At 47.3% G+C, this 71,702-nt stretch overlaps 2 long non-coding RNA genes across 2 annotated transcripts; both read left to right on the forward strand.

Annotated features, from left to right (window-relative positions):
* The first annotated feature begins 9,707 nt into the window (after positions 1–9,707).
* Positions 9,708–13,064, forward strand: LOC140257398 (uncharacterized). The gene is made up of 4 exons (XR_011905005.1): positions 9,708–9,911; positions 10,251–10,343; positions 10,584–10,669; positions 11,298–13,064. It is a non-coding gene; the product is annotated as an uncharacterized lncRNA (long non-coding RNA).
* Positions 13,065–16,772: 3,708 nt separating this feature from the next.
* Positions 16,773–35,670, forward strand: LOC140257525 (uncharacterized). Its single transcript, XR_011905043.1, has 3 exons — positions 16,773–17,141; positions 29,542–29,745; positions 31,302–35,670. It is a non-coding gene; the product is annotated as an uncharacterized lncRNA (long non-coding RNA).
* The last annotated feature ends 36,032 nt before the right edge of the window (positions 35,671–71,702 follow it).

A 71,702-nucleotide genomic window follows, 5' to 3' on the forward strand; every position in this document is an offset into this window, starting at 1 on the left:
GCACCCTGCATTGGGTCTGCATGGATCCCCACTCTGTGGGGCTCTGTGGCACCACTGGCAGCAGCTCACCCTGTCCCTGGGGTACCCTCAGAGATGATAGCAATGGTGGAGTGCCCCGGCAGGAACAGTGAGAAGCAAAATCCACAGGGATAAGCAATAAAGAGCGAGAAAACTGGGTCAGAGATGAATCCAGACCTCAGGGCTTTGCAATACAGCTGGAAATCTCACAAGGCCAGGCCGCATCTCATGAGATTTCTGACACTTCCCACTTCTGGCTGAGCCTGAAATACCACAAGAACAACGCTGCGTCATCACTCTCAGTGATGCCCGTGCTTCCCATACTCCTGCATGGATCATCCCAGCATCCCACCAGCACCACACAGGGTACCACATGTGGCAATGCTGTCTGCCACCCGTTCCCATCCTTTAAGACCCAAGCACCGAGCAGGAAGATATTTTTGGCCAAGAAATCAAATGACTCATCCGTGGATCTGAAGAACTATTTCTGGAGGGGAGGAAGGCTCAGCCCTCCGCCAGCAGCTCACTGGGCACTGCAAGCATCCATCTCCATGGGTGGCTGCAGGGGGAATGTTGCACTGCATCAAGCCCCCCAATGACAGCCCCTAATAGCCAGGGTGGTTGTGCAATCACTGCACACATTTCAGCTCTGTCCTGACCCTTTCCGCCCCCCGGCCGGGTTTGTTATACAGAGGAAGCTTGTTAGGAGCCTTGACAAACAGACAGGAAACCGAGTCTTTTGCTGCGCGTACACATTGTCTGCCCGGGGCTAATTTGGAACAGAAAAAAAAACAACAAAAAACACCCTCATTTATTTCTTTTTATTTATAAATCCTGAGCCTTTTGCTTTGAAGGCAGACACACACTCTTGTTTTGCTAGGAAGTGCACAGGGAAAGGGGAAGAGTGTCCGTCTGAAATCTGGGCTCTGGTGCTGCTGTGGGGTCGAGCCAGGCTTGGACACCCTGTGGGACATTATGGGATGCCATCTATTTGCAGCAGCACAGCCTAACAAGGTGGTACCGCAATGGTTGGATGGCTCTGGGTGAAGAGGTTGGCTCGGATGCCCCATGGGACGTTATGGGATGCCAAAGAATCATGCAATCATAGAAACATTTGTGTTGGAAGGGACCTTTGAAGGCCATTTAGCCTTCCCTGCAATGAGCAGGGACATCTACAGCTAGATTAGGTTGCTCAGAGCCTGGTCCAGCTGTTAGAACATTATGGGATGCCATCTATTAGCACCAGGACAGCCCAACAGCAAAGCACTGCAGTGGTGCAGACACAAAGGCTCACAGTGATGAAGAGCTTGGAAGCAGAGACTCCAAAGAACCTCATAAGGTGACGGTGGTGTATAAGTGATGTTGGGCACAAACATACAGCATCTGCCTGATGCCTTGTGGCCACGGAGGGCTGTGGGATGGGAAAGCAGCATCTCCAGACCATGGCCACCCATGCACTGTAGCAAGTCAGTGCTTGGGGACATCACCACTTGGTTACAAAGTCACCGAGGTCCCCAGAATCACAGAATTATCAAGGTTGGAAAAGACCTACAAGATCATCCAGTCCAACCATCACCGATACTTCCCAGCTAAATCATATCCCTCAACACAAACAACTGGTGTCAGTTCCCTGGTGAGATGTGCAGGAAAGCGAGAGACCCCTTTGGAAACGGTTTTATTTTTGAATGCTATTTTCCATGTACTGGTGGGTATTTCCAGAGCAAGGTAGTGAGATACGGGCGGACAGATATTACTCACCGCAACAGGCTCTTAAAAAGTGAAAACGCGAAGTCGAAAGCTACCGAACCTGCAGCAACTTCCCAAATCCCACCCGAAAAGGAGCAAAACCCACCTAAAAGGGAGCAAAAAAAAAAATGAAATAATAAAAGCTCCAGCGCTGCTATTTTTTATTTCTTCTTGTTGTCGCTGTTGTTTTTGGAGAAACGTCATGCTCTGTTCTGAGAAAGGGGAAGCGTTGGGGCCATTGGCTCTATGGGGCCATGCGTCCCTTGGCCCCTTCCCCATGACCCCCACAGGAGAGCAAAGAGAGGTGAGTTGTGGGGTGATGCAGAGGGCGATGCTGAGGTCTCTGTAATGGAACCTGGGATGTGCTGCAGGATCGGACGCGGGGGTGATGCCCTTAGGATTTACAAGGATGGATTTGGCTATGGGGCTCCTCTATTGCTGTCATACACGTTCATGTCCTACTGATACACTTGGCCTCAGCTGCACCCATCGGCCGCACCGGCTCTTTTCTTTATTTAACCCTCCCCGAGTGCAGGATCGAGGAGTCACTTCCACATTTCCCCCCACGCTGGCCACTGCCAAAAAGCCCTGGAGCCGTTTCGCTCCCTCTGCCCGGCCACCTCGTTGCAGATGCTCAAACCACAGCGCCTTCACCCAGATGGACACGGCTAAAAATACCGTGTGGCTACCGAGGGTCCTGCAGCTGGAACTGAGGGGTGGGCTAAAAATAGGGTGAGTTTCAGAAGATCACCCAGCGTGGGATGAAACTTGGTCTGCCTGAGCTGAGCGTGGCTAAGGGCTGAGTGTTGCTCATGGAGGAGGAATAGAGGAGCACGATGGAGCTCACGCATGGGGTTTATTGGGGCATCTTTGCTACATCCCTGTTTGCTGTGTGGGACTCGTGCATGTATTACAGGATGGATATTAAGAAATATTCCTTCCCCAACAGGGTGGTCAGGCATTGGAACAGCCCAAGGAGGTGGCAGAGTCACTGTCCCTGGAGGTGTTTGAGAACCATGGAGATGTGGCACTGAGGGACATGGTCAGGGATCATGGTGGGATGGGTTGGGGTTGGGTTTGGTGATCATGAAGGTCTCCAACCTGAATGATTCTGCAATTCTATGGTTTAGTGGTGCTTTATCACTGCCTCCTTGCTCTACCAGTGTTTGCTATGTGAGGCTCATGCATGGATTTCACAGGTTCATAGTGCGGCTCAGGTTGGAAGGGATCTGAAAGATCATGTCCCACATCTCAAAGATCATCTAGGGTTTGCTATGTGGGGCTCACATATGGGTTTAGTAGGGCATTACCACTACCTCCTTACATCACCAGTGCTATTTTGGGGGGCTCGTGCATGTATTTCATGGGAAATCCTCAAGATATTCCACAATTCTATGACTCTATGATCGTTTCTACCTCCATGCACCACTAATGTTTTCTATCTGGGACTCATGGTCAGGCCAAGGAGCTGCCTCATTGAGGACCAGAGTTAAATCTGTACCATACTCACAAATTTCTCTCGGGGGGACAAAACTCCCTATAACTCCATGCAGCTGACAACACCCATGCCAACCACCCTGCCCAGAGGATGCTCCGGTTGGCAGTCACATTTAAGTTCGGCCATCTGGTGGTGCCATGCTTGAAGGTCATAGTTTGGTCCCATCTGAGCCTGGGTTGAGCCCATGGGTCGCTGTGCCCCTGCCTTGCACAAGCCCTGCTGCTTCTCCTTCCTCAACACTGGGTGAAATCAGAGCTGTTATTTCACAGCGCAGCTTGTGATTTATGGCTGTAATCTCAACCACAAGTTGAGCTGGCAGTAGTTAGGGGAGCCACGAGGAATAAGCGAAGGGCTCGCTATATATTTCTGCATCCTCTATGCTCTTGAGGTTTTTATTTCTTCAAGGTGAGAGCAAGGAAATACGGCTTTCTGCTAAGTAAAGAGGGGACAATTAAAAGGGAAAAGTACTGGGGGTTTGTACTGAAGCAGCTCATGTAGGGCAGATTTCTCTGAGACTTGAGGTCACCGTGGGAAGCAGAGCAATGCAGGGGATGTAGTGTGAGCAGCTCCACGAGCAGATTTAGGAGTGGCCGCGTCCCTTCCTCCCCTCTCTGCTGCTCCATCATTTACTTTTATGGCTCTCAGCTGTGAATCAACCTCAGTCCTTCTGGGAAGCGCAGCTTCGCACTGATCTTAATGGGTCCTTAAATCAAATGCATCACTGAAGGGCTGCGTTGGCCAAATGGTTCTGTGTTTCTCCTTTCAGAAAGGGATGGGCTGCGGGTGCACCATGTCTAGAACCCAGAAATGCAGATAAACCCCACACAGGGCTGAAAATCCCAAACACCAGCAGCCAGCAAAGGCACAGCACTGTTGCATTCATAATGATTATTACCATCCTTGCTTATTTTACATTTGCAGTTCTGATTTCCCCAGCTTTCCTTTGCCTAAGGGCTTCTTTTATACCAAACATCGATATGGGAGCCTGGGGATGCCATAACCCCCAATTTTCCAGCGTGGGAGCGGGCAGAACCATTTACCCCATAACCTCCAATGTGCTCAGAAGAAACCCACCACATTCTGTCTCCTTTTTCTCCTTTGACAGAAGAAAAGGCTATTTTCCAGGCTTGCTGCAGCCCACGGAGGAGGCAGACAGCATTAAGCCAGCTGAGGAAATGACCAAGCACTAACTCCCCTGCAAGGTATTGGGATCGTTTTCATTACATGCAATCTGTGCAACAACCCCGCAGTTATTTTCCAAGACAAAAAGGTTTAAAAAAGAAAAAAAGAAAAGAAGAAAAGTTCTTTCTTGGCCTTTGTCATTTGCTGATCTGCTTTGACATTTATTAGCAATTATTTATTTCCTTCCCCGTTGGCTGTTTGTGGTGTAATTTTTCAACAAAATAGGCGTTACTCAACAAGAACCTCTGCAAAAAAAGAAAAAAGGCAATTATGAAATGTGACAGAGTGCGTTGCAGGGACTGAGAGAGGAGCTGGGGGCCCCTTGTGACACAAGAGCTCTGTTCTGGGATTGATGGAGCCGAGCAGGAGCGGGTTTGGTCCCTTCCAAAAGGGCACAGGGACTGTCCCCACTATTTGCAGCCATTGCGTGGCTCAGAAGGAGACAACGTGTTTGGCAGAATGGCACCTCCTGGGTGATAAGTTCTTTTGTCCCCATTGGGTTTGGTGATGAGGAAGGCTGGAAGAAGACAGGATTCTTGTTCCTTAGTGAAAATGCACCGTGCTGGAAGGCTCCCATGAGTTCCCAGAAAGCCACAAGGTAGTGCAGAAACGAAAAAGCTTCCAGCCAAGTGCAGCAGGAGGGTTTCCCCATTTCACCCTTCTGCAGAGCAGAGCTGCTTGGCTCTGCAAAATCCCCCTGAGAGCCGCTTTCCTGAGAAAGGGTTTTTATGGCTTCTTGCACGCAACATGCTGCATCCATAGGGGAAACAAAGCTCTGTATCGAGATGCAGGGGATTGCTAGGAAATGAAGGTGCACTTTGCAGCCCCTCTCACAGATGGGCATGGTGTTAGGGACGGCGCTGGGGCAATGCTTGGGGTGACACTGGGGTCAACGTTGGCCCCTCTCATCCTACCCTGTTGGGGAAAAACATGCAAAACCCATCCCAGAAGGGGTTGGGGGAAGGCAGGAAGCAGTGCAGGGTGAGAGTGTGAGCTGCTCGAGGGTGGGGGATGGCCCACGTCGTTCTGCTCCGCTGCAGCTCTCACCCAAAATTATCAGCCCTGCTGCTGTAATTTTGCTGGGGAGGGTGACTTGATTTTCCGAGCCATTTCCTGGCCAGGACCCACACGAGGGCTGGGTTACTCAGCACCAAGTGGTGCAGAGCTGGGCTGGTTCTGCTGAGTGCTTTCCCATGGTGTTGGTTCTATCAGATCCGTAGGAGCTGGAGATGGGGCTTTGCACAGATTGCTCAGAAACGTGAATCTGGCACTGTGAAAACCACTGTGGTCTGTGTGCATGCTGCAGGAATGACACTGCTGCAGTAGCATGGCAACCATTATGCAACAAGAACCCCCTCCAGGAGATGATGTGCTTGCTAAATCATCCATGCTCTCCCAGGCAGTGTGCATCAGCCTCTGCTGGCACCAAATGTCCCCTGAGATGAGATGGAGCTCAGCCACAGAGCTGCAGCCTTGTGCAGTTGAAATACAAGAAGCTTATTCAGTGCACGGATTTCTTTGCGGCCAGTGAGTTTGAGCAGCTGCTACTGAAGAAAAAAAAATGAAGTTTTTCCACTTGTGCAAAAGATTACAACATCGCTTGCAAAAGGAAAATGCAACTTTCAAGCAAGGCAAGGCCATCCCTGAAATTAGGAGGGATGAATCTTGTTCAAAGAGGTGCATGAGGATCACTGGGGAAAGTACCTTGCTAGAATTAACAGCTGGAGAGCAGCAATGGAAATACTCATGTGTATGATCCACAGCCAGTAAAAGGCTCTACAGCATTAATTTGAGCTGAATGACTGAAAGCAGAGGCTGGCCAAGGTCTGCTCTGATCACAGGGCTGAGTCACAGAGAGCCACATGCTGCAAGGTGGGGGGAAAGAGAGCAATGAGCTGCAGGTGGGATTTTCCATGGTGCTGGGTGATGGAGCATTGCACAGAGTTTGCTGTGGATCTGTCTGCCTGCTCCTTGTTTGGGCACTGATTGCAGCCAATGGAGCTCAGTGAGGCAGTGGTTTGCTCTCCGATAGGCATCCCAGGAATGTGGAGATGGATGGAGAAGCCAATGCAGTGCTTCCCATCTTCAAAAGGTGGAAGATGGTGGGTTGAGGGTTGGACTGGATGATCTCAGTGGTCTTTTCCAACTTCAACCACTCTATGACTCTATGAAAGCAGAGAGGATAGAGACCCATCTCCATTATCCCACTGGAGGCAGAGCCCTGCACACACCTGGGCTTGATGCAAAGAGCCTGGCCTTGGGGTGCTCTGCACTTCAGAGAAAGCCTGAGGGCTGTGCAGACCACTTCCTCAAACTCACTGCTGTTCTGCCACCATTGGAAGCAACGAAGACTGCTGCAAAAAAACAGATGAGAGCACTGGGGGAAAACACAGGGGAAAATGGAGAGGGTGCCTGCCCTGCCTTGAGGGATGGTACTATGGGTCCCTGCACGTGGCTCTGCCCTTCTTTGTCCCCCAGGCACAGCCTGAGGTTGTTTAAACTGAGGGCATCTTTTCCCATTCCTGAGCTCCCCCTATGGAGCCACATCCTTCCAATGCACTTGGGATGGTCCCCTGGAGCAAACCTGACCCCATGCACAAATGACGCAAAGGGGAGGCAGGTTGAGCTCAGATAGGTACGTGCCTTTGGTTCAGGCATGAAAAAGCTGCAGGAGACCCTGCAGCAACCTTACCATACCATGCATCTGTGCTTGTGTGGCAAAGGAGATCGGCTTCATACACTGGGGCTGCAACTGTGCATGGCATCACCGCAAGGGAACAGAGAGCGCTCTGCGTGTCAGAAGTCAAAGGAGCTCCCTAAGGGGATGGGCTGAGAGAAGATGGCAAAGAGGTGAAAAGCAAAGAGGGGGGAGCATATGGGATTGCTGTCCCCGCTGTCCCCATCGTCCCCACAGCTCAGGCCTAGCAGGAGTACAGCAAGGCGCCCGGTCATGCCAAGCCACATGATCTGCGGGGTCGGAGCAGCGATAACAACAGGAACAATCTGTGGGAGAGGAACTTAGGATGAGCCCAACTTCTCTAAAAGTATAAAAAGACCCCGGGGGCCACAAAGGCACCAACTGCACACCCTCCGCTGCCGCCGCCGCGCAGCCCCTGACGGTTGGAGCTGGCGTTGTCCTGGCGTTGTGCAATACAGTGGCTGTGCTCTTTGGCATCAGCTCGCTGCTCGCTTTCTCTGCCAGAAAAGGAAACACAACCGCACCGATGTGTCTTTGCAAGAGAGCAAATGGCTCTGCCCTGCACGGCCTGCATGTGGGGAGGGGGGGGGGATGCTCGCATGGAAAGGGTGAGCGAGCAAACAGCACCCCAAATCCCATTTAAAAGCAGCAGAGAAGGAAACTGCAAGGAAATTGCAAGGAAATCTGCTTCCTGTAAGAGATTCTCACGCAGCTCAAAGCAGGAGCTGAATCACTTAATTCAATCTGCTGACAACCCAGCAGACTGTCAGCACCTTGCTGGCTGGGCAATTGCTCACAGCAGGTTGCTCCTGCTGTGTGTGCTCCTCTTCTGTAAAGAAATGCCCCCCCTCTCCTTTCCCCCTTCCAACCACAGGTAGTGCAGCAGAAAAGTGACAAACTGAAAGGACCACATCACTGTGCTTTGGAAATGGAGAAGTGCTGTTGCTCTGCTGCTTGGCATGCAGATTGTTCACTCCATTGGCAGTAGGGATGTGGTGCTCAGAGCTAACCCTCAGCTCGGGGCATCATCCTTCCCCAAGCACAGAGCTGTACCATTGGCCACAATGCTTTCAGGGCAGCAGCTCCAATAGGGATCATGCAGCAGCCTGCAGCTTAAGGATTTTAGCTTGACTTCACTCTGGGGAGTAAAATGTTTTGCTGATTGGAGAGAATGGAACAGCAAGGGGAAAAAAAAAAAACTGATGGCAAATTCTGAGCACTCCTGTTCAAACCTATAGGGGTGGGGGGGTCACTGGAAGGAACCAGGAGTAGAGATTCCAGGAATTCTGATTTATAACCAATAGCAATTGGAGAGAAGCAGGCACAGGTGCTGCTTCTGACCTGACAGTACTGCTTGGAGGTGGACAACTGCTATGCAGCTCTGAGGAGGAAGGTTCTCGGTGTTCAGGCTGCTCTCCTTCACATGTCACCTCCTGACATTGGGAGATGTCCCAGGGTTGAAAAGGAAAGTGAAAGCCCTCTGCCATGCCCATTTCCCCTTAAGCAATGCTTGTTCACCTGGAGCGGTGGACTGGAAAGGTAACCTCATCTCCAGGCAGTGCAAGGATGGGGATACCCCTCTGTGCATACCCCGTGCTGCTGCATGGCCCTCCTGTTCCCCACACATGGGTCTGGCCCCATCCCAGCTGCTGGAGGTCTCCTGGGGACATGGGATTTGCCCAGAAGCACGAGAAGACATTCATACAGCTACTGGGATGGGGGTTGTGAAAGCCCAGCACGTTTTTTTCCCCCCCCTCTAACAAATGACCTTTGTCTTTCCTTTTATTTTCATATTCAGGCTCTGGCCTTCCAGAGGTCAGGAGGTTTAAGAATCTTGGCAGGAAGAACAAAAAAGGCAGGATTCATCCTCTTAATTGCTTTATCTCTCCGGCCACCACGTCATCCTGCTTCGGCCAAGGTCAGTAAGTTTCCTAAGTCATCATATCCCAGAATGACACCAGTCGGAGCCCAGGGGACACATGGAACTCATGCTGAAATGCACAGCCTTTGCACGAACACCCATCCTCGGCTTTGTCTCTCCACTTGAGAGTCTGTGCAGTTCTTGTTTTGCAGAAAAAGGAAGGACGATTCTGATGTAATGACAGAACTCTGGGAGCTGGAGATTCATAGGGGAAAAATAAGCAAATAGTGAGCAGCTCTTGATGAAGTGGTGAGAAAGCACCTGCAATGAGCTGCCATTGCGTTGCCTCTTGGGTATGGCTGACTGCATGGGGTCGTACCCACCTGAGGCAAGAAGCAGCCCTAAGTCCCCATCAGTTCGATGTGCTGCTCTTAATTAACCCTGATTAATGACCAGCTGGGAGCAGCACAACCAACCTGCAGTTAAACATTGACGAGTTGCCTCCACAGTGGATTTCTAGGAATCTGTAGAGTTAAGGTCATTCTTTTGGATGTGCTACAGGGCTGATTTAAATGCCCACTGGGAAAGGTTCTACTCCAGCCTTTTGGTGCCATTAATGGGTCAGCACGCCATATTCCTTGTTGTGCACATGGGCTGGTATCTCCAGCTGGAGGACCATGTGGCACTGAGTGTACCATGTGAAGTGCTGCCCTCTGGGATTGCCTTCCCACTGATTCCTCTCCTTTAATTGCTGCTTGTGCTCACAGTGCAAGCCACGGAAACAGCTCTTAATCCATCTCCTGCTAATTCCTTAATACCTTTGCTTTATTCCTTCCCATTAGCGATCGGATCATCAGCTCTTTGAAAGCAGAAGCGGCACGAGTGCTTTGCTTTGGTCTCTCTCACAGGTAAGCATGGAAGTCTGGGTTAAGAATACTGGATGTCCCCAATGCTTCCCCACAACTCCTCTGTCTCAGCAGAGCATTTTTCTGTTCATTTATTGAGGTTTCAGCCTGGGAGATTTTCCCCATGGTACTAATGTTTTTCTTCTTGCAACTGAAGTGAAGTTTGAGAATTCATTTGTGAAACTTCCCTGCTGCTAATTTTACACCAGGGGACTGTCAGAAAGAACGTGAGAGAAATGAAATCTGTTATTTTGGTGGCTGAGTTACCCTACAAGGGGTGATGGGCAAAAGGAAACACAGGGACCTCTCCTTTGCTTGCCAACACTGAATCTCCTATCTCAGTTCCAGTAGGTTTGTGTGATGAAGACCAAATCAGGGCCCAACATGGCATTATTCAGCCCTCCTTCCGCAGAGGCACCTCTCTTTGCTCTCTTGGTAAGGGCTGTGCCTTCTAACTAAACAAACACTTCAATGTGCTTATGTCAGGGAAGGCATCTTAAACACAATCAGTATGAGGAAATACATCAGTATGCTGGGAATAGACACGTTCCTGGGGAGCTTATTCATTTTACGGGGCTGCCCTGGGCTAAGATTTGGGATTGGGTGGTGAGATGGGAGCCCAGCTTTACCCTATGGCAGATTGCTTCAAGCAACTCTTTTTTTTTCATCCTCCAGTAATCTGTTCCATGTTCAAGACTGGAATTTAAATACAATGGGAGAACACATCTGTGATTTTTTTCTGCTGTTCGTGAAGGTAAATGGTAAGTACTGATGGGTGGATTGAGATGTATGCAGGGGTTGGGGTTCTGATGGGGCTGCACTGATTAGGGTTCATCTTGCTTGAAAAGGACAGGTAACTGCAGGTCCTGCCACAAGTCAAAATGAAAGCCAGGAAAGATGCTCAGGGTCAGAGTGGGAAAGTGGTTTCCTCCATAGCTCGTCAGTTATCTGTCTCATCTACCTCTTCTTGAGGGCAGGGTAGGGCAGTTCTCTCACTGCTAAGCAAAGATTGGCATATGGGCTGTGTGGTTGTGCCTGGAAAAACCACTTGAAGATCCAGACGTCTTCAGTTCTGTGAGGGTTTGGGTTGGCAACTAGTGACGCTCTATGTCTCAGAATCAGAATCATTTGAGTTGGAAGGGACCTATAAAGATCATCCCATCTAACACCTCTGTATTGAACATAGACATCTACAGCTCGATCTGTGTGCTCAGACCCCAATATCAGCCCACAGTGTGAATTTGCAGGTGATCCTCCCCCTCAACGCTGGGATCAACCTGTGTCAACAAATACAGTGATGGGTGTGAGCCGTGTTCAACCTTGGAATTGTTCCCATCACCAGTTCTGGTACTTTCTTGAACCCCAATTAATTGGCTATCATCACCATAGGTACTCAAGATGCCCAGCAGGTCCTCCACTGTATCTCAACGCCTTCTGGGACTCCATTTTTCAGCCAAAACTGTGTCCAAGAGAGACGTCACCTCCTGTTTGATGAGCTTTTTCCCCTTTCCTGGCCCTGTGGTGTGCCAACAAAGCAGGTCATGGGACAGCCTGCCCCACAACGCACCCACCGCATCTTCTCCGTGCGGTCCCTTCTCGCCTCCGATTTCTTTATTTTGGAGAGGCCAGATTTTGACCATAAAAGGGAAGAATGGAATGTTGGGCGACACGCCATGCCCCGATTGGCTGAGCACCTACTCATGATGGTTTCGGGGGAAATAACCAGGTTGGAGTCATTTTCCTCTCCCCCCCCCGAGTTGAGAATGAAAACAATGCGACCAAACCGTGTGGTTCACCATTGAAACCAAGGCAGGACTTTTTGTGTCTGTGCCTCGTATTGTTCTTGGTTCCACCTGCATGAAACCAAGCCCTCACTTCTGCATGCGCACGGCAGCTCTGTTTCCCATCCAACATCTCTGTGGCCGCTACAGGTTGATGCTATCTTGGAGGTGAATGGGAGCGAGCTGGTGGCCAGGTTGGCCAGGAACCACAACTGCCTCCTGGAAGCCTTCTGTTGGGACAACTCAAGGACCTCCTTCTTGTGGTTGTGTATCCAATATCCACAACCAAAACCCGGCAGAACAAAGTGACTTTGTGCTTGGACATCCCTCCCACCCAGCTGCCTTGTGACTGCCCTCATTAGATCATTTCTGTGGCTAAAATAGGACTTGACTCTCGGGAGTCATTTGCCTAAAACGTGCCACCAGCGCCGACTTACAACCTTTATTAAACACGATAAAGAAGCTGAGAGGGTTTCCTGGAAATGTTGTCAGCCTTGAGTTTGGGAGCAGATGTTGGCAGCAAGCAAAGTCCTTTTAAGCTATAAAGGCATTTTCCTGTTTAATGATTACCCCGAGAACATTCGAGGCTGAATCAGAGCGTTTGTGATCAGCTTCACCCTTCTGGAAAGGCCACACCCAGAGAAATTCTTCTCTCATTGCCTTCACCCAGTGAGCACAAGGTGGTGGTGTGGGTAGCACTGGCCCTGTAGCCACAAGCTGCTCCCACTTGTCACCAGCTTCTTCCCATTTGCTCTCCATTTGGGGTAGCTTTGGTGCCAGTCCTACTGGGCTCTGAGGAAGCCCTGGTTAAGAAGAGATTCTTCTGTTAGCAGAGTTCCCAAGGCACAGGGTTTAACCTACAAAAACTCTTCTTGGCCTCCTGTTTGCAGGAATCCCTTTTGCAAGGGAAACATTCCCAGTGCTGGTTGTTCCAGTGCTCATTGAAGCCTCTTTGGTACTCAGCGCAAATCTTCTTCCCTATTGCTCCTCCACGTCAGCGTTCTCCCTCTTTCTGGTGCAGCACTTTGCAGATAAGCTCCAGAGACATTTCAACATCACCCACCTTTCCATCAGGCCGCTTGCTTTGCTCTCACCCATGGCTACCATTGCTCTCCCACGGCAGCAGTGCCTTGAATCACTTCATCACCTGCTGTAATTCCTCTTGTTGGTGCTACCACAGCTATTTCTTCAGCAGTGAAGAGCACTGAGACCGACCTATCGCAGCATCACTGCTTGTACCCACAAAACCAGAGGGGAACCAAAGCATCTTACTCACTGGCATAGAAGCAGTGCACCCCATCACCTCCCTCCTGTTGGGCAGCGGTTTGGGAGAGGAGGAAGAGGTGGCTGTGCTCATTTTGGGGCAGGGAGCTTGTTCCTGGTGTCGTTCTCCACCATTGTGGGTTACCTGCAATACTTGGGTTTTGGGTTTTGGAGAGTTAAAGCCTGGAGGGAGCCTTTTTTGCAAGATAAGGATGAAGGTGGCACTGGGAGGGTTGTTATCTGTGTGGTTCAGGGTAATGCTGGTGATGAAGCAGCTCTGAAAGTTGGGTAGGGCCAACACAACCAAAGGTTTATGCAGTGGTTTGCTGCTGGTTTTGCTAAGCAGACCTGAGTCATCGGGTCCTTGGGTCTGAGCTGCGCTGCTCTACATTGTGCATGGCACTAGCTGCTGGAAGCACAGCCTAAATCCTCTGGGCAATATGGATGTAAGGTTGTCCTCAAATTACCCCACGGGTAGAGCTGTAGTGATGTCCCCACTGTGAACACAGAGGTGAGGGGCTGCATTTGGAGATCATGTTGCTCCTGCCTGGGGGTCTCCAGGATGCTACAAGCCCAGATCCTGCACAGGGTTCAAATGGGAAATACTGAGTGGGAGCAAAGCAGAAGGTTTTAGGGGTAACATAGACCTCACAAAGGGTGGCACCCCATCTCAAAGGGCTGTTTTTCCCTGCTGGGATGGGGACATTGCCCCATGCACAGCAATAGAACCCAGCAAGCAACAGGGAGAAGCATACCCTGCAAATAAGCATTGGGGGAAAAAAAATAATACAATAATAATAATTAAAACCCAAGAGCTGTAAGTAGACAACAGCTCGGCTGGGCCCCGTTCCTCATTTGCATAGCCGGGCTCTATCTGTATGAGATGCCTGGCTACCAGATGTTCCCACATTTGCATGTAGGGGATGTGGCAGTCCCAGGGGTGTCACTGTTGGATGGCGATTGCCACCCAGTGGCTGCGCCTCACCTTCAGCCCTGAGAACACCCAAAAATACAGCATCACTGCTGCATGCACGAAGTCTGCTGCTTTGCCTTCCATCTGCGATTTGGGTGCAGGGCTCAGAGCTACAGCTGTGTTTTTGTGTTGACATCAGTATTAAAGAATTGCTCCTACTGCCTGCAACAGAACTAGTTTTTACCCTTGCAGCAAGTTCCTCGCCCTTATTTCTACTAATTGAGTCTCACCTTCATATAAACACCTGCCCATCAGCTGGTGGTGGTCCCCTTTCAACTCAGCTGCTGTTAATGAAGCTAATTAGGAGCAGGTTGCTTTTGTTGCAGCACTAGCTGCTGTCTCGTTGTCAGTGTGCCTTGTAGGTGGTGCCGTCCTGGGGTTGTGTTTGGTAAAGGGTTGTTCCTTGTTCCTGGAGCTATTAGGGCAGCATTGTCCCACGGGTATTACTTGTGAAACACCCCTTAAAAATGCTTTGAGCCTTTCTGTAAAGCTTCCTACTGAGCAGGAATGACTCAGTTTTAAAGCTATGGGAAGGTGACAAGATGATCTCTTCAGGTGGAGTATTATTTCTTGCACTGTTTCTGTTTTGGGAATGCTCTGGTTTTCCACATGGGTTTGTTTCTCAGTGCTTGGTGTTCTGCTTTCACCCTCGGGGCAAACCCTGTTGCCAGTCCTGGTGTGGCTCTGAGCAAGCCCTGGTGGAGAGGAAATCCCTCTATTAGCTGTGTTCCTGAGGTGTAGGGTGCATCCTACAAAACCTCAGCCTGCTGCTTGCAGGATCACCCAGTGTTATTGCAATGGGAACGTTGCTGTAGCCCAGCTCTGGGCTTGCTTTTGCTTTGTGCAAATTGCTCTGTAGCGTAGAATCAAAATGGCCTGGGTTGAAAAGGACTACAGTGATCATCGAGTTTCAACTCCCCCTTGCTATATGCAAGGCCTCCAACCACCAGACCAGGCTGCCCAGAGCCAGGGTATGTCCCAATCCCTCCTTGCAGGACAGCATTCGTGGGAACTGCTCAGCCACGGCTGAACTTTCTCTTGCTGCAGAACTTCTTCCCTCCGTGTCAGCATTTAGTTCACACTTTGCTCATCTGGGAGGGGAAAAAAATAGAGAGAGGGGAAAAAAAAAACAACACCCAAAAAACTGTCTCCAAATCATTTCCTCTTTCTGTGAGAGGCAGTGCTGAACCAGAAGACAAACACAGCTCGTTGCGTTCAATGGAACTCTGCTCCAGCTCCTTTAGGCTGGGTTTTGGGGGGTAGAATTGGTGTTTTTTTGTGCTCTGTGATAGTCTGGGGCTGCTCTAAGTGCTGTGAGCTGGAGCAACAGCGTGGGAGGTGGAAAGCTGGGATAAGGTGCGTGGAGCGCAGAGCAGGTAGATCTCAGTACTGCATCCATCCCTAGTGTGGATGAGGTGTGGGGGCAGCAGGCAAAGCTCTGCTGGTGCGGCTGGGTAAAATGGGACCAAACTGCACTGCTGCATGCATGCAGTCACAGATCAACCTCAGCAAACGTTCTTACCCTGCTCCGTGCCAAAGCAAAGGTGCAGAGATGGGGGTGTTCTAAGGAAGGGCTCTGTGGCAGCAATGACTTACAACTTACCAGAAACTGCATCCTGACAGAAGCCATTTTCCCTTTTTCTGATGAGTTTTGTTCCCAAATCCCTCTCTAAGTCCTCACCTGTGCCTTTTGGGGTGGGAGGACAAGAGGCTGCATGCAGCTAAGGAGCAAACTTGCTTGGGGCTGCCTGCTTGAGATTCTCCTGGAGCAAACCTTCTCTGAGACATCAAACTGAGCTGAACACTCATTTGTGGAGGAAAAATCCCTTCACAGCTGGGAGACCTGAAGCCTGAATCCCCTTTGAATTTCCCAAGCTGTTTGTATGAAGCTGTGCTGGTAACAGATGGATGTTTAGACACAGTGATTCAGGTGAATATGGCATTAAAATGCCTGGGGAGCCAGAAAGCCTGCTTCTATGGGAGCTTCTTGTTAGGATTAAATCCTATTTCCCCACATGCTGCTGGTGGTTAGCAATGCGGGATGCTTAGGATGCTCCACACACAGGAAGGGATGCACTTTGGCAGCTCCAAGTTCACAGCAGGGGGAGAAAAGCTGTGCTGTGATTTCTGCCCAGTGCTCTGCTTTGGGTGCAGGTAAAACGGAGTTCAGGGCTGCAGCCTCACTCAGCGCTGTGCATATTTAGCCCCTTCTGCACCGAGTGGGTGTGCAGATGAACTGGGGGTTTCTGAGCAAAAAAGGTCACCCCAAGAGCTCCAGAGAAAGCAGAAATTCAGCTTTCCTCCCCCATTCCGGGGGGGGGGGGGGGGGGGAGGGCAACCAGATCCTAGTGCTGATCTTTGCAAGTAACTGCTTTTATTTCAGGAAGCTTCTAAACAAAACGAGCCCCGTGGAATTTAAGTACAAAGTCCAAGCGTTTGCTTTTGGAGCAGATCAGCGTGTCTTTTTTTTGTGCCCTATCCGTCCTATTTATAACCATTAAATGGCTCCTTAAGTTGTGTCACCCAAGAAGGCTTTTTCTAAGTGCTTCAATATGGAGATGACACAGACTTAAGAGGGTGCCTGGCTTTGTCATTCAGCACAGCAGGGCTGTTACATTCTGTGCTGATCCCGCTGTTGGCACGTGCTGGGATGGAGAAGATTAACCTGGAAGGGGATTTGGGGAGGCAAAAGCAACAGAGCCCGGGAACCCAAACAGAGCTGCAAACAAGCCTAGCGCTGAGGAAACTCGAACTGGGGGCTGGTACGAAGGAAATGTCTTTGTATGGAGAAGATGGAGCCCTTCCGTGCTGCTCATCCGGCTTCTGTTGGAGGCTGCCTCCCTCTAGCGAATGCGAGCAGAACCCGCAGGCAGCTGCTGTGCCTTCAGCTCTGCGCTGCAAGAGCTGCAGGTGCTGTGCATGCTATGGATGAGGTGCTGTGCTACCGTCTTGGTGCTGTGCATGGTATGGGTGTAGTGCTGTGCATGCACCTCAGGTGCTGTGCATGCACCTCGAGAATTCTGCTTGTATTTGGGGTGTTTTGCACTCCATAGATATCTCCTTTGTGTGCTGTGCACACTGCAGCTCTTAGTTTAATCAGAGCATCTGAACTGAGGGTACAGCTGCTGCTCGTGGTGCTCTGCTGCATAGGGAGCAGTGGCAATGCCCAAGGCAGCAAGGCAGACTTGTCCTTGGAAGAGATCTGCAAGTACACAGGTAAGTGAGCAGCATGAATTTACAGTGAGCTGGCTCTCTGCATCGAGTGGCTGCTGTGTTTTCCATCCCATCCTATGTCCCCTTGGGCAGGATTTGCTGTGCAGTTGGATGTTCGTTTGCTGCTGAGGGCATGCTTTCATCCAACTAGCTGTGTGATTTCACTGCGTCCTCGAGGGCTTGCCTGCAGCTCTAGCTCCTCCAGGCTGCATTAGCAACCACTGCAGGCAGAACAAAGCTGCACCACCACCCAAGGGTAGCACCGTGCCCACGAGCACATCTTTCTTTATTTCCCCAGCAGCAAGGATTGCAGCTCATGCTTTTTGCTGGCCAGGGGAGCAAAGGCTGTTGGAGGTTTCATAAGAAGATGCTCTTTTCTGTGCCTGGGGAGGGTTTTTGACTGAGGAGAGTGGCAAAGGGCCCTTGAGCAGCAGAGGACAGAGAGAGAGAGGACCTATGGATAAGAGGAGTGATAAATGGCATCAGACTGCAGTGGCTGTTCTGATCTCATATAGGGATGGAGCAGGGTGTACTGCACCAAAGGCTGAAAGAAATGAGCTGAATGTGTTGTAAAAGCGGAGCTTTCAGATGCCAGACAGCAGAGTGGCAGAGTGTGCTTGGCTAATTTGGCTGGTTGCTGTGAAAATCAATATCGTGGGGCAATAAAAGCCACAAGGCAGCTTCACTTGTGTCAGGATTTTAGGGTACGAGGTTTTCTCCGCGCTCTTTACAATGTGGATCTGTTTCTGTTGTGTTTCTGCCCTATTCGCTACAGGCCCAGTGTCAAGCAGAACTCCATCCAGCCTGCACCAGGGCAGCGTAGCAGCAATAATCCCACTGCATCCATGTCCTTCCCACCACACATCCTAGGGCTGCTTTCCTTCCCACTTCTCCTGGGCTAACGGGATCAGCCACCAGCCAGGGCTTTCACTTCAAAGCCTTGTCCACCCCCCCCCTTTTAGCCCTCCCCCCTACCCTAGCCCTTGTTTTGCTTTGCTCTCCTGCTGAATTTCCTCCCTCCTTGAAGATATGTATCTCCCCCTGCCCTTATACAGCACCTATTACCCCGCTACCTACGTGTCACACTCCTGTGACCCCCCACTAAATCTCCCAGGGATGGAGAAGTCTGCAGGGCCGATAGTGACAGTCCCACAGGTGCCATATAACAGCAAGGGGGCTGTTATATGACCACCAAAGGGTCCCTGACACACAGCAGAGCTCATACATCAGCTGGGGGCTTTGATTCAGATAGCGATCTGTGTGTGTGTGTGGGGGGGGGGGGGATCAGCCTGATTAACAGCCAAGGCTGGAGTTTATGGCTCTGGTTTCCCCCTGAAGATTGCACATTGGCATCTGAGGGAACAGCAGCAGCAGCACAGGGTGAGGGTGTGCTGCAGGAGAGGGTCTCCTGCAGAGTGGAGGAAGGGAATGAGGGGTGCAGGGGGTTTTTTCCATCTTCTTCCCACCAGAAAAATAGCAATAGCTTTATTCAGAATTGTGCAGGGAGACCCACTGGATCTAAAATTAAAGATAGGGAGGGGAAATAGAAGAAAATGGGGTATAAAAGCTGCTTGGGTACGCAGTATTCCTGATTTTCTCCCTCCCACACACACACTCCAGCATCTGTTCCTGCACTTATGTCTGTGTGACACAAGTGGTATAGGGGATAAGGGAGAAGAATTTGGATGTTTTATGGGGAAATGCAGCACAAAGGCTCAAGCATCTGTTGTGTTAAGGTGTATGGAGGTGTGGTGTGGGTATAACTGCATCTACTGAAGGATTCATTGGAAGGAACATCCCTTTGCAATGCTTTCCAGTGCGGCAAAAGGGGCTGTTCTGCATTTAACCCCGACTCCTCTGTGTGCATTGAATGCTCTGTTGCATTTTGGCTTACTTGCTTTCTTCCCATTGAGAACCTCTGAGCACCCCTGCAGGCTTCACCCAACCTTCAGGGCTTAGAGCTGCACCTGTATTGCTCAGGGAGCACCTCTGGGTATGGGAATGAGCAGATCTGCAGATCCCATTGCAGAGCTGCTTTGCTCATCCCAGCGAGCATCACCAAGCCCTCCTCCTCCGAGTGGAAGCTAACCGTGTTCCCAAACACTATCTGCTGTTATTGCATTAATTACAGTAATCTAATGGGAAACATAAACAGGAAGACTTGAGGGGGAGATAAGGGGCGCAGTGCTGTGGGGTGCGAGGCAGGGTGAGAAGCTCCCTCTGCTGCAAGGAATGGGGTTCAGAGGAAAGTTCACTTCCCAGCTCGCGGCTGGCGGCCGCTCAAACGCGTTAATGAGGGCGGGCCGATAGCCATCGGGACAGCGTCCCCGTTCCCTTCCCCTCTTGGTGACGGTCACATTCCTCAGCCTGAAGTTCAGCTGTGGAAGGGATAATGCTTTCGGTACATGAAGGAGCTGCTGTGCTGCCCGAGAGCTGTATTATTATTATCTTTACTGTTATTTACCCGCATTTAAATCCTATCCAAGCTGAGCTGCTTTGCTCTGAAACCCTCCTTTGGCATCAAAGCAACAAGTGGGGAATGTTCAAGTTGCCAAAGCCATTTATTTTCATTCAGTTCAGTTTCCACAACACTCAACACCCTTCATCATACTCTACGTCATCCTGCTGCTGGATGGTCATTGAACATAGTGTTCAATATCTGGCTCATCTACTCAAGTCTAGTCTAGTCTACTCTACTCTCTTCTGTCTACTCTAGTCTTCTACTCTACTCTAGCCTCCTACTCTAGTCTTCCACTCCATTCTCCTTATGATTCTATTCTACCCTCTCTTCCACCCTATTTTCTTTCTGATTCTATTACTCTATTACTCTACAGATGCCACAACCCCAAGACAAAATGCCACCACCCTGCCTCCTCACTGGGTGAAAATCACCTCTCCCTACAAATCTTGCCTTGTTTTTAGCCACGCTGCCCATGCAGGAGCTGGATGCACACGTAGTGTTGGATGGGAGCTTTCTGTGCATGGACCAGCCCCACCTGCTTGGGTGCCTTCAGCCTAGGGGTCATTTCTGCACAGCAGGCTGGTTATGATGAAGCCCCTCTTTCTATGGAGAAATACCCCTTCTTAGTGGCCAGGCAGAAGGGAAACTTGCCCCAGCATAGATCTTACTTTCATAAAAGAATTTTGGAAAGGGAAAAAGAAGGGACAGAGCAGGTTTTGTGAACCACTGTGGTTTAGAAGCATGGGGTTGTGACTGTCAGACTGGACCTGCACCAAAATGCAGATTTGCTTTGAAAAAGAAGCCCACCTACACATGCATAAACACACATATAGACACGTGTACACCTACATTACCTGGTACTGTGTGGATAGATGTGGCTGTATTTTACCTCTCCCAGCAACTGCAGCATCAGAGCAAATGACTGAAAGCAGAGCCTGGGAGGTAGATGTAGTGGTTGGAAACTGTTGGAAAGGGGTTAAGTGTGTTCTGTGGGCAGTGAGCCCTGCTTGGAGGGGAAAGCCCCTTCCTTGGGGACTTGCAATGCCCCTGCATCCCTCGGAGGCTGGGAGCTGTGCCTGGAGCTGCGTCCTCTATTGGTTTCTGAGTGCTCTGATGGGAGTGGATGACAGCTCAGTGACTTTGAGGGGGGAAATTGTTTTGCTCCGAGGTAAATTATGATTTTTATTTCCAGCCTGCTCTGCAAGTAGGTTTTGTTTCTCTTTCACAGTAAGTCTTTGTGTTTCCATTTGGAAAGGGAGGAAAAAGTCACTCTGATGCTCTTGGCAAACAATTTCCCTCTTCCTGCCCTGCCTTGAGCCTGACTGCATTGCAGAAGTTCTGCTCATCTCTTGTCAAAGTCTAAATCAAATGGATTTTTAGGGATTTTAAAGCTATTGGAAGTGAGAGCGCAGCCCTCTCCCCTCCTTTTGTGCAAGCCCACAGTGTCTCTCCTACTAAGCCTGTTGCTTTGACTTCATCAGCTTTTATATCGGTGCAATTGAGAGCACAACGTGGCTCTGAGCCCCTTTGAACTCCCTTGTCGAGAGCACAAGGGAAGCATGTAAACCCAGCTATTAAAAGGCCTCTCTCCTAATGCTGCTCCATTTAAAAATACATCTGGAACAATAAAAGCATCTCTGGTGCCAGCGCTGGGGCTGAGGTCCGGCCGGCGCTCAGCTCACAGCTGCCCCCGTTTGCTTTGCTTTCAAGTCCCCTTCTTTATAACGAGAGAAAAGCGACGCGTCTGCTGGTCTGCTCTGAAATGCGCCCTGCCCAGAAGGTGGATTTGTGAATGGTTGGTCGGTCATTATGTGCCTTCGGGGCCCTCATCTTTTATTCTTTTCCACGTTGGTTCAGGGAGGAAGTTTGCAGGATGTTATCAGCATCCTGTTTCTGTGACCTGCTGAGCAATAGCATGTAAATATGTCTCCCCTCCGCCACACCCCACTGTCAACCTTTTGGCTCCTGTCTGCTGGCCGTGTTCTGCAAGATTAATGTGTTTTTTCAACCACGGAGGTTGGAAGGATGGATTTGGGTCCTGTGTTTTGCATGTGCAGAAGAACCGCGTTTTCACCAGTGTTTGTGCTGTTGGCCGTTATCCACCCAATTCTGTTGCTGGATTGAGCCCGGCGACACAACCTTCCATTGGAAATGGCTTTGCTGCAATTGAATCCTTTGCAGGAAATGCCTTCATTTCATTTCATTGAAAAATGTCGAGAGGAGAATATGAAAGAGACCCGCTCCAGCCTTCTCATTGCATGCTGGTGCTCATGTAATTCTATAGTCACACGGTACCTCTAATATTAGCCTGATATTTCAGTCGCCCTGGAACAAAACATTCCGATGGTTCAGAATAGGCATTCTTGTTCCAGGGGGAAAAAGAGATGAAAGAGAAATGCCAACGGCTCAGACTGCCTCAGGGTGGAAACCAAACTCAGGAATGTTTCTTGGAAGATGATTTTTGCTCTTTCCCCATCCCAAGCCCCAAACCATTCCTCTTATTGCTGGGCTGGGACCAGAGTTGGCCTTATAGGGCTGGTTTTCCTCTAGGGGCACTCTGGGGAAGTGAAGCACCTGGGTGCTTCAATGTCTACAAAACTGTGAACAACCTGGAAAGGATGGGGGTCACGCACCCCATCTCTTCCAATACAAGAACAATCAGAAGGAAACGGCTGATCCCACATGTGTCAGGTTAGCTGGGGTGCCCTTGGTTCACCTTTGGGAACGTGTGTCCAGGGATACTGCTGTAATTACAATATTGGACATTGGTGCATGGAAACCTTGTTTGCCCCAGCAAGCTGCTGGGCTAAGGGCAGCTGAAGGCTAGGGTTGTGTTAGAAATATGATTGTCCTGATGATAGCTTTGTAGAAGACAATGTTGGTCTGTATGTTCTCATCCTGATCTAATGGGCGGCAATCCCAATTAGGGTTGGAATAGGAGATCTATAAGGTCCCTTCCAACCCATGCGAGTCTATGAATCTGTGATCCAGTCCAGCTTCTGACTTGATTTTGGGCTTCTATGCTCTGGACTCTCCCACCTCATACTTCCAGATAGCAGAGTTTCAAGCAACTGGATGGTTGTAATCACTGGAACTTTGGCTACTTGGTAGAGTCTCATCTCATTGTGCTCCTGGGGCTGTGGCCGTGTGTTCTGCTGCTGCCTTGCCCGGACTTCCCAGTGAGATCCCCATATCCTCAGCCTGCTCCCAGCCTCCCAGCTCAGCTTCTCTCCCCCAGCAGCTGTCTGTTCATTGAGAAATTACTCCCCAAGGCTGCTTGGGAATACAAACGAGCATGCAACAGAAACAATAAATTACACCGACTGTCACGGGTTCTGCCAGGAGATGCAATAGCTGAGCCTGTTTCAAATGGTATTAATTCAACACGCTGACAGAGAAGCTGCTGGAGTTATTGTTATCACGGTGGCTTGATGGGGCTGTCACCTCCGTGCCAGCTGTCAGAGTAACACAGTGCATTTAAGGATACTTCCTGGGGAGGGATTTGTTCGTCCCTCCTTTCCCAGAGATTTGTAATCCCGTGGATATAAAACTGGTGGTGATGGGAGGGAATCACATGGTGCAGCCCTGAAAATCCAGCTCACGACATCCTCATGGGACCAAACAACAACCTGCAAGGAGTGATGGCCTTTAGCATGGCACTGCAGCTCCTTGCTGCTTGGACACTGGGGCTTCTTATCCTTCATTGTGAGCTGATGGAGGTCCTCAGGTGCTGCAGGCATCTACAAGAGCTGAAGGCTTAAGGATAAGGATAAGGATAAGGATAAGGACTGCAGTCACTCTTAGACCTTGGAGAAGCCAACACTGATGTTTCTCACCCTGAATCTTCACGTGCCAGCTGGATGCCCCAAGGATATGGCAATGTTTTTGCGGGGCCCTACAGAACACCATAGGGAAAGAAAAGGAATGGCTGCTGGTTCAAGGTCCTGTGTGAGCTGGCCCCCTATTGAGGCGCTACAAGGAAAGGATACTTCCAGACCTGTTTCTGCTGTATGGCCTCGTTATCATCAACTGGATGACTAAGCATCCGTGTTGTCCCCATCCTTGTCCCCAGGGCTCTGTCTGAACCCAGTGCCACCTCCTCACAGGGTCACGGATGCATTGCCAGTAACGTCAGCTGTCCTTTGCACCCCGCGCCTGGGGGCCGGTAAATCTGTAGGCAAATATTATTTCTTCCTGAAAAGTTTGCCTTTGCGGGGAGAATATAAAAGCTGCAGGGTTTTATTATCTTTCTCCTCATTGTCTTTTTTATTGCTTTCTGGAGTCACCCAGGAGAGCAATCTCCATCCCACACCATGGCCCTGCCAGACTTCCTCTGCTGTCGCTGTGACCTAAGAAATGCAAGTCAGTGCCTTCCTCTGCTTGGAGCGTTGATAAGAAGGGCCCTCCGTATAGCCCTGAACTGCAGAAATTTTTCTTGGTGTTGTCCCAGGCTTTTTGTGGGCATATCTCATTTACTTGCAGTCCTGCATCCCAGAGGATGTTGTGCTGCAATGGGGAAGCTCTGACCCAACAGATGCCCTTGTGTGGGCTCAAAGGGTTGTCTGCATGAGGAGACAGAGCTGCCCTTTGCTCATCTGCTAGCACCAATCTCCTGCTTCTTAATGACTCTGGTTCTTACAGAAGCCAGAGATGGAACAGAGGAGGCAGGGACAGAGCAGATGGTTAGTTGCAACATGCTCATATCCTTTAAGGAGAAGGTGTAAGCAAGACACTGATGCTGAGGTCAGCATAAAGTTCCAAGGACTCCTCTCTGCCCTTATCTTGCTGAAGTATGCAGTGCTTTCCTGGGAAGTCAGGAGGGGAACAAAGAATATACATGGACACACATGCACGGGAAGAGGCAGGGGAAATGCTTTGCTTTGGTCTCCTGGTGGCAAATCCTGCTCCAGATTGCTGCCACAGCACCACGAAGGTGAGCCTGGGTGCTATTGCAATGTCTGTGGTGTGGTGTATCCCTTCTCTGCCTTTGCCAACATCTCCGTAGTCAGTGAGGTCTGAACTGAGTGGGAAAAGGGTCGTGGTCTTGCATTAGGGAACTTGTGACATGGGAGTGAATATCCTCTGCATCCACAGTGTGATTTCTCTGTGACAACCCAGGCTTGGCTTGGATGTATTTGGGGGGTTTTCTGCTTGGAAAGTGAAGAAATACTCGTGAAACTTGTAATGGAAAAAGCACAGCAATTTCCTCCTTACATTCATACGTTCCCGGCTCCCCATTTTTGCTCCCCCTTCCAAGAAAACGGGTGATTTTTCAGTCTGAAAAACAAGAAGGGCAGCTTGTAAGCAAGGATAAGCCACCAAGTCCACTGACTTCTCATCAGACTCCAGCCCAACCAGCCTTTAATTCAATGCCTGCGCTCTGCATGCCCGGCAAATTGAGAAATTACGTTTGCAATGCCCGACCTTCCTCTCCTAACCATGACCTTCCTTTGCTACGTGTTTCCATGACATGATATAAAATCACTAATAGCACACTCACACATCTGTTTCTGTGGGTGGAGTTTGTCCAAAAACGAGCACTGTTTCATTTTACCACAGCACTCTATGGCCAAGAAGTAATCAACAGGCTGTTGTTCCTCAGCTTCAAAGCATGGGGACATTGGGGGTAACCCCTTCGAGATCTTGCAAAACCCTCCTAAAACCAAAAGCCACCCTCACAGAGCACCCACTCAAACCTGCTTCCCAGCACTGAAGCCCTTTGCATCAGTTTGGCTGTTGGGTTGGAGGCTCGCGTTGCAGTCACGTTTCGTGCTGTTGCGGCACAGCATTCCCTCCTTTGACGTCCGACGACATTCCCATCGTACTTCCAAGGTCACCATTTGGGCTGACTCACTGAGGACCAAGTGGGGGATTTCCAAAAGGAAAAGCTGCTGTGTGAATATTTGGATGTTTTTTTTATGCATTTCCCTTCCCCCCCCCCCCTCCTCATCCATGCAGGCATGTGTGACCACTGAAAACTGATTCTGCACATCCTGGCTGAGACATTCCAGGTTCTATTGCCTGGAAAGGGTGAGAGGAGGTCCAGCTTCATCTTGGAGCTGCGTGGTGCCTCTTTGTATTTGGGCAAAGGACAAGAGGAGCCTCAATTACTGCGCGGTTTAATGGAGTTTCAAAAGACCGACACCATCATTTTATCCCAGCACATGAGTGCTGAAGCTGAGATCTGGGGAAAGCACAGGGTGAAATATCTTCTCCAGGCTCTGGGTAGGGATCTTGGTGTTTTCTCCATGAAACCTGATTTATTTGGTTGTGCTTGTCTTCAGAACCATCTGAGGTGGGACCCCATGGCTGCTTATAACCACATCCCAACATAGAATCACAGAAACATTCAGGTTGGAAAAGACCACTCAAATCCCCAAACCCACCCCATCCCACCATGCCCACTAACCACGTCCTTTGGTACCACACCTCCACGGTTCTTCAACACCTCTATGGAGGCTTTGAACATCTTATCTCAAAACATGAACAGGTTATTTGACTTCAGACAAGAAAATATCAATTGCAAATCCAGTTGTTTGTTGTTTTTTTTTCTCCCCCAAACCTGAGCACAGCCATTTCCCAAAGCACAAACATCACCCTGCTGGTACAAAGGACCTTCTCCATCATCTCAATGCTCGCCAAAGCAGAGACGCCATTTGGAGGACAGCCAAGGCTCTGCAGCCTGGCCAATGCCCCTTCATTACTAGAGGGAGCTGACAGAGCATTAACAGGGGACAGGAAAAAAACATTCAAGCTGTGGCATTTGTTGGTTGCGTGCAGCCGCAGGCAGGAACTGCTTCCTCTGTTTGCAGGCTTGTAGGGAAAGGAGAGCTCAACGGAGTTGCTAAATTAGAATGAACTGAAAAATATTGCTGTGAACAACAGAATGTTGCAAAAAACACAAAACCTTGGAGTGATTTACATGGGAAAGGGGAGCCGGAAACAATTTTAGAAGGCTGTTTTCCAAAATTGATGAATAACAGAAGATACAATGGTTAAAGCAAATGGCCCAAATTTCCTGCTCTTTTAAGCAGCTGAATGGATACTAAAAACAAGGGTGCCCTGTTTTTCTCCTTATAGAGCTGGCAGAGCTTTCCCCTGGGTTATTTTGGGTTCCCAAAGGCAGAGCTGGTGGCCCAGCATAGCGGGGTGCTGCTCCGCATCACAGCAGCTGCTGGGGCAGACAGGATGAGTGGGACTTCCAGAGGTGGGGAATAGCGGCGTCATTTTGAATCATTGCTGGTGAATAATGCTGATGGTATGAGTCACGAGGAGGGATCCTAAACATCCTTTTGGATCTTTTTTTAACGTTTCTTTGGGTAGTGATCTGATTTCTCCTGTGCCTGAGCTTTGCTTTCTTGCAGACCAGGTTAGGTTTCCCTTCTAAATCTCACCCCACTGGATAAAGACGTAAGGTTTTCTCCAACCAGACACAACTTGGAAGTGTTTTCTTCTCCTTGCAAAGATCTCTGTTGCTCCTGGAAAACGTTCTTGTTGTGCTTTGTGAGAAAAACAACAAACCTTGGATGTCAACCCTTCAAAGCCATTGTCTTCATCGCCTTTAGCCAAGGCCCAGCAGTTGAAGCACTTGTCTGAGATACCCCTAAGGATAGCCATGTGGGTAATCTCTTTTCAAGGCCAGAGCAACCTATGGAATCTCCAGTCAGGCTCTTTGCTATGCCCTATTGCAGCCTGCCTGCTCCTCGTGCACTGAAGAATGAAGGACAGAAAAGATTTTAGATGATTAAATAGACAGAAATACAGCTTAGCAAGCAAGGGAAGCAGTTGTGCTGGCTCAGGTCAGAAACATATCTTGAGTATAAAGAGAATCATAGAATCACTAAGGTTGGAAAAATCACATAGTTTAGCCTTCAACCTATCACCAGCATGCAGAAAAGAAAGCAAAGGAATGGAAACTTCATGCCATCTCACTGCAAGGTTCACTGTATAGATATGGGACCTTGTGTTTGGAGATAGAGCTTTTAGCCGGAGCATAAAGGCCTGAGTTTTGAGAGCATGTAGAGTGAAAATGCTAAGTCACAGCTTGAGGCAGTGATAGAGCACCTGGTGGGAAGGCAGGGCCAGCCCAAGGGAGCTCAGGTGCATGCAATGTACATGAGTGAGCAGGACTGGAGACAGGATCCACCCCTTCCCAGCCCTCATTTAAGTGTTGGCAGTGGCAGTGAGGGTATTTTGGTGGTGGTTCCTGTGTACTTGAGGCCTTCTGAAGGTAAGAAGCTTCTTTCCTTTATTTCTATGCCCCTGACTGTTGTGCCTGAGTGAATCCTCAGTTGTTGCAGCTTGAGATCTTGCTGCTCTGCTGTTGTCATTGCTTTTTCTATTGAATTACAATGTTGTATGTGCTGTGTGGCCAGCAAATGCTCTTCTTGGCTGGAGAAGGTCCTTATCTACAGTATGGATGTCATTGGGAAATATTCTGGTGTCTAACCTAGCCCTATAGGTACACCAGTACCCAGGTGTAGGAGAATAGGATAGTATGCAAGAGAGATCCTCCAGGATCGTTTGGTCCAGCTGCCAAATTCCAACAGGTACATCAATGCTGAATGTAGCAGGAAGCCAGAGGAGGAATCTGCTCTGCTTTCAAGGATTCTTGTCGTGGATTATTTCCTCTCAGTGGGTGTTTTCTGCTTCTAAATCAATCTATGAAGGGGAAATTGAGGAGCCCCTCATACCTTGCTGAGCTACTGTCCTATTGGGTGTACACACTCATGTCTGTAGGCTCCTGTGCCATGCTGACTTCTCCATGTTGCTTCAGGCTTTGAACACGCTGGATACAATCAAACAGACTTTCCCTGTTTGCTTCTTCCATCCCTCCAACATCTATTTCTCCCAGAATTCTGGGAACTCCACCAGGCAGTTGCATGCACTTAATCAAATAAAAGTAACCACAGATGGCAGGTTGAGTTGCTAATTGCTCTCAGTTATCTTGTGTTTCACTGCTGAGCCATATGCTCACTCCTCCCCAAACACCTCCTCTTCCTCAAGCTTCTGAATTGGACAGACCATATATTAAATGCATCGTTGCAAAGCCCCAATTACAAAATCCCTCTCTTGGGTTGTTTCCCATGTTAACCAAAGCCTGATAAATCACGTCGTGTATTTATGGACTCCGCAAGCAAATTGTCATTCAAAATGCCACTTCTGGCTTTCAGGCCCAAATGAATTACTGCGCTTGTGATACACACCTCTTCCTTAACAACACATTCAGATGTCAGGATGCTGAGAAGCACTTTCCTCTCAAAGGCTCATTCAGGCCTCAGAGGAAAAAGATTTCAAACTCCTTTAGTGTTTTTTAACCAATTCTTTCCCAGTGGTTGAGGCGTTCTGCAGGGCCATCACCTCCTTAGGTCTGTAGCTCAGTGTGAGAAGGAGGATCTCCAGGCTATAGGTTGCACATAGATGCTAAGGTTGTGTAAAGTCCAATGGAAGTTACCTGAGATGTAGGCTGGGAACTCTGGGAGAAGCTCAGGTTGTATAATAGGATAAATTTATGTGGTCAGACATGCTATCCAGGGGGGATAGTTGTCACCATCCCTGGAGGTGTTCAAAAGAACATGGAGCTGTGGCACTGAGCAATATGGTTATAGGGCATGGTGGGAGATGGGTTGGGGTTGGACTCGATGCTCTTGAATGTTTTGTCCAGTCTTAATAATTCTGTGGTTCTATGATTTTTGCACCATGTTTCTGATATATCATAAGCTGTCTTAGGACAAAGGCTTAAGCCTGAGATGTGAAAATCTGTGTCAGAACTGGGCTTGTGATGAACAGTAATGTCTGGGAGGGAGTGAGAACCTTAAGTTGTATGTGTCCTCAGGGAGGATGTCTGTGACATGGGGCTGATGCTGCCCTTAGCAGCAGAATGCACTGTTCTGAAACACCCAGTACTAACAATTATATACGTCCACTTAATGTCATTTGCAGAGCCCAGCATAGGCGTGAGGTTGCACAGACAGAGCCCTTTGTTCTGAAGGCTGACAAGCATATGGAGACCAGCTCTGACCTCAAGTTCAGTAGTTTCATGAGCACCCAAGGACAAAGGCTGGCAAGTGATGAAAGGGCTCTTGCTCTCATTTACTACACCGGTGTCCGTGGAATTACGTCTGTGAGGCTGCTGTCATCAAGAAGGTGGGCATGGCGCTGTTGGTATGGTGGGGTTCTCATCCAGCATTGGATGGAATGCAGTGTTGCTGATGGGGATGGAGCTCTGCAACATTGAGCGTTTGTGGGTTCTTGCACGGATCCGTGCATGGCGTATAGTGTTTCAGTCGTGCAAAGTGAGTCTGTACCAAGAGAGAATGGTAATCTGATAAACAGGGTTGGTGTGAGAGCCTGCTGGGAAGGGGAAGGCAGTGTGCTGAGGAAGCCCCATCGTAAGCATTTTTCCTGCCCTGGGATGACCAACGTACATCCTGAGAAAAAGGGTGCTTGCATTGTATGGCCGGCCGCTCTGCCCATCCTGCCAGGAACAATGGGGAGGCTCTTAAAAAAAGACTAAAGGCATTTTCAGGGTTGTGGGAGAGAAGAGCAGGGGGCATTGGGGAGGATGGGTGGGCAAAGAGGAGAGATGACGCAGGAGAAGCAGTGATGTGCCTCGGTGTAGCCCATGTTCTGAATGTCCCAGCTTGGTCATGGAGTCAAGGTGATGAGTTGAATCCAGCCTTCTGGGGTCATTTGAAGCTTTCATCCTGGTTCTGGGGATGCTACCTGGGGCTCTCTGGAGGGTGTCGGTGACAACTAAGATATTGAAGGCAGAGGTAGTATCTCAGTCAAGCATCTCTTCCTAGCTAAGTTCTTATTCTTGCCTGTCCCCTCTGCTCCTAAAAGTGCCTCTTCCCATTTCTGCAGCTGAATTGAGATGTTTTGGGGCCGTTTCTCTGGGAACAGCCAAATGTTCCATCACTGGATGCTTTTTGGAAAGCATCTTTTTCTACTTTTGGGAGCCCAAGAGGGTCTGGACTGGGGAAACTAAAGGCAGAAAAAGCAGCATTTTGAGTTTCAGATTTTCAAATAGACTCAATTAGGTACAAATTGATGTCATGACCCCTTTGTGATGCCCCAGCTCAGCCTGGCTGGGTGAATGCTATCCAGGTACTTATGGGGTCAGGGATACTGGAGGGGGGGGGAAGCCACATGGAGCCCTTTGCCCAGGGCCTCACTTATTTGGGATTCCCTAAATCCCACCAGGGCTGACAGAGGAGAAATTTGAAAGGATGTTGCCAAATTTTGCTGTCGTCATCAATTAGTCTTTATAGCTGGGGCTGCCATTCCTGACTTCCAGCAGTTCCAAGAAGCCTGAGGACTTAATGTCTCCCTCGGCTGTTGTGGTGGGGCTCATTAGCCCCTGGTTGGGGATGAGTGCCTGGCTTTCCCTCACTGGGGTTCAGAGTGCAGGAAGTAGCCCCAAAACTGCTGTCTGTAGATGCTCCATGGACCTCTAAGCATTCCAGGAAGGGTTCATAGGGAAAAATGAAGCTATAAGCATGGGACAAGGAAAGTAACCTGTTTGGTAACACCCACCAGCCCTAATGCTCCATTACTGAATTTACTTTATAACCCTGTATTCAGCTCCTAATACTATCCCATATCTCAGAGGCAGATGAACAGGTTGATCATAGGACTGTATTGTATTGCTTCTGCCTTGCAGCACTGTTGGTTTTCAGTGTGGTTTCCTGTTTTTGCAGGGCTGGGTTTTTTAGGAGAAAAAAATCCCAGTTACATTGAAGATAATGGCAAAACTCCCACAAACTTCCAGCAGCCAAAGCTGCCTCCCCAGGGTGTTGTTGCTCTCCAAAGTGATGAGCAGCCACAACTCAGCTTGACACTAATGGGATCTGGGAGTCCCTGGCAGCTTCATAAACCCAATAAACCAGCACCTAAAGCTGAGGTGCTTCATCCTTCCAATATTTTATATAATCGTGGTTCCAGCCTGATGGACACAAGCCTGGGAAATGATGAGATCTGGATTCTGTCTGGCTGGAAGGGAATTTGTATTTGGTGCAGGTTAATGAATCAGAGAGATGCTGTCTGTTCGATTAAGTTCATCTTCAGCATTTCAGAGGCTGTTAGTTTCATGCTGATAAATCAGATGGCTGTTTTTGCTTTGCAAAGCTGATATCTTGCCTCTCACCCTCCTCCCTCAGCAGTACAAACTGCTGCAAACTCAGCATGTTCCCATAGACCTCAGCTTGGAGAGCAGGTGATGCTGCAGAGTCAAGCTGCGAGTGGGTGTGAGTTACAACCTGACACAGCAGCTCCGCTCCCAACCTGCACCAGCAAAAATAGAAAGAGTGTCTGCGTGAGTTTTGTCTCTGCTGGGAGACAGGTTGTGGTTTGAAAAGAGATTTTCCAGACTCTGTTAAACTGCTTTCTGAGCTCACGGCGTGTTTCCTCAAGGCAACCGTAATGGGCTGCGCCGAATGGCTGGTGGTTTGAGATCAGTTCAGTAGGGATGGTTTGAAGGCTGGTTCACTTCCAGGCAGCTGCACATTGTTGCCGTTTGCTAACGGTGTCACAAGAGCCACTTTTTCCTCTTCTGGATCACAATAACCTCTTTAATTCCTGAGCAAGTCCTCCCTCTTGCAGCATCTTAAAGAGCACGCCGTGCACCGCCCCTCTGCAATTTCCCTTTCCCTCTTAACCTTGACCTATAATATGCTGAAAGTTGTTACCGAGAACTACCTTGATCAGAAGTGACATTACTAAAATGTGCTTAGCCAGATCCCACAAGAGCCCAGCCATGATAAAGATTCCCAGAGCCAACAGTTTAGAGTTATGGACCAACCCTGTCCTGGAACAGAGCACTCGGAGCCAACTGCTATGAGGTAGCAGCTATTAAGTTCTGTTTGCTTTCCTTCGGAGTGGCTGTGCTTTGTTTAACAAATAAAAGAGAGTTTGTGTTCTCAACCCAGCTCGTGCCCTGGGCACTGTTTGCACACAGCAGCTCCTCGCTGCAAGAATATGGATGTAAGGAGCAGTGGATGCTCGCATTGCTGCGGTGCAAAAGTTGAGTGCCTCAGCTTGGCAATGTTCTCAAAATTGCTTTTTTCATTCCCCTCAATCTTGCTTATTCCTGAGAGCTGTTTTCTTCAGCCTTTTCCAGACTGGATGCCACATTCACAGGCTCTATTAGAGGGAGATCCTTGACCCAAAGAGGCTACAATTATCCTCTGACTACCTGAGTCCTTTTCCCATCCGAACAAGGAACATCTGTGTATATCAAATCTTACAATTGTGAGTTAACTTGTGGGAAACCTGGAGCCTGCAAATTGAAACCACCTTAATGGGTTCTGCCTGAGACTTTTACCCCCCAAACTCCAGTACAGATGTTGAGGTCCAAACTGAAGCCAGTGAGAGTAGCAGACAGAGAATCCAACACTGAGCTTGTGCTCAACCTGACCTCCCGCGGTGTACATGCATTGGCAGGGAATGAGCTGCTTTCCGTTTCTGGTCTTCCAGCTCTGGAATTCTTTTCGATCTCAGAGATAAGAAGAAACAAAATATCTCCTAAACAGATGCGTCGTGCCTGCTTTATTTTCCATTAAAACCAAAGGAGATGTTTAACTCTGTCCTATCGGGGTGTGTGTGTGAAGAAGCCGTGCTTCTTGGAGGCAAAATCCATCCCCTTAGCAGAGATATGTGGAGACATTGCAGGATCCACCCCCATAAACACCATCAGCTGTGGAAGAGCCATTTGTGAGCAACCAGCAAGACGTTTTTCTCTTCTTTTCTCAGGCAGCGCTATCTAAATAAGCTGCTTCCTGAGTTGTTTCTCAAAGTTACTGTTGGAGCTGAAGGCCAACTCTCCTCCCCCAGGAGCGTAACAGAAACAGAACTCTCGGAGAGGAAAAGCTGATCTGCCATCCAGCAGACGGTGCAGCTCTTTTGGAGCTCTTCCTATCTCTGCATCCCCCCAGGTTAATGCATTCCTTCCTTCCTTTTCAACCTCTATCTCCAACAAAAGGGACCCTTTTGGGATAGGCTGCCAAAGGGGTAGTGTTGGGGTCACTGTCCCTGGTTGAGATTGGGCTTGGAGACCTGAGAGTCTTTTCCAACCTGAATGATTCTATGATTCTGTGATTTCCTCTTAGGAGCATCGGTGCCCTGACACTCGGGGCTTGTTTCTTCTCTGTGCTCTCTGTTTGGCAAAACCTAGTCTTGGAATCTGAAGGGGGTTAGATGGGATTTCTCTTGATGACTTCCTGCATCGACTCAGCCTTCCTCCTCCTCCATCATCCTCAGCAGCCCTACCACCCTCAACTCCTTCCCCTGCTGTCCTCAGCCGTGAGAAGCTTCATCCCTTTGAGCTGTGCCCTCTGCTGTGTGTTACCAGCACTTACTGACACTGTAAAGCTCAGGAAGGCTTTCCCTGCCCTCACCAGCACGCTTCAGGAGGTGCCTGGGACAACATGTCAAAGCAGGAGAGGGACTCCCCAAGGAGAGGGCGGCCATAAGAACATGGGTATGTGTTTCTGCACTGCCTTCCAGGCAAGATCTGAAGCCAGGTTATTAATTTTTAAGCACTGTTAATGACTGTGCTGGCCTCCAAATGGTTGAATTCCAATGAGAATGCGTTGTTCTGGCTTTTCCTAAATGCCACCTATGATCTCAGCTGGCTGTTGCAGCCCCTCCTGCCTTCCTGGCCAGCTGCTGTCCCATCCCAGCAGCTTTCTGCTGCTCTGAGCTATCAGGATGGTGTTCCCAGCCTCTGCTATTTCATATTTCCAATGCAGTTATGTTTTAAAAGAGAATCAGGGTGCTAATTGTGTTCTCACCAGATAGGACGTGATAGGAAATAGCCACATTTGGCAGCAAGCACATTTTGCAGTAACCTATTCAGCGTTTGCTACAGAGCATCAAACGGATCCAAGACACAAATCCAAGCAGAAGAGGAATAAAATGTATTAGGTAAACCTCTGGACCACCAAGCGAAGAGGATTTAGTGTGTATAATAAGCTGCCTGTGTATCATTTATCACAGCTCCGCAGTGATTGCCTGGGGGTGATGATGGACACCATAAGTTTCAAGAAATATAATGACGTGTCATGTAACAGACCGCAGGTGTCTGTGTGGGGAGCCGAGAGGAAATCAACCTGACAGCCCTAAAAACCCACCCTGTGCAGGCGTCTGCAGCAACACAGCGTGCACAGAGCATCCCCTGCTTCATCCCCACCTCCCCCCAGCAGGGCTCTGCTGAAAGGCCCCTTTTTCCTCCCCCCTTACTCCCAATGATCCCATCTCTTCCACAGCCGCTGTTTTCCTTTGGAAATGGGAACAGCTGGGGTGCATCTCTCTGGATTATTTGCTGGCTCTGTGTTTGCCTGGCTGGATGTGGGCTTTAGGGCATCTCCAAGGGGACCCTTTGCTGTCCCCTTGCACCTGGATGGGAAAGCCTTGCAAGAAGCTGTGCGTTTCCCTCAAAGATCTCCCTCAGCCCAAACTGGGGGGAACCACCCCCATGGAGATGAGTGTTCCAGCAGAGCCCCTTCCATCCCATCTCTTGCTTATTGGAGAGCCCCTGACCTCTCCTGGCAGGTTTCTCCATTGTCTGCCTGACCTCACCATTATGAAGTATTTCCTACTATTTAGCCCTGTGTTTTTCTTTCTTAATTTTAAGCCATTAGTCCTCGTTCTTCCCAAAATTTACTACTGAAAATGAGCCTGCCTCCTCCCTTCCTTTCAGCTGACAGATGGCTGCAGAGTGACCCTCCAGGATTTATATCTCCAGTGGTGAGGCTGCGCTGCTGTCCTATCGTAATCCCCTCAAGGCCATAGGAAAATAAAGCTGTTGTCTTTAAATCTGAATCCTTCACAACCCCTGTCTCCAAGCAGCACCTCGTTGGGGTTCAGCTCTTATTTACTTTTCACAGCTTCACTGTTGAAACTCCAGGAACGAGCTTTCAAAGATGCTCAATTTTTCACGAGGGGCTTTAGAAACTTGTTAGGGTGCCTCATTCATTCATCTTCTCTGTTTTTCTTATATTTATTATATTTCCTATGCCTATGATACAAATGAAATCCACTTCCTAGCCTGACAGGGGGAGAAAGTTTCTCTTCCCTTAACTTAACAGCAGTCTTATTTTGTCAGGTTTTTGGGTTTTTTTTGGCTTGGCAATCTTGTTTGGATTTGCCTGTTGAGTTTCAGAAAACAAAACTCCAAAGTTCATCATTTGATGTGATGTTTAATAGAATTAATGCTCTTTTCTTCTGCTGGTCTGGGAGGTTAAAGTGATGCAAAATGAGACTTCCTAGAAAGAAAACTTCCTACACCTGAATTTCAAAGTGCCCTTGGTTGGATGATAAAACACCTTGGTCAATGGCTCCTCTCAGCTGCACCTGATGGTTCCCATCAAAGGGAAGCACCCACCTGGCCAGGATGCTTTTTTGCTTTAACATCTAAGTCTATGCTGCTGGTGCTCACACAGCAAAGCCCTGTGTGTGTTTATGTGCTTCAGAAGGGGCACTGATGGCTCCCCCATTTTCCATTTCAGTGCTGGTGCGTCATTGAAGATGAAGTAGTTGCTGCATGAAGTGGCTTGGTTGCCACCACAGGAGGCATGGTTCCCACCATCATTCCCTGCCAAAATGCAGCACGCTGGTCCTGCCATGCCTCAAGGAACGCACAAAGACCCTGTTTGAATAGGAGATGTTTGTATATGGTGGATCTGAGTCAGCATCATCTTGGACCCTTCTTGGGTAGTGGGGTGGGGAAAGTCATCCGTTGTGTTCCTTCTGGCCTCAGTAATCTGCAGTAAGGAGAGTATTCCTCCATTCTGGCAATGGATGAAAAGGTAACAATAGAAGATAGGCCTAAGCTTTGGAGATAGATGGGCTTTTGGTGTGAATTTTGTGCACAGTGGCACGAGTGGCTGCTTCCTCAGGCTCCGTCCTTCCTGCAGAGCTTCTCCCTGGGTTTCTTCCAGGGTTGTTCCAACCTCCCACCCCCAAGAGGTGTTTCCTCTCCTGTGTCACTCATGAGGAGTGACCAGGGAGAAAGAGGTGGGCTTTGAAAAGAGCCAAGGACCAACAGGCTACTTGGGAGGCTGGAAATCAGGGTGTTGTGTCTGATCACAAAACACAATATTTTCTCTTAAACGTAGACGCTAAGGATTTAATGGAAAGAGAGGTCAGGTTTTGACCTGACCATTGAGCAGAGTGACAGGGATGGCTCCTCCGTGTCCTCGACAAGGTTTTGTTAGTCTGAAGTTTAGTCCCGGCGTCGGGTGATGCATTTTCCAGGGAAGCTAATGGATGTGCTTGCACTGAGCCGGAGTGGTTGGCGGGGGTGGGAGCGGTGACTTCTCTCGTGAGAGACAAATGACTTCCTCTTGACAAGCAGCTATGTTTTAACTCAGAAAATGATGGATGAGTCCCAAGTAAAGACTTGCACAGGCAAACTAACGTGCAAACGTCGCATTGTCAGGGATCCAAATCCAAAACAAAATCCCAAACCGCAATGGGAAAAAATGAAACTTCGCCACGATGATGGGCAGGAACCTAAAGTGGGCCAAGGAGAAACACTTTGGGTCCAGCAGAATGCATCAACCACCACCCAAGATGGGTTCTACTCCTGAAGAGCCCCACTCCCATTAAACCAAAGCCTTCCTGTGGCATGGGGAATGCAGCCTTATCCTTCCGCCCCGCTACGGTCCCTCCCAGGCCATTGTTTGGATTTTCCTTGGCATCCCCCAGCAGAACTTGGCTGCCATGTTTTGCCAAATGCTTCCCTCGCATTTTTCTTCTGTGCTTACCTTTACAAAAGGAAAACGTACATATATTTCATTGTTATTTCTTCTTTTTCATATGTATACATAAATACTTGGCAAGTGCTGGGCATGGTGGCTGCACCCAAGTTCCTGTTGTTCCTTTGGGCACTCGTGTGTCTTATCATTACATCTAGGAACCCAGATCCAGACTCTGGACTCACTGTCCTCGATATGGTGCAACTGTGGATAGAAAAGATGGGTTCTGCTCCAAAGAGCTGCAGCTAAAGCCCAGAGGTCTCCCATCTGGAGATGCAAAGATGGAAGGTGGGGTCAAGGCCCCATTGCCCAGTTGCACAGAGGGCTGGTGGGCCCCTTTCAAGGACTTAACTAGAGCAAGAGTAATTTTGCATGCGCAGGAAGGAGAATAGCTTCAGAGTCCTCGCTTATTGTTTTGGGTTTTTATGGCTTTTAATGCTTCATTTAACTTTTCATTACTTCTAATGTCTTTAAAACAATGTCTGAGAAAAAGCCCTGCTTTAATTAGCATGTGGTCCCTCCACTGCATCAAGAGTTTGCTTGAACTGGGACCACATGAGGACTCTGTGGTGAGCACCAAGGACCGTGCAGGACTCTGAGCATCCTGCAGAGGAATGAAGGCAATCAATGCCTGCGGTTTCCTCATCCCTTCCTCAGCCTTCCCCTCTGCAGCCCCAGATAAACCCTGGATGTTTATAGACCTCAAAACAATGGTTCCCACCAGGGCCAGGCAATGCAGGGATACGTAAGCCGCCTGGCTGGCTCTTCTTTGATATTGGAAAGCTTCCATGTTTCAGATCCTGTTGTCAGCTGCAGATCTCCTTATCATTTCACTACTAAGGATCCAGTGATTTGACCTATATTTACTGAGGGTTTTATTTATTCCGGCGGTCAAGAGTAAATAAGTGCGTTGCCTTCTGTAACAGAGTTCAAGCTCGTTGCGTTGTTTAATCCTGGAAAGCGTCTTGCCTGCTTGCTCCAAGTGCAGCTCTGCCTGCTTGCTTCCAGAATTAATTGCTGATCTTATTGATCACAAACAGGGTGGATGAGTCTGCAAGTTATTTTCCTGCTCGGCTGTTAAGTGTCAGCTTTGCAAGGGAAAGGCAAATTGCGGTGCCGAAGCTGTAGACTTGATTTATGGATATTAAGAAATCTATAGCCATTCTGTTTGATCGTGTTTGTTCCTCTCTGCTCTTCCTTCAGCTTTTGGCTGAGGTGTGGGGAGGCAGCAGAGATCAAACTGCCCCATTAGAGTGAGGAATGGCTTCATGAGGGACTGCTGCCAGCGTTGGTCAAAGGCTGTGGTTGGGGCTTTCATTGCCCAGTGGTTTGCATGATGAGCAGGGGAGCACACAGCTCCTCATGCATGGGAAGCCATCACCCAAGGCACCTAACAGTAAAGACTAGGTTTATTTTAATCACCTGCCAACCTAACTTTTGGAAAGCTTGGCTCCCTTTGAAAGCCTGTCAGCAGCTTATCTCCCTCCTGCCAATCTGCTGAATGTGGCTGGGCTGACAGCTCCGTGCACAGCTGTCTCCTGTCTGCTCTTATCTGCAGCTGGGTATGGCCAGGCTGCCCAACATGCATCTCACCCACAGCTGCCCTCCCAGCGACCTACAAGGACCCGTGAAACCCACAGAGCATCCCCCTGCCGAGCCACCTGTGTGCTCAGGCAGGCTCCTCCCAACTGCATTTCTCTCTAAAAGCCCAGATTAGTCTAAAATTCTGCTGGAGATACAGCTTGGCCCCTTATCTGCAGCAGCATCCAGACCCTCAGCTGGGCAGGCTGTACAATGGGCAGTTACTGCTGCTTGCCTGCATCCATCAGTGCAGTGAGCTTCGGGGAATGAAAGTGATAAATCTGGTGGGGCAAAGGGTGGGAGGCACCCGAATTCTTCCTTCCTCCTCCATGTGTGTCCATCAGCTTGCTTCCAAGGCAGCCCCTTTCTATCCTGATGGATTCCTGATGGATTCCTGATGGATTCCTGGTGTTTCTGAGCATTGTTCTTGAAGGTTTTTCTTTCTTTCTGTCTCCCTTGCATAAAGCTCTGTGCAATGCGGCAGTCAATTTGACAGCCAAGCTGGTTTTCAGCTCAAGGTGTTCCACGGCAGAAGGTTTCCTTTAGCAATACTTGCAGGCAGACATTCATTCCTGTGGTTTAGAGGGAAGCCAAGCGCACACCATGGGAGGGAGCCAGGGCTGTTTGTGGTGCTGCAGGCTCAGGTTGGGTATTGGGAAACATTTCTTCTCCAAAAGAATGGTAATGCACAGACATGGGCTGCCCAGAAAGGAGGAGTCGCTGTCCCTCGGGGTGTTCAGGGAACATGGATGTGGCACTGAGGGATGTGGTCAGTGGGTACAGTGGGGTTGGTTGGCTTTGGGGATCTTGGAGATCTCTTCCAACCCTAATGATTCCATGATTCTTTGTTCCTATGATTTGGGTAGAGGCGTTTCTGGCTTGGAAAAGCCAAATTTACTTTGAGCTGGTAGGAAGGGAAACATTTAAGATAGAAGCTTCTAGCTCAACACCAGGCCCAGCAAACCCAATCTGTGCCAGCATAAGATGCAGTCAAATAAGACGTGCTTTGCTTCAGTGACATGGGGATTCTTGGAGACAGTCCTGTGCTGGGACAGCCCCTAAACCCACTGCAGTGATCACAGCAGGGATCTGTGGGTCTGCTGTCCAGTGTCACTGCTGGTATAATAAAAGATGGGTGGTGACATCCCCATGTCCTCAATTTGCAGCACCCAGGGCCAGGTTAGGCACAGCACATCACGCGGGTGCTCTCCTTTAGCTGCTAACGTGACCTGTAGATTCTGCATCTTTATCAATAAACAACAGCAGGCAATATTAAAGCCAGCTGAGCTGTGTCACAGGGGTTATCAGGGGACAGACAGTAGTTCCTTCAGCCAGAACAGCAAAGGTCCCCGGGTTAAAAGCCAAGGGTCAGCCCCGCCACTGCCTCATGTGGCATGGATTAGATCAGAAATTATCTTGAGTGGCATTACTGCAAACTAGCCAGAGCATTAAGCTGGAACCTCGGTTGCTCCAAGCATAAATCACTGCCTGGACACTGGGCTGGGGGCTGCTGTGCCCCTCCTGCAGTGCTCTGAAAGCCCACAGAGCTCTCAGCCAGCTCACAGAACTCAAAGCCAGCCTCAATCTCTCCTGAATTCACAGCTCTTCACCTTCACCCAGGAGATTAATCATGGCAGAGACACCTCTGCATTGTATTTAATCAACGTCTCAAAGTTTGATCACTTCATTTTAGCAGTCATGCATGGCAGCTCGTTGCTGTGAGCGTTTTTGCTCCTCTAAACTTTCGCTTGCTTCACAGCTCCTGCTTTAATTCACGGCTTTGTGGGTGAGATTGCATTTTAGTTGTGCATCTCCTGGATAGATGGCTGAAACGGACAGATCTGGTTATAAAAAGATTCATGCAATCATAGGATTGCTCGTGTTGGAAAAGACCACAAAGGTTATCAAGTCAGCTCATCACCACCATGCTTGCTAAACTGCCTCTGAATTGATTGGAGCGAGTACAATTTTGCTCTCTGTCTCCAAGAAGCGAACTGATTTGAGCTTCGTTTGCAACAGGGCTGGAAGCCTGAGCCCTGTGGGATGCAGTGTAACATTCCTGTGCTGTTTCCAAAGAGCTCCAGCTGAGGGCAGCAAAAAGTAAAACTCTGCCAAAAAAAGTAAATCTGTGTTATATATCTATGTGCATTTATCCCTTGGAATGAGATGTACCAGCAATTTGCTGGAAAGCTCAGGTGCGTTTCTTGAAAACGAGATAAAAAGTAATTATTGCTTCTTTAAAAGGGAAGGGGGAGAAGTAAAAAAGTGCTGCATTTAAAGCAAAAGCAGAGAGCTGTGATAAAAGGGCGCTCTGGGATGGATGTGCCGTGTGGGTGGAGGGTGCTGAAAGGGCACTTGAAGCTCCATAGGAGCTATCAGGTGCTGTGAGGGTGTAATGACCCCCAGGGGAAGCAGCTTTCCTCAGCTCCTTGCCTTGCAGTACTCTCCCAACCCTGCTGTGGGTAGGATAAGACCATGCAAATACTGGGTATTATCTCTCCAGGAGGCCTGGGTGCCTGCTCAGGACATGTGCTTTGCTTACCATGTAGATATTGACAAGATATAAGAGTTTTCCTATTTGTTCTGTTGGTAACGACATCACATTTCTGACTCCTAATGCCAAAACAGCCCACCCAGCCCAGGGTATTAGGAGGCTGTGGCTGTAGGACAGGTGTGCCCCATGGGCCCATCCAGAGGCAGCACCTCCCCTGGGCCCCAGGTGTCTGGGCACTGAGCTTGGCCCGAGCCCAAAGCAGAAAGTTGGCTATCCCTGCTGAAACCCTCTCTGTTTATTAGAGAGCCTTTGGATGTACTTGATATCTGTATAAATATCCCATCCCTGCACTTGGCCACAGCTGAGGAACTCCTTTTGTTTCCAACTGCAAGTCTGCCTTTCCAAAACCACCCATCCTCATGTGCTGGGGGTCTGAGAGCTGCTGGGATGGAGATGGCTGGTGGAATCATAGGGTCACACAGTCATTCAGGATGGAAAAGAGCCCTTAGACCACCATGTCCAACCCCAACCCATCCCACCATGCACATGAACCACATCCCTCCATGCCACATTTACCTTATTCTGGTACAACCAGTGACTCCCCCACACCCCCAGGCAGCCTGTACCAATGCATTATCACTCTTTTAGAGGAGAAGTCTCTACCTAATATCCAGTCTGAAATCTTCTGGCACAGCCACTGGCACTGCTGGAGATGTGATTGAATTTTAGGGTTCTCTTAACACGTAGTCACAATCACAGCTTCTGTCATTGAGTCGTTTCTCCCCAAATAAGTAAATTAAGTCTAATGCCCTCATTTGCTGTCAACCTTCTGAAACATAAGAAGAGCCAGATGTCTCTTCCTTAACGTGATGTACTTATAGAAGTTCAATAGATTATTTTTTTCCAGACTTTATGAAAGTGATCTCGCATTCTTCTTATTTCCTCTGGTGAATTCATGGCAGCACCTGTTGAAATGTTCAAGTGTATTAATAAGGAAAAACCTGGTGCAAATCTCAGCTGAGAGAGAGCCAACCTCCTTCTCACCCTGTGGAGACAGCTAAGGATAGGGGGGATTTCAATTCAACAGAGTGCAGGGTCATGCTGGATGGGGCTCTGAGCATGTGATGGAGCTGTGGCTTGTCCCTGTTCACTGCAGGGGAGTGGGACCATATGGCCTTTAGAGGTCCCTTCCAACTCAAACAGTTCTGTGATTCTATCCCCAAGAGGAATCACCCAGGATAGTCACTGTGTCCCCAGGGATGGAAGAATGGGGCTCTGGGCATGGGATGCAGGCAGCCCCACGGTGCAGTCAGCAGGAGCTCGAGCATTTGCTGTTTGTTTGTTCTCTGGGAAATGAAAGGAGCCTGTTCTTCAGCTCTGTCCCTCTGAGCTACAGGACTTGTCTGTTGTGTCTTTTTGACGTCCAATCAAGCCAAATATTGTTTTGAAGGAAATAGTTTTTTTCCCCAGCTGGGGTGATAAGGCAGTCACGATGTTTGGATGAGATTTCTAGTGAAGCAGTTTGGGTGTTCATGTCATTTACCGAGAGTCAGCCCAGTTCCTCATCCAAAATCATAATAAACAGGCAACGCATACCACATAGCCGTTCTCTTGAGCTCAAGCAACATCCATTCAGACACTCTTCTTCAGTAACTCATCCATGCATGGCATGTACTGTGGGGTCAGTTGCTTTGCCCGCATCTCCTGGATAATGCTCCAATTCATACGTGCATGGGCATAGCGTGAAATGCAAGGAAATGGGCAGAACAAGGCCACTGATGTTCATGGTTTGGATCTGCCAGTGCTTGCTATGGTTACACACTGTAGGTGTTGCCAGAAGGTGGGGAGATATCCCTGTTCTGTTCCACTAACGCGGCATTTTTAGGGGTGTTTGGACATGCAGAAGAGCCCAGATTCAGCAGCTGTTTTGAGATCAGCTGATGCTGTAAGACAAAGCCAATCTTACATCTGCATCGGCATGAATCCTCTCCCTCCTCCTATTGCTCCAAGAGCAGAAACCAGGCTGCTGGTAGGGTTTCAGGCTCCTGATTTGTACAAATCATGTAAAGCCATTGAGTGTGTCAGATGGCATTATGGTAAGCCTGATTTTTCGGCGTGCTGCTGTTTCCCTGCAGCCCTAACTCCAGCGAGACAACCTCCTTAAAGCAGGAAGGAAAAAAACCAGCTAGAGAACAAAACATGACATGACAAAGTAGAGCTATCTCAGCGGTATTGCAGAGCCAGTAGGGGTGTAACCCAGTGAAGAAAGACACAGCCCTCCAGCCAGCTGTGCACAACAGAACTAGATGTCAAACCAATTTGTACCGAAACCCCACACGGGTCCTACGCATCGTCCTCCTCTTCGGGAGCATTAGTAGGAATGGGTTGTTTTAAGCTATGACCCCTTCGCTCTGCACATGCTACTGTCTTACTTGAACCATGCGGAGCTCCATCCATGCCCGTGGCTTTTAAACACAACATTTATTATCCTTAGCCCCTAGATTACGGGGATCCTCCGATGGCCGCGGACAGCCCTGAGCGGGGCTGCACACACACGGCATCTGGTTTTCATGTTCAATCTCATCCCTTTTACTTCGCCGTGAGGGAAGGCTCAAGTGACAACAGAACAATGCTCGCCCTGCAGACTGACTAATTAGGCTGCATCTGGAGCTAATTAAATGTGGAGTCGCCTGCAAGGAGAGTACTCTCCTTATCATACCAGCAGCAGGGGCGAGACAGAAGAAAAATCGCTGATGATATGGCTCATTTTCTTGCAAGCAATTTAAACGAAGCAACAGAGCAAGGGGGCAATTTCCCCTTAGAAGAAATGGGAGCAGGATTGGTCCCAGGATGATGGAGCGGCTTTTTGGGGAGCTGGAGATGTTTCAAACAATTAGTTGGGGTCATGTTTGAACCGTTGCTTCAGTGCATAATGTATGGACATGAAGATACCTCTTCGGCGTTAATATCATTTAATATTCCACTTTCTGATACTCGGTGGCACATGTAATTAAAGTGAGCTGACCTTTACCAGATGAAATATGTTCTGATTTCTTTCTTTCTTTCTTTCTTTTAACTACGAAAAGGAGTTTTTATTACTAAATACCCTAATCTTCGCTCTGTACATCCAAAGTGGGGAGAAATATGGTTCCCATCGCTCTTTCAGTCACTAATTAGTATGAGGCTGAACATTTTTTAATAGCTGGACAGTTTTATTTTGTGACCTTGGGAAGCAAAGGAATTCCAAAGGATGCAGAGAAGCACATGGGTGTAAACACAAAGTATGAGGGTTTATTTTTTATGCCCATATTGTTCATCGTAACACTTGAAATGTTAATAAAGGGAGCGAAACCCTCCAACTTCTGGAGATAAATTTGTCACGGTTTGATTCAAGAGCAGTAAATTATTTTCAGATCCATTTAGTTCTTCTTTTCTGGCCTGGAATCGTTCAGTTGTCAGGATGGACAATGGTTTTGATGCAGGGTTTTATTCCATCGAGCTTTTTGAACAGATGTTTTATCCAAGAAGAAGACATCACCAAGGCACCATGCACAGTCCCACTGCCCCCAGTCTTGCTGCTGTTACCAAACCTGGCCAATTTTGATCACTTTTGGTGAAATGAGCATAGGGTTTGTTGCCAGAGCTCACACAGGACCTAGACTCCAAGGAACTCTCTTTCACTGCACCTCCGAATGAACACTCTCCATGCTGAACATCTCAGCTATTGAGCAAAAGGCACAGAAGCTATCACCCGAATGGGTGATTTGGGGGTTTTTCTTCATATATTAAATGCTTCACTTTAATCTTTCAGCTTTTTTCTACTACTACAGTGTCGTAAACCCAACCAGGAGCCAAGGGAGCAGGAGGTCACAGGCAAGCACAGGAGGCAGGAAATTGCCTTGGAAGCAAAGGAAACATCTTCAGTTTGTAAGAACTGTTCCTAGCAGCATTTATCAGATAGCCTGAGCTGTTGGCTTCTGTGAGGGGTGGACACAGGGGAGAAGAAGACTCTTTTGCATCTGCACCTCTAGGCAGCTGAGCATCCAGATGCTCCTAAAGGAGAGCAGATGCTCTGAGGAGCCCCCTCACACAGGAATAGAACCTGGAGTCTCCTCTCCTGCTGGTTTCCAGCAGCCTGATGGAAAGGAAAATATTCCTGTGAATATTTGTTTCTCGGGAGTTATCTGATTTTGCATGAATTTTAAGACTTCAGGTCCTTGGCTTTTGTCTTGAAGCAGGGATGTGACATGCAGGAGTGAATTCATGGAACCCTTCAGGTTGGAAGAGACCTTTAAAATCAACAAGTCAAATTCCAACGCATCCCACCATGCCCATTAACCACGTCCATCAGCGAGAACCTTGCCCTTTGCTTGACTGCCTCCATGGACAGTTATTCCCTGGGCAGCTTCATCCAACACCCCATCACTCCATCTGAGAAGAAGCCTTTCCTAATATCCAACGTGATGGCCTGGTTCATGGCTGCTGTGTTTTAACCATCATCTCGTGCAGATTGCTGGCAGCTAAATGGGGAACTCAGGAGGGAGGTCAATCCCGCTGAATTTCTTTTCAACATCAGCACCATTCACCTTGAAAACTGGAGGATCCTGGCACAGCTTGGCATGTTGAACACTAGAGGAGGTTTGCAAGCTCAAGGATCTGATGGCTCAACTTTTAGGTGAAAGGCGTGTGTGTGTGTGGGAAAGGTCAGACTGGGCTTCTCTCTAAATAAACCCAGGGAAACCCAAATCAGTCCCTTACTGTCACACGCCGGCTGGTGATCTGGCACACTGGGGTGGATGGCTTTTTTTTGTTCATTTTGACATACAAATGTTCCCCACTGAAGCATGAACTCAAATATTAGCTTTCCACCTAGCAAGACCAGACAGGAGCAGGGAAAAGCTGCATCTGTTCCTTATCCTTGATGCAGGGAAACTATTTAAATCTGCTAATTTCTCCCCCTCCCCCCCCCCCTTTTTTTTACAGGAGTGTTTATTTTGGGGGGCTTAGGGGGAGGGGGGGTTGATGAATGCAGGCTTTAGTGAAACCCCTCTCATTGTAATTTTCACAAACTCCATCTAAACATCCCTTTCTCTGTCTCCCTGTTCAGAAAGAGCCTTGTTTTTTGCCTGCCCTCCCTCCCCCGTGTTCCTGCATGTTGTGATTGCACTGAGGCTTCCAATGGTCTTCAACAGTTCATTTATGCTGGGAGCCTTCTATAAACTGTACAGCCACGGTCTCCTTGTCCGGCCACCCACCGAATCAGCCTGTCTAAACAGCATCTGTCTACATCCCAGACACATTGGGATGGAGCGAGGCCAGCTCTCCTTGCTGCCCCCCTGCCATGTGGGGTGGAAGCGGGGGCAGCCCCACATCCCCACGCGATGGGAAACTCAACGGTGGGCTCCATCCCTCAATGCCGGCCTTAGTCCGACCAAATCTCCCCATTGCCAGTGGATGCATTGTGAGTGGCTGGAGCCTATTTAAAGTTAATCCCAAATGCATTACCTAGTGAGCTTGGCTTGGCTTTTTGACTTAAGGTATTGGAGGTTATTACCTCTGGTATGCAGGGGCTGCTCTGAAGAATCTCCCCATTTGGTGACGGGGAAGGGGTGGATGGGCTTTTCCTTGCTAAGGCAATTCGGGCACATTTTTGAAAGGTGAAGTCAGAAAATGTGCATCCCTGGCATGGGGAAGCCACTGGATTTCTTGAGCCACCTGGGGAACTCATGAGGTACGTTCCCATCTGTGTGAAGGCAGTAGATGTGGCAGAAATTGTATCGCAAAGGGATTGCTTAGGGTTCAGCCCTGGAAAGGTGTCCTGCTGTAATTATGAAGCTGGCATTATAGGCAGATGGTATTTTGGAGACAAAAGGCCACATTTCTCATCTGTCACATACAGGAATCACGTGATGAAATGCAATCTGAGTCACTGGCGAAGCTGGCAGAGGGTTCAGCGGGGCAGGCACAACATTTCTTGAATATCACCCAGAAGAGATTTGATTTTCTTTAACGTTTAGTTTTCAAGGTGAAAATATGAACTTTTGGGCTGATCCCTGCAAAGGATTTGACTTTTGCCATCCGTCAAATGCCAGCTCCCTCTGAAATAACTCCAAGCAATGCGTTCAGCCCTGCTTGCAAACCAACTAATAAAAGAAGTGAAATGGGAGGGCTGCTGCAAGCAGTGGCTTTGCTGGAATGAGCTGTAATCCCAGGGAGACACGGAGTTTTAATGACCTATCTTGCCTTTCCCACATTTCACCCCATCTATAACCTGCTGTGTTTTAAATGCAACCCCAATTCCATCTGCCCAGATGTGATAATCTCTCTGGTGCTATCCTTATATGTTGGATTCTTATAGTGCGTGCGGACTACCCTGCATATGGCCGGGATGACTTACTGCAAATCTCAGGTGCCTAAAGAGATGCCTGTTTTACTCTCAGACCTATCTTCAGGTCCAGCATAGAATGGGATTGGTTATAAAATGATGCGTGGCTCGAAGATGAAAAGCACACGATGTGCTCCCTCATGGTAAAGACACTTCATTGTCCTTGTGCCTCCTTCAAGCCCAATTCAGATTAGATTCACTATCATTCATGATTATGTAAAAGAAGTGATAAAACGTGGCTTTTAAAAAAAATCATGTTTGTACAAGAATTTGCTGACATATTGCAGAGTGATAACACGGTAGTGAAAATAGCCAGAGCCTGCCTGGCTTGGCGTCTGGAATCAGTAAAAGGAGGCAGTCAGGCATACTGCAAGAGAACTTCTGTTCCCTTTCCAGCACGAAATTGGCACCTTTTATTATTTTTAGTAAGCCGACCTGTGTGATTTGCATTGAAAACTTGCCATGTTTCCTGGCTCCTGGCTCCAGGCTGAGCACGCCACAATTGAAGGGGGGAAGTTTCTGAGTGCATAAAAAGGATGAAACCTCAATGTTCCGACGGCGATGGGCTCACCAATCCAAACCCAGAGCTAACGACTGCTGTGGGAGGAATGCAGTTGGTGTGTGGAGGGGGAGAGCAGAGATAACGGGAGATAACCAAGTGCCTACAACCCGATTGAATATAGGCGCCTGGGGAGAGAAGTTGGGGATGCTCCAAACCTTTGGTGGCTTTGAGGAGGCTGAGACATCCCCATCTCCCCATGTTTCCCCATCAAGGAAAAAGCCACTGGCAAATTGTGCTTTAATGGGCGCGGTGGTGATGGGCTGATGGTTGGACTTGGTGATCTGAGTGTTCTCCAACCTTAATGATTCTACTGCGGAGATCTGCAGGGTGTCTTCAGCAGCAATCCCTTCTCCCAGAGGTTTGTGACAAGATTTTGCTATTAAGAGAGGGATTTCCCTTCGCTTAATTCCACTCCATTACCCTTCATTGAATCCCTTTGTACCACTCTCTGCAATTACTTCCCCTCTGCAGGGTGCTGCCTTTGTATGTATCAGATGGCCAGCTCTGCGTTTGCTTTGTAATGTCTTACTGGGATGCACAGACATAGATATTTGGCAGTGACACAGATACAGAGATATTTGACAATGGCAGTAAGAAGAGAAGGGAGGGAATGGCTGTGAACGGCTGCTACGTGAGAACCTCAACCATAAAATGCTATTTCTGTAGTTTTATGGTTGATGAGGCAGCTCACGTCTAAAACTGGATTCTTTTATATAAGGTGAAAATGCCACGAAATACTGGGATCCTCTCACATCTGGAGGAATGTCCGTGCTGCAATGGGGCTCTGTAAATATTTATACCTGATGACTTAGCAGCTGGCTATTAAGTGCCCTGCTTGTTCCTGCAGTGCTGTGAGCAAATGGAGATCTGGCATTTAGAGGATGCAGCACAGATTGTTCTCTTGGTCTCAGCTTTTGGTCAGAGAATTTACTCGGCTCTAGTGATATCACTGGGGAAGAATCCCTCATTCTCCATGCTGACTGAGTGATGCTCAAGGGCCAGAAGGGAAGTGGAGGTGGAAAAAAAAAGAAGAGCAATTGTGTCTCCAAACAAATATATGGATGGTGGTGGCTGCCTTGAATGGCTGCTTTGACCCCTATGCTATTCCTCCTGTTGTGTTGAGTCACCAAGTGGTGACTCACTGGTGCTATAGATCTTCCCCCTGTGGTCTTTCCCATTGGGTCCAGGTGGTGGTTGGGTTGACAGTGCCAAAGCCCCCTGTAATAGAAATGAAGGCCCGGTTGGCTCGAGCTGGGCTGGGGAATGACACATTTAGATGGGTAATGGGATCCTTTCTCTGCACATTTGGGAGTAGAGATTGGTTAAGCATCACTGTTCTCCATCCCCACTGCAAATCATTAAGTAGAAGCTGCATAAAAATGCCTTTTTTTATCACCTCTGCAGCTGGGGAGACCTTTTCACTTCCCTATTTCATGTAACTTCATAGTTCAGCCTTACCTTTGGCTGAATGAAGGTTATTTGCAGTGAGAAGGGGACAGAAACCATCCAAAAGCCAAACAAACCGCAAAGTGCTTCGTTCCAACCTTCAGAAGAAAGCAGCTGCCCTCCAGTTTCTCCCTTTGAAAAGATGTCTCATCGTCAGACTCATTCTGAATGAATGAAAAATAAATACGTCCCTCTGTGCCTGCCAACAGAACCCCACGTCTCATTCTACTGGAAATGGAGCAAATAAAAACAAATCATTCCTCCAAAGCCAAAGCACTGACATTGGCATCACACAGCGAATAGAGTTTGGCCGGCAGGATGCAGGTGATTCTCAAGGTGCAAAGCCATACCCGTAGAGAAGCTGCCTGGTGAGTCTTTCTTTTCCTTATCAGGTGCCATTTTAGGCTGCTCCCCTCTGCTTGTTTTAGAAGTACGGCCCTTCAAATTATTTGGATCAGCTGTGCAAGATTTATGCTCTCACCATCGCACCTGACCCTATGCGAATCCTCAAGTGATGACCCCATCATAAAACTCTATGCAACCCTCAACAGAGCAGCCTGGATGGGATGCCCAGGGCTCTGGTTAAGGCTCCCCAAGCTGGGATACCCTCAGGTTTATCTTTTGGATCTTGCAGCTTGGAGAGGAAGCAAATTTATGTAAAACATCACGGCTTGGGTTTTAAATAAAGAGGATGCGCTGCATTCTGTGCAAGTAGAATATTTACAGTTATAAGGCAGGATGATCTATGCTGCCTCACAAATAATAAATAAAGGTTGAGTGTTGGGAATAGGATTCGTAAGGCTAAAACTAATAAAGCAATGGTCTTTATTGAGGAAAATGAAGCAGTCTTGTCCCTGGGATGAAATCCCAAACTAAATTTACTGTTTACTAAAATGCTGCGGAGTGATTTAAATGTTTTTATAAAACCATTTTTATTGTCGATGCAGAGGATGTGGGTCAGTGGGGCTGTTCCAGGTTTCCTAGAAAACCTAAATGCAATCCCAATAGTCACAGCTTAGCAGAGTCACTCTGATTTCCAGCAAGGCAGAGGGAATCCACAGCCCCATAAAACACAGCCAACAGTCAGAAAAAGGAACTGATGGACTGGCCTGGGATTGCTGGGTTAGAATTCACGTCCCCAGATGTGCCCCAAGGGAAGCAGACGGAAATCTCTGTATTTGGAAGAAGTGCAGCAATGAGGGATGCTGATGCATTTGTATCTTCTCTTTCTAGAATGACATTTTTACTAGAAAAAGGGGGAAACCTCAACACCTGCCATAGATCTACACTGCTTTCTAAAGACATCAAAGGTGCATTTCTGGTTTTTGAGCTGCTCCTCTTCCTGTAGAGGAGACCAGGAGCAGATGTGCAAGAAGTAAATGCAGCTTCCTCTCAGAGGTGAATTTTGCCCTCGTTGCCCAGTGCAAGTGAGCACAATGTGTACAAGTGAGAAAGGGACATGGCAGTCTTCCTTCTGCTGATGTTACATTGCACAGCCCCATCGCTAAAAGCATAGCTTAAGCTGTTAGCCACCAAGAGAAACCTGATGCCTGTTTAGGAAAGTGTATTTGCTCTCCAGGATGCCTGGAAAGGCTTATGCATTGCCAACCTGGTGACCGTGGATGCTCACAGCCCAGCCCTGAAATAACCAATTTTGGAGGGAGAAATGGGATCAGGTATGGTCAGGGAGAAACAGCCCCAGTGCCGCAGGGATGCCTTGCAGTCCTGCCCTCTGAGTACCTCCTCTGTCAGCCAAGAAACTGATCATGGATACATCAAAACTGATGTCGCCTGCATCATATCCGTGCAGAATAAAACCAGGCTTTCAGTGGGAGGACAGATGGACACAGAGCAGGTTTACCCTTGGCAGCGCCCACAAGCTTGCAGTCATGTGGCAAAACACGGTGACATTTGCTGCTGTAGAGTGAAGAGACAAAATACCTTGGCTGATGCATTTTTTCCCCCTTCCATGGTGCATACATTCTCCTCTTGCCCTTCTAATGCGGTTCCATTTTTTCCCCCCAAGTCTTCTCTTTGAGTGTCTCTCTATAGAACTTCATGTTTCCTGCGTCCTCCTTAGAATCACGGAATCTTTAAGGTTGGAAAAGACCATTAAGATCACCTCATCCAGCCATATCTTTGTATTAAGACGTGCTGGCAGGGCCACCAGCTATTGCTATTTTGTTGTGAAATCCATAAGACCTGGTGGTAGTGCTGGATGTGTATAGGAAAGCCCAGAGACTTGGGAAGAGAAGGTCCTGTCCTTCACAAAAAGAGCCCAAGAAAGTAGAGGTGGATTCAGGACATGGATCATGTTCTCACTCCTTGCTTGACACTCCTAAAGGCTCTGTTCTCTTTTTATCATTTCCACCATTCAACATCAATGATCATGCCCTAATGCTTGAATTTCATGCCTTGTGGCTTCTTTATTAATCCCTAGTTGATTCCTTGCACCATGTTTATAGAACATGGGTGGTTCTTGGGAATTTCAGTGTCCTAAGCAGTTCTTATGCATGTTATTGCACTCCTGCAGGCTCTCACACTTCCCACCCACCAGGACCCATCAGTGCCTCATGGAGGTGACCAATCAGTTATGCCTATTCAGAAATAAATGTGGGAATATGCAGAACCATGGCTCTCTTGCTCGTTTTGCATTTGAGATTTCTCAAAACATGGCCAACAGAGAAAAAGGAATTTAAAGACTCTCTGGGTTGACAAACTAATAATGGAACCTTGTAGGAAGGACAGAGTAGGAATAAAAAAGGTTTACAAGCACTTTGGGGATCAGAAGGCCAATGATGCTCAGAAAAGTGATGCTTCAGATGACCTAAAAGGGTCTGCCCAGGCAGTGCTCAATCCTAGGCCATGTGTGTTTTTAGGTAATTGTTATTTATTATCATATTTTGCAACTGGGGGTGGGGGGGGGAGGAGGAAGAAGTCCAGAGCTTTATCACTTGCTGGAATGGTGCTATTTCCTCCCTTTAAACCTTTGAGCAATAGAGATAAAAAGTGAGTGTTACTTGTGATATTGGGAGAAAGAATGCAATATTCTATCTGTTACTGTCTGGAAGAGCCCCTATCATCTGGCCTTACTTTGGCCCTGCCAGCTCTGGGCATGGAGACACGGACATGCACGCATTGACTCTAGAGATGGAGGCCAATCATTTTTAATGTGAAGCCCTATCGCTTGGTGTCCTCCTTCCACTTGGACGGGTTTCCATTGAGTTGGCAAAAAAAATAAAGTGACCACCATTTGGCACAATGGCTCCTTCCAAATGGCTGCTAAACATGGAAACTCATCTGAAGAAAAAACGTGACATCAAGATGATGCAGCGCGTTCAGATTGGATTTGTTCTGCTAAATTGTTCACATGCTGAACATTTCCCCTCTGCCCCTCAAGTGTTAAGACTCTTCTTCCTTTGGTGAGGCAGTGAAACTGGGGACCCTGCAAGAGGAGATAAAAGCAGATCTGCCTTTCACGAGGCCAAAGATGCACAGCCAGTATCCGACTAGGATGTGTGGATTAGGAGAATACGTGGAATTTCCAAATTTAGAGTGGAGGACTGGCTCCCTGTAAACAAAGAGCGCTTTTTAAAGCGAGATGTTAGTGAGATAATGCCAGGAAAAGCAAATTGAAAAAAAAAAAGAAAAAAAAAGTTTGCATTTTGCAACTAAATTCTGCTATTTTGCAGCCAACCTTCAAACGGGCTGTTGGTGCAAGTGAACAAACGCTTCCTGTCTGTCCGCCCTCATGGGTGGTCGCGTTTTAAAATGAAATATACAGGCTGACAAATGCCTTTACAAAGGCCAGATTATAAACTGTAAACCTACTGTCAGCTGGGTAGGAAAAAAAAAATCCAAATGCCTCTTATACCATTTAAAGATTTAGTTTGGCTTCAACACTAAAGCACTTCATCTTGAAGGAGAAAGGAGCTTAGAGTTTATAAATTGTTGTTTGGGCTCTAGTAAGCTCTGGATAAGGGAATCTATCTGCTAGGAAACAAATGACCTTCCCAAAATTTAGGGAGCTCTGGGTATTGTTACGAAGACAAAATGCCTTGGAAAAATGTCCCCAGAATACAAAGGGATTTGAGGCTGCTCTGTTACTCTTAACACACAGTTCATACAGCTGCAAAGGGCAAACCTTACAGTTCCCATCTTTAAAAATGGGTGGAAAAAAAAAAAGAAGTTAAACATATCAGGGTAATAAAATACAAGCTGTTTAGATTGCTCCCCTCTGTCTAACTTGACTATAGGCTTTCTCTTGCACACTGTTGTTGAGTCCAGGCTCACTATCCACATTATCTTGGCCAAAAAGTCATCTCAAATTGTCTTTAAGTTCTCCCCAGTAGTGATCACCAAAGGGAAATTTTGTAGAAAACGTAGTGGTTGATGGCATTTGTAATGCAAAGCAAAGGCAGAAACAGTAGAAACTAATGGGCATTGCACACCCTTGCATCCATTACATGGAAATCTTGCAGCTCCTTTGCACATTCCTGCAGAGTTCTTATCCTTTGCTCTGCAAATGCCATTCATAGTCTCTTCATCAAGCTGAGTTTGCAAGAATGCTGCTGCTGTAAGATAGAGCTTGGTGGACAAAAAGAGGTCTATGCTGAAACAGGACTGTGTTTTTAATCTGGTTTGTTTGTTTGTTTGTTTGTTTTCACATTTTGCTTTTATTTTGAGGGTTTTGAGATGGACCTGGACCAATATGTTTGGTGGCCAGGTGGGAAACAGGCAGGATGAGCACCACTCCCATTGGTTATATATGCAAAGGTTCCCTTTCCATTCCCATTGATTTCCCTTTTCATTCCATCCATCTCGTGCAGATCTCCAAGGCATCACTTCTCACTCCCTTCCCATTTTTATTACTGGTATCCACACTGGTTAGCACAACTGTTTGACACTCTTGGGAAATCATCGCATCCACCTTTTGAGATGCCCTCCCTAATAATGGACAGCATCCCTTCATTGTGCCTTTCTTTATCTTTAAATAATAATCTCCAATCCACCATATGAGATGATGTCCCCTTTCCAAAGCTCCCATCAGGTTCAGAAGGATGAGAGGCAGAAACATGTTCAGTTTTTTATGCGTGCCACATACTTGAGGCTAAAGTACGTCAGCACTGAATTCCAGGAGACCTTTGGAAACTATGGCTATTTTGGTGCCCATCAGATTGTTTTAATGCCTGAATGTGATTCATGCTGCAACTCCTGCTATCGGCCATCCCTCCTATCCTACCCAGAGACCAGATGACAGTTGTACAGCTGTATAAATTTATGTTTTATTTTATTATAATTTTCTTTTTTTTTTTTCCTAAAGGAACAAAAAGGAAATTACTGGAAAATCTTCATAGCGGATCTCCCTCCGCCCACAGAGTGGTGGGAATAAACATCACTACTTCAGATCTTGGTGAATGCAGATAAATAGAGGCTTAGCTGATAAGTTAATGACATACCAAAACCAGATTGCTTGAAGTCTAAAATAATAAGAAGCCGATGAGCAGAATACTGGAATCCTGACAAAACTCAGCTTTCTGCTTTGAAAAAAGGAAGCCCAACCTGGTGTTCCGGATGGAAATGGAGAAAGGTGGCATGGGGAGCCTTAAGTGAGCTCCATGCAGCTCTTGTATTGGGCTTCCTGGAGCAAAAAGCTCTGCTCTTGCAAACCATGATGCTTTCAGAGTCACCTTTCAAGCCTCTTCCATCTCCATTTTGTTTTCTTCCAGGTATCAATAGAGAATTCCAGCTCTCCTGGATCCATCTCTTTTGTCTTGCCATTGAAACATCCTTCTCCACCAAAGTAGGTCTAAAAGGCAGCCATTCTCCTGGCACAACTCCATCGTGGACCCACTGGCTCTGCTCTCTTGACTCCCCTACCAACCTAATTAATTGCTGCTCTGTCATGGATGTGAGCTGGCAATTAACCATTGAGGTTCAGAAAAGTTAAGGAGTGCACCAAGTCACACGTGTACCTCCAGGTGGGTTGAATCCAACTCTTCCACGTCTCAGACAGCTGAAAATGAAGGGGGGAAAAGTGAGAATTTGGGGATTTTCTCTCAAAACACTTCCAAGAAAATCCTTTGCAAATTATCTTCTCCACAGTACTCTTGTAGACCGATGTGTTTATGAAGTCCTCTCTGGGTGTGCTCTTTGCAGCTCACTGAACCCTGCTCTAGCATCCTGCAGGCTGTTCTGGGCTGGGGAGAAGAAGGCAAGGGCTAATTTCAGTCACCTTTTTAAAGGAGCGGGAATTACTGTGAGCAACCAGCTGATGGGGGAGCATTTGTTCAGGAAGATGTGGATGCTGAGAGCAGGTTGCTCTGGGAGCTGCCTCATTTGTCCCCTTTTGCAGGGAGAGAAGGCTCGATACTTCTTGGCAATCCACAGAATTGGGCCGCTGAGTAAATGGGGAATTCATTTAGAGATATCTAGTAAATACACGGAATAAGCTGCCAGCTCTCTTCTTAGAGCCAACAGTTCACTAATTTTAATCACCAGCTGGATATTTTTATGGGGAGTGAAGGGACAGAGGGGTATTATGACAGAACAAGGGAGGTGGGATTAGACTAATCTAACCCAGGCCAAGTGGGCTCTTCCTGCTCAGCCATGTGCAGTGTCATGACTGTGTGATTTAGACTACTGCGCACTCACCAGCACTGATAAGGAGGACAATTATGGGGCACACACAGCTTTTGGTGCAGCCCTCAACCCTCTGTGCATGGCAGCTGGGGGACGTCTCCAGCTGTGAGTCGGAGCCATCCCCACAATGGGGACTGCACCCCAGGGCTCTTGTGATGCTGCTTCACATGGATCCTGATGTGCACTCTGCTCTTGCATGGAGCTCACCCTTGCCTTATCCCAGGCCAAAACTCAGCAAGACCTTTTGATGAGGTTCTTCATCTGCATGTGGTGGGTGCTAACTACATTACCCACCTCTCCGGAGAAGGTTTATCCACCTTATGTCTCCATCGAGTCCCTCAAGAGCAGTTTCTCTGGTGCTAATTGTCGTGTTTCCCTTTAACGTCTGATTCTCTCTATGTCCTTCCTCACCTTCCGCTTACTCATACCCAGCTGAGACTCATGCCAGACAGTCCCTGCCTAAATGTGTTCAACAAATCAAGGCAAAAGGCACAGTGCCACCTCGCCTAGCCTTGGTTATGCTGGATACTCCTGGTAGGAAGAATGAGAAGAGGTATCCAGAGACAAACTTTTCCATCCCTGTCCCTCCCCCCCATCCTTTTTTTTTTTGGAATCACCCCCTGATTGGCACATAACAGCTTTTGTTGTTGTTTATTTGTGTAGCTTTTCATCTTAATGAGGATGTACGGAAACAATTACCACATGGTTCATTCACAATATCAACTCAGGCTTTTCCTGTCTGCTGGGTGACTGGACTGAGCCACTGAACATTGCAGAAGTTGTGCTTTTTTTACTCGTTATTATTTTGCTTTAAATACATATTGTATCACAGGGATGGTTTTCCTCAAGAAATAATGTTTGGGTTTTGCACCAGGTGGCTGGAAATGCCCCACAGCTTCTCCTCTTTGGCAGCTGAAGTTTCAAACGCTTTTAGAAGATGTCCTCTTACAGGAGGGCAGAAAGGGGTCAAGATGCACTGACTAATTCAAGATTTCCTCCACTCGTTTCCATAACAAATAATCATTTTCTTTGTTTAGCTGTGCTCACTGGTAGGTTTTCATTTGCATCAAAGCTTTGTTCTGCTCTTGCTTGGGCTGCCTCCAGAGGCCAAAGAACATCACAGGCTGCTCCCAGCACATCCTCCAAAGACATGGGCCAAAGTCAGAGCTGTGCGTCAGCTCCCAACTGGAAACCCTTGTGAGAGCTGTGTGGGGTGATGTCTGTGGATACCGAGTGGATATTCCCAGTGGAAATCAGTCCTAAAACTAAAAACAACACACGCTTCTATCTGGTTATTTAGAAGGTGATTGAAATTTTGCCGCTTTGGGTTACATACTTCCATTCGTGTGCCTCTCATCCGAGTCCGATTCAATATTAGCATTATTCTTCGGGGAATTTCATTCCTAATAACTCAGGAAATGAGCCTTCAAACTCACCTCCAGAAGCTGTGGCTTGCTTTTCCACGTGAAACCCTGGCACCACCGTGCTGGGGAAGCAATGGGGAATTTGGCAGGCGTTGGCTTTCCGAGCGGCCGTTTGTCCTTTTCCCGTCCCTGTGAAGAACTGCCCCAGCGGAACAAAGTGATAAGAGGCTGAAAAATGGTGTTGTGCATGGGGGATCTGCAAGGATTTGACAGCTAACTTCCCTGCAGATATTGGTTTGTGCTGGGTGTGCTCCAGCTGGGGCCATGGGGGGTTTGACTGGGACTTTCCATGGGTCTGAGGTCGTGTGCATGAGCTTCAAGAGCAAGGACTGTGTCTCTCGGTCTGGTGAAGGAGGTGTCCTGATCAATCCCACTGTCTCATTTTGAGATGCTCAATCACATCCATGGACATATTTCCTGTAGCCATCAAATGGCAACTGGGCTGGCACCCAGAGCCTATTGCTCAGACTGGGGGACACCTGAATGTGAGTTGGAGATGAGAAACCCCATTTCCAGCTCAGATATCTCTGCTCTATTTTCATCTTTAAATATATATATATGTATATATATATATATATATACATATATATGGCTAAAGAACAATTTCTGGCCCCATCCTTGGTGCTGTTCATGGGCTCACAGTGGTTAGCAATGAATGCATGCAGCACTTCTATTTATCTGATGTGCAGAGACATCTGTTTATCATATGTTGCACGTCTGATAAGCAACTTTTTTCTTCATCCCAAGGCCCGATTAAAGATTCCAATTAATGTAACTTGCTGGAAGGTCCTGTAACACAGCTTTTAAATCAATGTCATGTAAACTTCGCTGGGTTAATCCTGCACATCTGAATTCAGCTAAAAACCAACACGGCAAGGTCAGGCTGTACAAATTGATGGATTTTTATTCCTTTAACCTTAGAAGTGTTGCGGAGAGGGTAATAGCAGCAAGCCTTGCTCCTTCCAATAACTTCTTTTCCCTGCACAAGAAAAGACCCATCAGATATTTCCCTTCTTTCTGCTATGTGCCTATGCATCTAATATATGCACATATATACATGTGTATACACATATACACTTCTTCTGACGAAGAAGTTAATGCTGGCGTAACAAAGCAGCACGAATTTGCACAAAGAAAAGTAACGTGCAAATTTCCAGACTTTTCTCCTCTTTTAAGGGAGAGATTTCTGCAGTGTCTCTAAGACTCAGAAGTAACAATCTCTTATCAGAGCTCTTCAGTGCCTTTACGCTATCATCAATGCATATAAACAAAGCTAATACTTTTGCATGGATAACTTTCTGCAGGAGAATGCAGCCCATGTAAAACAGCCTAAGGCAGAAGCCCATCGTTATCAGCTCTAAGCTAAGGAGGGCATTTCTTTAGGGAATTCAGCACTTCCTGCATTCTTGTTTGTTTGACATATTTCATGTTTCCTATATGCTGTTACCCTGCCTTGTTCAGGCATAAATGTTAATATTTTAAATGGAAAAGAGCTTATTGTTACTATTATAGCAAAGACCTGTTGGAGGCACTTGGCTTTTCAGCTTGGAGCTGTGTGGCTTTATTTTCCCTCTTTCAATCTCAGAACTTCTATGTAAGAACAACTGCACTTTCTATATATATATATGTATTGCTTTAATAATTTAAATCATTCTTCAATTGGTTGATATTAAAGCTTGAAGCCAGCAGAGGTGTTTCAGAACAGCCCTTTTCCTACTGCACTGTGTAGGTGAGTATGGACATGAGGTGAAGCTGAGGCTCCTGCATGCTGGGATGTGCCAACTGGCCCATCTGAGCTCTCCATTCATCCTGCTCCAGCTGGGACCTCCTTCTGACTTTCTTCTCTCCTGAACTTGGCTCCTTTCTATTTTTTCCTTCCTTCTTTCAGGAGCAATTGGAAAGTTATCTGGAACAAAAGTGCCGTGCCAGGATTTTAGCTGGAGCTCCTTCTGCTGGCAGGATGACCACTTTGCACAGAGAAACTCCCCTGCAAGGCCAGACACGAATTCTCTCTCTGTTTGTTTTTCTCTCTCTCTTTACGTGTCCTTCTTTCCAATAAAGGGATGACCTTAATAAAAACATATACACTAAGAGCAGAGCTGGGCATGTGCCTGTCCCCCGCAGCTTGTTACTGCAGTGAGATGTGCCGAGGTCCATGGCTTGCTTTAAACTTGGCTGAATCTTACCAGGAACTTTTATCAGCTGCAATGGTTTTGGTATCGAGCCCAATGCTGCATGTGGAAGTGATGGAGTCCAGAGCTCTGAGAAGTCCTGCTTTGAGTTTTCTGTCCGTTCTTTCAGAATCAACACTGACTCTCTGCCTGTGCTCTGTTGGATGACCATTCCTTCTCCTATTAGATAATTCTGCCAATGATTTCAGTGTGGGTAAGACTTGGAAAAACATAAAGTCCTGGCAGCCTAATTTCTTTGTATGTTTTCCTAGTTACACTTATGGACGTGGACATTCCTGATTTTTTTAAGCACCAGTAATATGTAAGAGAAGACTGGTCCACATCAGACACAATCCAGCTTGGTACAATTCTGTGCTAAGTGGTCCAAACCCAGCCCTTCAGCTGAGAAAGCACAGCATTCCCTGGGTCTCAAATCACCAAGCCCTTTGGTCGTGGCAGTTTCATTTGGAATGAGACACTTGGGGATGCTGATGTGCTACGGAATCCATAAACCAATACATAAGACATGAGAAACTTTAAAAAAACCCACACCATCAAATCACTGAGCATTTTAGAATGAAACTAAAGAGCGAAAGTAAGATAAGGCTAAAACATAGTGTGATCTCCTAACGTGCAAGGAATTAGAAGCCACAGTTCAGATGAGATTTTCTCCTTGATACAAGAATGCAATACAAGGGAATATGCTGGTCCATGGGTCTGCCTAGTATCGATCTGATGCTAATGGGAACACTATGAGAAATTAGACATTTGTACTTGGAGATTTTCCCTTTACAGGTTCAGACAGACTGTGAATGGGGGCTGGTTTTAGAAGATGGGATGCTGGCAAAGCAGCACACCCACGGTAGCCACTTCTCTTGGCTCGCTGAATTGAGGCCATGTGCCTGGACCATGCCATGGGATGAGTATCCAATGTCTTCTGCCCATCCCATGCATCAGGCATTCCCATTCCTTGTCTTCTCGCACATCTTCACTAACAGACCAGGATGCAAACCCGCCAGCTCTGTGGGGGCTGAGCCTCACCAACCATTTTTCTCATGCAACACCAAACAGCCATTTGATGGAAATGGCTCAGTGCCATCCCCGACCTAGGCTGCTTTTGAACCAGGCGACCTCTAAGTGAAAGGCTTGGTATCACATTGCCAGTTCCCCAAACCATCTGTCCTCCTTCAGTGAGCTTCCTTCAAAAGTCCCGGCACACTTCATAAACATCGCAGCCCTCCTCACCCCTCCAGCTGCCCCTTCCTCTAGGAGAACCAGCAGTTCGAAGGAAATACCACTCATTTCTCCTTTTTATTTTTTCTTCCCAAGTGTGTTAAATTTGACATCTGCAATTTGGCAAAAGCAAATAGTTTTTTTGTTCCTCCGCCCTGCCCTCCCCCCCCATCTATTCTGTGTTTTAAACCTGTTGGTGAGGATGGAGAAGGCAGGGATCCACGCTGGTGTAGATGGAGGCGATGCTCTGCCCGGTAGCAAAGCCTCCTCTCGCAGCCATGTCTTTGAACGCGAACAATGAAGCAAACTTCCATTTCCTTAACATAACATCGTCATGTCACAACCCCCAGAGCTCCACCTTCCCTTTCAAGAAGTTAGAAAGTGGGACTTTAGACAAAGAAAAATAGTCTCAGGTGGGTTCACCATGGATCATTTTGACTATATTTTAAACACTGAAATGTCAATGCTTAGTCATAGACAAGACATGATTCTTATCTAGCTACATGTGGCTTCCAGTATAAAAAAAAATTGAACCCGTGCCATTTCCTGTTGGAGAGAGCTTAAACACAGGGGTGACAAGGGCACATCTATTTTGGATCCCTATTTTAAAAGCCTCCAGATATCATAGAAATCAATTGGCACAAACAGAGGACTTTGAATTTCTTTCATGGCGGTGGCAAATTACGTATATCAATGAAACACATACTTAGTGAAGCGGAAGTGAGCACCAGCAATACTTCAATCATCTTTGGCATATGTGTACATTATTCTGTTTGATCTCATAGGATGCTGGATTTAGATGATATAATCCATTCGGGTTATCTTCCTCGTAGTTGGAGGGACGTAAGGAGATATCCACTTTCACAAGATAAAATTAGCACCTCTTTATTTTTTGGATAAACATTCTTCTTTTCTTTTTCTTTTTTTTTTTCTTCTTATTTTTTTTTTTTTCCTCAGGAAAGCACTGATTAGAGTTACAAAGCATACCAACGGGTATGAGTTTATTCATATTCAACCCAAATCCTATTTATAATATAAAGGAAATAACATTGGTATTACACAGGGCAACTTGGACAGCCTGGATGTAAGAGTAGTGAACCACACTCTTCAAAAGCGCCAAAAGCTGTTATTTTCCAAAGCCATGGTGGGAAAGCAGAAATTTCACTTAAAATGAGACAACAGCACCAGAAAATGGTCTGTCCACACTGATGGGAAAGTGGAAATTTCACTTAAAATGGGACAGTTGCACCAGGACGTGGTCTGTCCACACCGATTCTTTTCTTCTAATGTATCTTCTGACAAACATCATCTTGGAGCTATGAGCTTTAGGTACAAAGTATGGACCCGAATTTTGGACAGAGAGATTCGGTGTATTCTCTTGTACAGCTCTTCATCTCGATTTGGTTTCCACCTAACATAGTTAGCGATAAATTCGACCCAGATCACCCAACCAAGCTCTCAAATACAAACCAATTCACTGCTTTAAAACAGCCCAGTTAGAAGTTATTTTTGTTAAGCCGAAGCATAGATGGCTTGGGCATGGGAAATATGTTTCTGGGTAGATCTGTGTGAATAACGGATTGTTTGGTTCACTTGCTGCTCCAAACAATTGGGAGAGAAAAATGGCTTCCGGTGAATTAAGTCTTTTGTACCAAGTGGAAGCCTTAATGGACCTTTGAACTGTTTTAAAATAAAGAAATGCGTTGCGTTATCTGCAGTGCTTCATTTCACGTCAGAAAGAAAGGTGGTGACCTTCGAAAGTCCTTTGATGGTGGTAACAGTCCAATGAAATCAACACGATTTTCCCAAAACGTTTCAGTTGATTTGGATCTCTGCGTTTCAATCCACCACGAGGAAAAACGTGCTCGTAGGAGTTTTACTTTTGTGTTTGTGGGTTTGGCAGGGGTAAAATGCTCACTGATCAGACCCCCAAGGCCACCAGCTCCCTTAAGTATGGTGCATCAAGAACTTCATATCAGCGTATGCAGATATTTTTGTCTTGGAATCCACCCTCGCGTTTGCATTGCAGTTATGAAATAAAACCACAAGCGATACGATCTGTTGAAATATTCTGTGAGGCCTTGGTTATCAGGATGTGATTTTGTACCACTTTGCAACGTGAAGCTTTCCAGTTTAATGCATGATGACAGAACAAGATCCGTTTACAGGGATAAAGTGAGCTCGTTTTCAAGACCAAGTTTAGCAACTTCTCAAATGTCTGTTGTTGTCTGTCCTGTTAATTGGCTGCATGGCTGCAGTTTGTGTGGGCTGGCCATTATAACGTCAATAAATCCACTGACTGGAAATGAAATTTGATGCATAACGGGGACAAATGTTGTGTTCCTGGGAGCCTGACCACGTGCGTTGGCCAGAGGAGTTCAGTGGATGAGGTTGAGTACCCTCATCCAACATAAAAGTGGATACTAGAGAAGAAAGATAAGCTCTATGCTTTTACATGTGTCTTCCACAAAGAGTGACCATTTAAATGGTGGTGTTTTGGTTTTTGTGTTTTTGTTGTTTTGTTTTTTTTTGTGGAGAAAAGGCAGCAGAAAAGGATTTTCCCTCCTCACCACTATGTCCCCAAGTTCAGCCTTTCCCCGTGGGATTTGGACAAGAAGCTGATTTCCCTGGGCTGTTGGGAGTTTGGCATAAGATTTCAGTGTCAAGAGCCCAAACTTTGCATTTTTCTGCCTTTCCCTCTCTAAATAAAAATAAAAATCCCCCCAAAATAAAATCAGCTAATGGGAGAAAGCCCGAGGAAGAAGAAAAACTGGGAGGTAGCAACGTGCTGCGTGCGATGGCAGACAGATCTCCACGCCAATGGGGATTATTAATGGCCAGAGCACGCCATGTGGTTCTTTTTCCACTCACGCTGACAGCAACTGTTTGTCTTCTGTTGTCCAAATTGTTCAATTCTTCCCATCCCAAAACTGTGATTTCTGAAGGGCTGCGCAGTGAATGAGTCCGATGCTCTGCAAGCTGTCGGCTCGAGCGGCTGTAATAGCACCTTGTATTAAAATAATTATAAACCAAATGCATTACATATGAAAAATAAAACAACCTCTGGATTTTAATTTGCTGCTTGTGAGAGATAAAATCCTGGAAATTGCATAGAATCAGTTCCTGTAGAAACAGAAACGAAGGTAATGAGAGAAACTTATTGTCTGCAAGTGAGAGTTTCTGTAGGTTTGCAGTCACACCCGTTGTATCCCCTGAGATCTCGGGTTTCACGGGGCAGGAGCCGGACCATCAAGCGAAGGGCAACCACGGCTACAATTAGCTGCAGAAGCCGAATTTGGGGGATTTCTCATTAACCTGTCATGTCAAATGCCGTATGATAAGATGGTGAAAATTGGGGGGAGGAGTGGCGGTGGAGGGGTAAAAGTTCATTTCGCAAAGCAAACAAACAGCGAGTCACTTGATTTTACTAATTATCCTAGCCTGTGGCTCTCTCAGCCATTATTTCCACCACCACCCCCATCAGTGTATGAACTGACAAGATAAGATAGGGTCTGGTATTTTCTAAACCATCCTGCCTGACGGCATATACAGATAATATGAGGATTCATTTGCAAGAGTGCACAGAAGATGGATTGATTTTCTTAATGCCGGAGCAATTGCTCATTACCAAAATAACTCCTGGCATTTGTGGGGAACGGTGTGAGGGCACAGCAGGATGCCCGCCCACAGACGATGCCCTGGATGCTGCCTTTTTGGGTGATAAAGGGCAATTTTGGTGCCGTGTTGCTACACATTGTGTGTTTGATCCACAGCTCAGCGGTACCAATGGGTGAGTAAGTGCTGGATTGCACAGTCCATAGAGCAGACTTTTTACATATACATATATATATATATATACTGTATACACATCTAATATATACATTTTAATGATACGTTCCACTGTGAACTAATAGACCTGCAGTTTCTCAGAGATGCTTCAGGTATGGGCTTAGCTGACCAAAAATCTTCTGATCTGCTAGAACACGCAGGCAAAATCACATCCAGCCTGTGCTGCCTCTTGCTTGGGTTGAGGTTCTGCTTCATTGTGAACCTCTCCAACCCTACAACAGAAGCCCATGAGGAATCACAGCATCCTGCACACTCCCCTGCATAACATACTGGGAAAAAAAGAAGGGAATTTAATGATTATGTGCTTGCCAGAGTTCTCACATGTAATCACTGCCTTAGCTGGAATTATGCACTACCTTAAGAGACGGCTGTCTTTTTGTTCTTTAGTTTTATTTACATGCTGCAAAAACCAAACGGATGCTTGAGGCTGTTCTGCCCTTACGTTGTGCCTTTTCCAAGCTCTTTCTGCAGAGCAACACGGGAGAACCACACCATTGTCACCGCTAAGGACAGAAATATCACAACGTTGACTCCCAGTATCAAATATTAACCCGACGCCAGTGCAAGGCGTTGTGTCAGAAGACGCTTGATCCACAAAGCTGGCTTCGTGCAACATGTTGCAGCTGGCGGGGTGTATTTATAGCTTAAAAAAAAAAAAAAAAAAAAAAAAATGGACAGCAAAACACTGGAAAGAGTAGAAAGCATTTTAAACAGCAAATTTGTCAATGTTTTTCCTCACTGCTGAGTCGGACGGTGGGTCGGCGCTGGTTTAGATTAGCTGTGTCCCATGCAGTCGGACGGTAGCAACGTGAACCTGCAGCGCACGGATCCGCCGAGAGCAAGAGAGAGAGGAGGAGGAGGAATGCAGGGAATGTTTTCCCTCGCAGCGCTGCGGCGGTGCAGTGGTGACAGCGCTAACACTTCCCAGAGCCGAGGACCCCGAAGCCGAAATGGCATTGCCCACCCTGAAAGCGAGAAGGTAAAGTTTATTTTTCTATATATATGTATTTTTTTTCTTCCCCTTTCTCTCTCTCGCTCTCCCATATCCAGAGCGGATCGAGACCACCAAGAGTGGCCTATTTTTTCTTTTTTTTTTTCATGGTGATGTACAATTCACGTTTGCTAATAAAAAAAATCCTTTCTGAGGTCATCCACCTAAGTTCTCTCTCTCTCTCTCTTTTTTTTTTGTTTAACAGGAAACGGGTCTCAGATGTTTATACGTTAAAAAGTAAGGCTGCTAATCTGCCTACCCCTTTACCCGGCATCGACAACTGTCACGACTTTTCTCCTGGCTTTGGGGCCAAGTTATGTGTTCGCTTGATTTCTTTTAAATCAGCGGAATAACCACTGTCCTGCAATCACTGGATTTGCTTGCTAACACCAAGCAAAGCCACCTCGGCAATGTAAGCCAACATTTACCATAGAATCGTCAGATTTTGTGCTCATAGAGATGGATTCCAGCAGGGAAGGCGGGAGAAAAAGGCTTAAGGAGCTGCAGCTCTGCGCTTGGTGTTTGTGTCTGTCAAACACAAAGAATGCTGAGCTGGGAACCTTTCAAGCACTGATGTTTGTGATCTCGGAGCAATGAAGGGCAGATTAATCTGCACTGGTAGATTTCCGCGCTGTTGCCCAACGCAAAAATTCAGCACACATAAGGCAGAGATTCGTTCTCCTCCATTAATCAATATTTTTGCTGATCCTTGAGATCCCTTCCAACCCAATCCATTCTGTGATTCTGTGATTTTTATTTCCTTCTTCATCAGCACAGAGGCTGATAACATGCCATTAAAATGGGATAAAGCCAGAGGTCTTTAGGCAGCACCTGAGCTGTGGGGTGACACACACTCTGCGATGCCAACCACTTCTTGCCTCGTTTTTCCCAACAGCTTCTCCACATGGTTCACATTTCGGACCCAGTGTGAACCCCAGCCCCCAGCCCATGCCTGGTTAACAGTGTGATGAGAATGAAATTAAATCAGCAAAGAGCTTCGGTAACAAAAGCAGTGGGAGCAGCAGGTAACGCTTCAGAGTCGCCTTTCTTTGTAGGTAGAGGTCCCATGGATCTTCATGCAGATTTATCTGGGAAAGGTGCTGAAGAATCGGGCTCCTTGTGTAATAAAATCTGCATTTTTTTTAATAACAGTGCTGAAATGTGGTCATGAAATATTAACGATATTTTGCCACGATGTAGGAAAAAGGCAAAAAGCAAAACTGCAGTGTTTACTGACCACACCGAAAGAGAAATGCTCGGTGCTCGAGGACAGCATTGGGGCATTCTAGCAGTGCAAACAGAGTATTTTTCCTTCTGAATAATAAAAAAATAACTTCTGAAATTACTTCGTGCCACTAATTAACAACAGTTTCTCCTTCTGAGCCTTCTGGCAACCATGCTTGAAATTAAACGCCGTTGATAATGCGGCGTTTAAATTCTATATTAAACACGTAGATAATGAAACAAAAAAAGCGGGAGGGTGGCTTTATCTGCATCGTATCAGCAATGACAGAACTTGGCGTGTCGGGTTCATTTATTGGGTTACTCGCAAAGCTTTGCACTGCAAAACACGGCCGTGTGCATCGACCCCTTTCAATCTCTCCCCGTGTCATGGATTTTCTGTGTGCTGGTGATTGTTGTGACTTCAAAAAGCATAAGGATGCAGAAATTCAGCAGACATTTTTCAGCATTTTATGGTGACGATGGGCTTCTTATGAAGTGATTGAAATCGGCGCAGCGGAGCTCCGACCTGACAACCGGCTCCTTGCCCTGAGCAAATAACCGTGTCTCATCCCAAATACATACTTTGGGGTTTTTACTCCTTCAGTCAATCAATCCACTGTTTTTTTAACAGGCAAAAAATCTATATCTTGCCAGCACGTTAAAGAAAATAAAAGCCCCCCTTCTTGGCACATCCTCCGTAACAAATGTGGAAGCTCGCCGATGGCCACAAATATATTGTAAAAAATGTGTAAACCGAAGGCAGTGATATTTTCCAAAAGAACACCTGGAAGGTGTAAATCAAAAATATTGTAAACACGTCAGCTGGGAACATACGACAGGCACACTGGTGTGCTGCACACCCGGCCCATCGCGCGTTGCAAATCTGAATCGATAAATCAGGGGATGAACCTTGGGCTAATAAACAGTTCTTTTATGAAAAGGGGATATTCTCTGGACCTGGAGCTGCTCTTTGGAGGGGTAGCGAGAGATAAATTGGTTAAATTTAGGAAAATACAGCAGGCCATTTCTCAGAATGGGATTCTTTACAAAATCGCTGCTCAAAGGAACTGTCAGATCAAACTCATCTTTGTTTTTATTAGCAACAAAACTAATAGCGCTATCGGCAACCTAGCTGTTTTCTTAAGAAACATTTTTCAGGCGTTCTTTTCCCACCTCCAGCTTTTAATTCTTAATCAGATGCAAAGATTCCACGTTATATCTGACCTCTACCAAAGCAAAAGGGGCTGAAATTGGGAGAAAGCACTGCAAAGCCACAGAGCACAGGCAGCTCCACGCTGCTGCAAACGGAGCCGGGCTCTCCCTCGCAGTTATCTCGGTTGGGAGATAGGAGCCCTATTAAACCACTATCTGCTGGAAAGCGTCATAGAGGCATGAGGTTGGTAAACATTATAAAAACAACCCCTCATAAAAATTTTATGGCTTTACATTTCTGTACGTTTTACAGCCAGCACGGGGGAAAGAAGCTGCAATGCTTCTTCCTCCACCTTGCTTGCCGGCAGGAGCTTTTTCCTTGCTTTCAGCTCATCAAAATAAATAGAAAGGCTGAAGCACGTTCATTTCTCAGGCGTTTGGTGGGGTTGTTTCACAGGGAGAAGGAGTCACAGGGAAGCATAAAGGAACTTCATGGCACAGATCGTGTGCTATAAACAAGCATCGTCCTCTTTGGAGACCGCGATCATTTTCTGTGTCACAAATCACAGTGTTTTATTCCATAGCCATGCATTATCTCTTTTAAAACACAGAGGGAAAAACCCATGCCCATCCTCACCACTAATTATCAAGCCATGTCAATTAATGAGGATTTTCAGATTGCTTCCCAAAAGCAGCATAGACGCTTGCTTCCTGAGTGGGTATTTATAGGCTCTGAATGGACCGAGTGGTGAACAAGAAAAATAAAAGGTAATTGTGCTTGCAAGTGAGTATTTAAATATTTACATTTTAAATATATTTGCTGCCAGCTGCTGTTAGCTAGAAGAAAAGTAATTTGGGAAATCACAACCCTTCCTATTTCCCACATTTTTTACCATAATAAATGCACATCTCGATTTAGCATGCCCTGAAGCTCGGGGAGCCCGCATCATCACTCACTCGTGTTGTGGGGCTGCACAGGGATAGGGATGTGGGGATCTGGGCATTGAGCCTGGGCAGCCCGAGTGGCTCTTTGCATGCAAAGCTCTTTGCTGACCAGTGGCTGTGCTGCTCTCTCTGCTGCTTTCTCATGTTATGACTTCAAGCTTGCATGTAGGAGGGCAGGTGGCCTGAGTCATACTTCCCAAACCCCTCCAGCTCATGGATCTGCCAACGTGGCAGTGTTGGGTGATGATGTCCAGGTTCACAGGAATGCTCCAGTGATGCTATACCCCATACCCCAGCCTACACCTCAGTTTAAGTCATTGGAAAATCCAGGAGGTATGAAAGCATCAGGCTGATGAGTAAGAGGACATCATGAAGCAATAAGGCAGATGTGTACTGGGTCTGGTCATGGTCCCCCATTCCTTCCTTCTGCAGGTGCTATGCGTGGCCAGCCCCACTGTGGGTCATCCTAACCTTGTGAAATTGCCAGTTTCCTTTACTTATATTATTAGTGGGGTTTTTTTTTTGTTTGTTTGTTTTGTTTGTTTCTTTCTTTCTTTTGTCTTGTCATCTATGCAGAGTGGGTTTTTACCTGTGGGCATTTTTGCTCCCCTTTGGGACAAGGGAAGAGGATCTCTAGAGTCAAATGAAGTTGGGATATAAAGGGAGATTTCAGGTCATTCCTGCTGCCAAGGACTTCTAGAGAGGATCTGCTCCTTCACAAGGAGCCTCTTCCAAAAAATAAATCCCACTGTGTCCAACTTGCAGAGATCCAACACCTCCCTTTTGTCCTTTGCTCTCAGTTCAGCTCATTTCAAGTGCTGGGCTCCCTCCTGCCCTCAGAATGCTCCCTGTATTGATGCAACCAAAATGCACACAGAGCAAACACTCCCAATGATGCAGCTTGTGGTCACGGTGCTTCGTCACCTTCCTTGTATGACGGGGAGGGGAAAAGGAACAAGAAACAGAGTGATGATATCAAATTCTCAGCATGCATGTCCTTCAGCTACCCATGTACCTGGGCAGTGGTTTCAGTGCTTAAAGGGTTTGTGTTATCTAGCAATGTTGGTGTGGTTTTTATTGGTGGGTTCTCCAGTGATTGTGCCATTGGCTCAGGAAGGGGAATGAAAGAGCAGAGGTGGCAGCCACCAGCCTTGCTTGGTTAAGCAGCTTCCAAATGACCTTTGAGACCATTTTTAAAGGTTTTGAGTAAAAATTAGCCTTGTCCAAATCAATGCCAGATCAACTGCCTTGAGATCTCACTCTCCTGTCTTTACCGTTCTGCCATTTCTTGAAGTGTGAGAAGCTTTGCTTGGAGGAACTTACTAAAGAGCAAGAAAGGCAGTCCGACTCTGGAAATACTACTGTTTACTTTAAAGCACATTTTGTTTCCATTTTGCTATAAATATAGAAGAAGTGAAAATCTACTGTTGTGTAGGCCCTGTCACTTCAGCAGCAGTTGAGCAGAATTTCTCACACGGTCTCTTTAGTGCCCATAAAATCCTTCAGGAAATGCCTGGCCCAATACTGTGAGGCATCACATCCTTCTGCAAATCACTGGGAGCTTAAAAACACTCATCCCTGGTCAAAAAAATAAAATAAAATAAAATAAAATAAAATAAAATAAAATAAAATAAAATAAAATAAAATAAAATAAAATAAAATAAAATAAAATAAAATAAAATAAAATAAAATAAAATTTTATTATGGTCAAAAACCATAAGATTCTCTCAACTTTGGATTTTCTACCAAAAAAAAAAAATCAGGCTGGTTTACAATCAGGATTGGTGTGAGGAGACCTTATCCCATCACATGCCTCTTCCCCTTGCTCTGAATGCACTGTGTAGAAATGCTGTACTGAAAGGCACGTACCCAAAGTTCTGTAGAAAACCCCCCTCCTTGGATGCACACCTGCCCACAGAATGCAAACCAAGGCCTTGGTGTTGACCATCTGAGGCTGGAGATGAACTGTTGACATGTAAGTATGCACTAATACAGCCGGCAGAGAAAGCTCTGTCATGCTGAGCAATTGAGGAGAGCAGGAAAACACTTCAGAGGGCACTTCTTGTTTTGCCAACATGAGCTGTCACGTCTGCAAAGCATCTTCCTTGGTTATGGAAAAAACAAAATGACCCTTCCGGAGGTTGCCTCTCCATTAGCCTCATACCAAACTGTGGGTAGGATCAGTGGGTGCCAGCATCCCGGTACCTAGTCCCTTTCTGCAAGATATGCCAGTGTGATGCTGATG

Source organism: Excalfactoria chinensis, chromosome 11 (assembly GCF_039878825.1).
Source record: "Excalfactoria chinensis isolate bCotChi1 chromosome 11, bCotChi1.hap2, whole genome shotgun sequence".
NCBI classification, from domain to species: Eukaryota; Metazoa; Chordata; class Aves; order Galliformes; family Phasianidae; genus Excalfactoria; species Excalfactoria chinensis.